This window comes from Theropithecus gelada, chromosome 5, assembly GCF_003255815.1.
Source record: "Theropithecus gelada isolate Dixy chromosome 5, Tgel_1.0, whole genome shotgun sequence".
NCBI lineage: Eukaryota > Metazoa > Chordata > Mammalia > Primates > Cercopithecidae > Theropithecus > Theropithecus gelada.
In genome coordinates, this window is record NC_037672.1 from 142,685,966 (window position 1) to 142,742,548 (window position 56,583).

The 56,583-nt window shown below is 40.7% G+C and overlaps 1 protein-coding gene across 1 annotated transcript; it reads left to right on the top strand.

The window, feature by feature from the left end:
• The first annotated feature begins 317 nt into the window (after nucleotides 1–317).
• C5H4orf51 (chromosome 5 C4orf51 homolog) lies at nucleotides 318–41,676 on the top strand. Its single transcript, XM_025386473.1, has 6 exons — nucleotides 318–550; nucleotides 10,845–10,918; nucleotides 36,546–36,604; nucleotides 38,695–38,755; nucleotides 39,107–39,180; nucleotides 41,344–41,676. The coding sequence occupies exons 1-6, from the start codon at nucleotides 318–320 to the stop codon at nucleotides 41,449–41,451; spliced, it is 609 nt and encodes a 202-aa protein (XP_025242258.1). The 3' UTR covers nucleotides 41,452–41,676.
• The last annotated feature ends 14,907 nt before the right edge of the window (nucleotides 41,677–56,583 follow it).

Genomic DNA, 56,583 nt, shown 5'->3' on the forward strand with positions numbered 1-56,583 from the left:
TAATTTTGCCACCTGCTTTCTTGCCAGAATTATGAAGCAGCATATTTCTTAGAGCAAAATCCAGAAAGTTATATAACTTACAAATTTATTAGTTAAAATTTGCCTCCCTCGGGAGGCAAGGGGGTAGCATTTGTGGAATTTTGTGATCTGTTGCTTGGCAACTATATCTAAGACAGTTAAGCTTCTGCACTCTGTGAACTGTTGAGTCACAAAGTTTGGTGAGCCCAGTCAATTGCTTCCTGCTACTAGAAGGAAATTAATTCTTCATTATGCAGAGGACTTGACAAGTTTTCATCCAGAGCAGGCCATTCGTAGTTATGTCACACTTCTTCTACTTGACTCCACAAATTCTTCTGCCCTTTAGCCCTCTTACTTCTCAAGAGTTTGATCTGATCAGACGCAAGGCTGGAGCATCTTGGCAGGATGAAACACGATGGTCAGATTCTTCCATGACAACATACATAGGCAGTTACCGGAAAAAACAACTGGACAAGTCCACATGCAGCCAATTTTCTTTTAGAGCAGGACAGCATCAGCCTGAGTGTAAACAGTAAGATTTCTTTGTAATTTGCACCTGGATATATCACTATAAATAGACAAGAGTGCCCTTAGAAGAAAGATGTATTATAGACCCTGAAAGACTTCATAGACTTTAACCCTCTGTATTTTCTTTTGTAAATGTCAGCAGGAAGAAGAGCTAAATGTCAGTGACCAGCTGAAATTATGATCCTATTCTCTATTTAGTATCCCTAAAATTATATATAACTGCCTACTCCTGAAAGGATATGGATATGAATATTTGACTAAATTTTGGGTATTTGGAGTTATCTTTTCAGCAAAAAGGTGCTCCTGAGAATTTCGCTTTGTTTCTTGTTTGGTTTCTGGCTTTCAGGGGCTTAGAAGTTCCTTCAGAGCAGGAAGAAATTGACGAAATCCTTCCCTATTCCCTACCTGTGGTTATTGCATTTTCTGAGTGTTTACTGTAAGCCAGGCCCTATGATAAGCCCAAAATCAAAAAAATTAATTTCAGCTTATAAAGTGACTATAGAAATAACTAATCAGCACAAAGAAAGGAGATTTTTTGGGTGTCTGGTGAGGGAGGGAGTGTTGTATGTCTGAAGAGAGCTCAGTAAAACAAGTTTCCTCCAAGCTGGTTTGACAGGCAGGTGAGGTGGGGAATGGAAAAGCACAGTGCATGGAGAAAGAACCATTTAGCCCCAAACACCACTAAGGAGCTGCCAGGAGCTAAGTACATTTGAGAAAGTATAAGTGGGGATGTGGAAAAATATCAGGACTTGTTATTAAATCTATCCCTCTGTATATATTAATTGGTAAGTATTTTATCCAAATTCTTGGAATCTATTTGATAATCAGTTGAATTATTAACCTCAACTTCAGATGTCAGCAATAACCCACATAATACCCTGATAAATATTAGTTATATTTCCATCCAGGCTTTTCCAAATCATCAAAACAAGTGCTTAAAGTTAAAATGTCTCAGAAAGACTTCCCAATTGGGTGCCTTGCCTGGTTTAGTCCAACAAACTATAATTTCTGCATTTTAAAAATATCTCTCAAGTATATTGGCACTTAATTAGCTTTGGACATCCCTTTGCTAATTCTGTGATACTTGAGGTTCCTCTTGGCCAGGTAGTGGAGTTGTCTTAGTCATTTTCTGCTTCTACAACACAATACCACAGACTGGGTAAATTATAAATAATAGAAGTTTATTTGGCTCATGGTTATTGGAGAACGAGAAGTCCAAGAACACGGTACCAGCATCTGGTGAGGATGCAATAAGATGATCATCTTATCGCAGAGGGTGAAAGGTGGAAGAGAGCACTTGCAACAGAGAGAGATACCGAAACTGAACTTGCTTTGTAACAGCCTCCTCTTGAGATAACTAACCTGCTTATATTATTAATCTATTTGTGAAGGTTCCACACTTATGACCCAATCACCTCTTATTAGGCCCTACCTCCCAAAGCTATTGCATTGGGGATTAAATTTCTAACACATGAACTTTTGAGTGACACACTCAAACCATAACAGGAGTCTTTAAGCACTGCTGAGGTCCTTTTTGAAAATAGTGTTTGAAAGAAAGGTGGTATCCAAACAGATCCATTTACCAGAGTAGGAAAAAAGGTACTATACTTAATAACTGAAAAAAATGCAGGAATAGGACATCTGTTGAAAATGTATAGAACATCTGTTGAAAATGTATAGAACTTTGAATTTTTTCCTATTCAGAGAGTGATCATTATGTGAATCATTCCAACCAAGGCGGCCTGTGACATTGCAAAACACAAAAGGGCATGGGCTTGTGAGGTTCACTGTTTTTGGAACCTCAGAAATGTAAATACATTCTTTGCACAACTATTGCTTATTCTATTAGACGCTAAGAAGCAGCAAGTGTTATAAATGAAGATGAAGTACAGATTGAGCTCATTTTGAAAGTACTGATTATATTCTAAATTTGCTTTGTTTTTAATCTTTTTCATGGCTAATTTTAGTCCCAAGGACAAATGTCTTTTTAAGTTCTGAGCAAAAGCTATTTGATTAAAATTCCATAAGGCTATAGAGGGACATTCTACATCACTGTAAAATCAGAATGGTCCAAGGAGAATTATTGGGACAAAACATAAAATGACTGATCATATAAAGTGGGTTAAGTCAAGAAAGTATTAAAATACACAAAACATTATACATTATACTTTCTACTCATCATATTTATTTACCACATACATTGAATATTCATATTGTATGAGATAGAAAAAACTTGGTAAAAGTCTTGATCATTTGGTTCTGAACCAGTTTTAACTGCAGATATGTAAATTTATAAATATAATCAAAAGGATTCTGAATTTGGAGAATGGAGATTAGTGTGATACAGACCTTAAGCTATTATGAAATATTGTCATCAATCCCAGTTGTCTGCCAAGGTTAAAATAAGGGAAGGGTCACATTTTGGAATTCCTAAGACAGGAATGTGGCTCAAGTATAAAATATTAAGTCTTGATTCTTTCTGTATTCAAGACAAGGAATGAAATGGCATATAAATTGGGAAGTAAGAACTAAAACTGTCTTTGTTTGCAGATGACACTATCATCTACATAGAAAATCTGAAAGAATCAGAAAAAAAAAAAAAAAAAATCCCAGAACTAATAAGCTATTACAGCAAGATTGCAGAATACAATGTTAATATATAAAAAATCAATTATTTTCCTATATATGAGCAATAAACAAGTGGAATTTCAAATAAAAAACATGATACCATATATATTAACATCTCCCAAAGTTAAACACTTAGATATAAATCTAACAGAATATGTACAAGATCTATATAAGGAAAACTAAAAAATTCCAATGAAAGAAATCTAAAAAGAACTAAATAAATGTAGAGATTTTTCCATGTCCATGGATAGGAAGACTCAGTATTATCAAGATGTCACCTCTTCCCAAATTGGTCTATAAATTAAATGCAATTCCAATAAAAATCCTAGCCGGTTAGTTTCTGAATATCAACAAACTAATTCTAAAGTTTATATGGACAGGCAAAAGACCAAGAATAACCAACACGATATTGAAGAAGAACATAGAGTTGGAGGACTGACACTACCTAACTTTAATGCTCACTATAAAGCCAAAGTAATCAAGATAGTGTAGTATCGGTGAGAGAATAGATCAATGAAGCAGAATAAAGGGCCTAGAAATAGGCCCACATAAATATGGTCAACTGGTCTTTGACAAAGAAGCAAAGGCAATACAATGGAGCAAATATTGTTCTTTTCAACAAATGGTGTTGGAACAACTAGGCGTCCACATGCCGGAAAATTAACTGAGACACAGACCTTATACCATTCACAAAAATTAACTCAAAATGGATCATAAACCTAAATGTAAAATGCAAAACTGTAAAACTCCTAGAAGATGACAGGAGAAACCTTAAATAACTTTGGGTATGGCAATGGCAATGATATTTTAGATACAACACCAAAGGTATGATCCATCAGAGAAATAATTGATAAGCTGAATTTCATTAAAATTAAAAATATCTGTTCTGAGTAAGACAATGTCAAGAGAATGAGAAGACAAACCACAGACTGGAAGGAAATATTTGCAAAAGACACGTTTGAAATTTTTGTATTTTTAGTAGAGACAGGGTTTCACTATGTTGTCCAGGCTGGTCTTGAACTCCCAACCTCAGGTGATCCATCTGCCTCGACCTCTCGAAGTGCTGGGATTACAGGCATGAGCCACCGCGCCTGGCCATGCATGATACAAACTTTTAATATTTAAATTAAAAGAGGAAATTAAAAAGTTAGTGCTTACCAGTAACAGTTAAAAATGATGTAAAAAATGCCACATATCAGCCCGGGCAACATAGTGAGACCTCATCTCTACAAAAATAAAAAAAATAGCCAGGTGGTGGTGACACATGCCTGTGGTTCCAGCTACTCGAGAGGCTGAGGTGGGAAGATTACTTAAGCCTGGGAGGTGGAGGCTGAAGTAAGTCATGATTGTGCCACTGCACTCCAGCCTGGGTGACAGAGTTAGACCCTGCCTCAAAAAAAAAAAAAAAAAAATGGCACCTGCAACATGGCTAAAATAGGTCACGTCTCTAGGAAGAAATGTAATCAAAGATGTGCAAGATCTCCACTCAGAAAACTAGAAGACATTCGAGAAAATAGAGGCAATCTAATAGGAGATACAAACCATGTTCATTAATTGAAAGATGATTGAAGTGGTTTGGCTCTGTGTCCCACCCAAATCTCATATCCAGTTGTAATTCCCACTGTCGAGGGAAGGTCTTGGTGGGAGGTAATTGGATCATGGGAACAGTTTCCCCCATGCTGCTTTTGTGATAGTGAAAGACTTCTCATGATATCTGATAGTTTAAAAGTGGCAGTTTCCCCTGCATGCTCTCTCTCTCCTGCCACCATGTAAGATGTGCCTTGCTTCCCCTTCGTCTTCTGCCATGATTGTACGTTTCCTGAGGAGTCTCCAGCCATGTGGAACTGTGAGTCAATTAAACCTCTTTTGTTCATAAATTACCCAGTCTCAGGTAGTATCTTTATAGCAGTGTGAAAATGGACTAATACAAGGATATTGTAAAAATGTCAGTTCTTTCCAAATTGATTTATAGATTTTATACAGTTCCAATAGGTGTTTTTGTAGAACTTGACACAATGATTCTAAAATTCATGTGGAACTACAAAGAGCCAGGAAATAGCTGAGATACTCTCAAAACAAACAAACAAAACAAACAACAACAACAACAAAAAGGTGAGGGTCTTGTTCTATCAACAACAAACTTACTATAAAGCTTTAGTAGTTGAGGCAGGGTGCTTTCATGAAACAAGAATAAACGAAGACCAGTGGAGCAGAATAAAGAGCCAGAAACAGACCCATGCATATACAAATACTTGATTCATAAAAAAACAAAAAACAAACAAACAAAAAAACCCAGCAGAGCAGCAGAGAAAGGCAATGTTTTCAATTCCAAATAAATTAATTCAGATGAATTAAATATCAAAGTGTAAAAGGCAAATCAATGAAACCATTAGATGACAATATGGAGAATATCTTGACTATTTCAAGGTTGGCAAATATTTCTTAAACAAAACACAAAAAGCACTAACCATAAGGAAAAAGTTAGATAAATTTTGAATTACCTTAAAATTAAGTGGTTCTATTCAACAAAATACAATATTAAGGGTGTATAAAAAGGCAAGCCACAGAGAAGAATATATTTTCAACTTAGTGACTGACAAAAGGCATCTATGAGAGATATATGTACTTATATACGTATATGTGTATATATATGAATTTGTAAGAACTCTTACAAATTACTACCAAAAAAACACAACCCATTAGAAAAATAGGAAAGAGACTTCAAAATTAAATCAATAAACCAAGATATCCAAATAACCAATAAACATACCAAAGGTGCTCAACTGCGTTAGCAATCATAAAACGCAAATTAAAACTACAAAGAGTTTATGCTAAACACCTTCCAGAAAAGTTAAAATTTAAAAGACCATTAATATTAAGTGTCAATATAGACCAATGGCACAGAATAAAGAACCCAGAAATTAAGCCACACACCTACAGTCAACTGATCTTTGAAAAAGTCAACAAAAAGAAAAAAGGGGAAAGGACACACTATTCTATAAGTGGTGCTGGGAAAACTGGCTAACCATATGCAGAAGAAAACTGGACCCCTAGCTTTCACTATATAAAAAAATTAACTCAAGATGGATCAAAGACTTAAATATAAGACTTCAAACTATAAAATCCTAGAAGAGGCTGGGCAAGGTGGCTCACGCCTGTAATCCCAACACTTTGGGAGGCCTAGGCAGGCGGATCACCTGAGGTCAGGAGTTCAAGACCAGCCTAGCTAACATGGTGAAACCCCATTTCTACTAAAAATACAAAAAAATTAGCTGGACATGGTGGCAGGCGCCTGTAATCCCAGCTACTCGGGAGGCTGAGGCAGGAGAATCACTTGAATCTGGGAGGCGGAGTTTGCAGAGAGCCAAGATCGAGCCACTGCACTCCAAGCTAGGCGACAGAGCTCCGTCTCAAAAAACAACAACAACAACAACAACAACAAAAACAAATAATAATAATCCTAGAAGAAAACACCTAGGTAACACTCTTCTGGACATTGCCATAGGCAAAGAATTCATGACTAAGTCCTCAAAAGCAAACACAACAAAAACAAAAACTGACAATTGGGACCTAATTAAACCACAGAGCTTCTGCATAGCAAAAGAAACTATCAATTGAGTAAAGAGACAACCCACAGAATGAGAGAAAATATTTTTAATCTATGCATCCAACAAAGGACTACTATCCAGAATCCATAAAGAACTTAAATCAACAAGTAAAAACCAACAAACCCATCAAAAAGTACGCAAAGGGCCAGGTGGGTAGCTAACGCCTGTAATCCCAGCACTTTGAAAGGCTGAGGCAGGAAGAGGATTGCTTGTCCCAGGAATCTGAGACCAGCCTGGGAACATAGGGAGACCTCATCACCCCCCAACCCCCCCAAAAAAAGAATTAGCCAGGTGTGGTGGCATGTGCCTATGGTCTCAGCTATTCAAGAGGCTGAGGTGGGAGTATTGGTTGAGCCTGGTAGTTCGAGGCTGCAGTGAGCTATGATCATGCCGCTGCATACCGGCCTGGGTGACAGAGTGAGACCTTGTCTCAAAAAAAAATTGCACAAAGGATATGAATAGACACTTCTCAAGGGAAGACACAACAAGTGGCCAACAAACCTGAAAAAATGCTCAGCATCACTAATCATCAGAGAAATACAAACCAAAACCACAATGAGATACCATCTCACACCAAGCAGAATGGCTGTTAATAAAAAGTCAAAAAATAACAGATGTTGATGAGGTTGGAGAGAAAAGAGAACATTTAAACACTGTTAGTGGAAATGCAAATTAGTTCAGCTCCTGTGGAAAGTAGTTTGGAGATTTCTCAAAGAACTGAATATAGAACTACCATTGACCCAGCAATCCCATTACTGGGTATGTATCCCAAGGAAAGTAAATCATTTCAGCAAAAAGACACATGTGCTCGTATGTTCATTGCAGCACTATTCACCATAGCAATGACTTGGAATCAACTTAGGTGCTCATCCATGGTGGATTGGATAAAGAAAATGTGGTATGTATACACTATGGAATACTACACAGCCATGAAAAAGAATGAAATAATGCCTTTTGCAGCAACATGGATGCAGCTGGCAAGTGAATTAATGCAGAAACAGAAAATCAAACACAGCATGTTCTCACTTATAAGTGGGAGCTAAACAGTGGATACACATGGTCATAAAAATGAAACAGTAGACACTGAGGGCAGAGAGGGAAAGGAGCAAGGGTTGAAAAACTACCTATTGGGTACTAAGTTCACTATTTGGGTGACAGGTTCAATATAAGCCTAAATTTCAGCATCACACAATATATTCATGTAACATACCTGCACATATACCCCTTGAGTCTTAAAAAAAAAAGCCTACTAATTGTTGATAAGGATGCCTAACAATAAGGTCTCTCATATACAGCTAATGGGAATGTATGTTGATGCCGTGCTTTAGAAAAAGTTTAGTTTTACCTTCTACAGTTGATTCTATGGATATTGTAGACGTAGCAATTCTACTCCAACTGAAATGTGCTTTCACATGTACGTTGAGAGACATGTACAATAATGTTCTTAGCAGTACTTTTCATAATAGCCAAAAAAACTAAAAAAAGCAAAGTGTAGAATAAGTACTATTCATTGACAGAAGCGTCAGCTGTGGTGTGGTCATACAACGGAATACTGTATAGTAATGAATAAGAAAAACTATGGTTCCACTCAATAATCTCACGAACATAATGTTGGGCATTTTGAACCAGGTGACATGCTGTATAATTCTGCTTATATAAAATTAAAAAAAAAAAACAACAAAAAACCCAGCCCAAACCAAACTATAGTTTTTAGCGATAAAATATATTAAGAGAAGCAATGAAGTGGTTCCTGTAGAAGTCAGGAAATTGGCCCAATGACCACCTGTATCAGACCATCTGCCTCAAATCTACTGAACAATAATTACTGGGGATTTAGCTTAAAAATCTGCACTTTTAAATTCATACCCCCAGGTGATTCAACTGCTGCTGTTGGTTAGAAGAAGAAAGATGCAGAGTAGGCGGCCAGCCCCTGTCTCAGGAATGATTAGGGCTGGTTTGTGTGCTGAATACATGTATAGGAATATTTTAGGGCTCGTTAGGCTGATATCAATTCCACTCTACCCCTGCGTCACAGAGTTACAGGTTCCTGAAGCATGAGGACCCTCCTCCCTCAATCAGAGACCCCAAAATAATTACTACCATGTGTTGAATTCTGGAAATTGATGACTTTGTTCATTCCATACAAAATAACCTGCGCTTCCCAACCAGTCCCTGCTTGCTTAGAGTGTCATATTTGGATTCAAGGAAACTGGGATACAGATGTGTTTCAAAGGATACACACTGCATCTGTGAGTCCCCAAGTTACTCCGCTGATACTAAGTTTTTGGTTTTTTCAGAAACCAACATAATTACTGTAATCTTTCTTATCCCATTCATAGCACTTATCTTATTTCGAAAACAGCTCCCTAGAGAAACACTCATAAATCCCTTTGAAATAATTATGAACTTAATGTTTGAGCTTTTCATGCACAGAAGTTGAAAATGTTACCCTTTTATGACAAATTAGAGAACAAACAAATCACTAAAGACGATAAGAAAGTCCAACTGTAGTTTATTTAATGGGATTGTGGGATTACAGTTGGGAGCATGGAAAGAGTGGAAGAGAACAAACAAATGTTTAAAAACCAAATAAAAAGATGAATGATTTATATTCCTCTGGGTAAATACCCAGTAATGGGATCACTGGGTAGAATGGTAGTTCTGTTTTTAGCTTTTTGAGGAAATGTCATACTGTTTTCCACAATGGTTGAACTAATTTACCCTCCTACTAACAGTGTACAAGTGTTCTCTTTTCTCTGCAACCTTGCCAGCATCTGTTATTTTTAACTTTTTAGTAATAGTCATTCTGATTGGTATAAGATGGTATCTCATTGTGGTTTTTATTTGCATTTCTCTAATGATCAGTGATAATGAGGTTTTTTTCATATGCTTTTTGGCCACATGTCTTCTTTTCAAAAGTGTCTGTTTATGTTCCTTGCCCACTTTTTAATGAGATCATTTGTTTTTTTCTTGCAAATTTGTTTAAGTCCCTTTAGATGCCGGATATTAGACCTTTGTCAGATGCATAGTCTGCAAATATTTTGTCCTCTTCTGTAGGCTGTTTACTCCGTTGATAGTTTCCTTTGCTGTGCAGAAGCTCTTAAGTTTAACCAGATCCCCTTTGTCAACTTTGGCTTTTGTTGTGATTGCTTTTGGTGTCTGCGTCATGAAATCTTTCTAGAACATAACAACACATGCATGCGAATGTTCACTGCAGCATTATTCACAATAGAAAAGACATAGAATCAACCTAAATGCCCATCAATGACAGGTTGTAAAAAGAAAATGGGGTACATATACATCATGAAATACTATGCAGTCACAATAAAGAACAAGATCATGTCTTTTGCAGAAACATGGATGGAGCTGGTGGCCATTATCCTTAGCAAACTAATGCAGGAACAGAAAACTAAATACGGCATGTTCTCATTTATAAGTGAGAGTTTAATAATGAGAACACATGGACACAAAGAAGGGAACAACGTGGCCAGGCACAGTGGCTCACACCTGTAATCCCAGCACTTTGGGAGATCGAGGTGGGCAAATCACAAGGTGAAGAGATCGGGATCATCCTGGCCAACATGGTGAAACCCTGTCTCTACTAAAAATACAAAAATTAGCTGGGCTTGGTGGTGCGCGCCTGTAGTCCTAGCTACTCAGGAGGCTGAGGCAGGAGAATCACTTGAACCTGGGAGATGGAGGTTGCAGTGAACCAAGATCACACCACTGCACTCCAGCGTGGTGACAGAGTGAGACTCCATCTAAAAAAAAGAATGAAACTGTAGACACTGGGGTCTACCGGATGGTGGAGCATGGGAGGAGGGAGAGGAGCAGAAAAAAATTGCTATGGGGTATTAGACCTAATACCTGGGTGATGAAGTAATCTGTACAACAAACCCCCATTACACGAGTTTATCTAAATAACAAACCTTCACATGTACCTCCAAACCTAAAATGAAAGTTTTGAAAAAAGATAAATGGAAATTCCTGTAAGCCCATAGGCTTCATGTGATTTATAAATCCATAAATTTGTAACTTGTTTCTTCTACTTGCTTTTCTTAGGATGTCATTGCCAAACAGTTCTGCCTGTCGTCTTCTCTGCTGGGCTGGTACCCAAGAGACTACAGATGTCAAAGGTAAGTGCAACATGAGAAGTTTCTGGGCCCAGCCCTTTTGCCAGGGTTGCTGTGTTTCTTTCAGGTTCTTTTTTTTCTCTGACTTCACTGACATATGATTGACAAATAAATATTGTAAAGAAAATGTGGTATGTATACACCATGGAATACTACACAGCCATGAAAAAGAATGAAGCTGTGAGCTATGGCTCACACCTGTAATCCCAGTATTTTGGGAGGCCGAGGTGGGTGGATCACTTGAGGTCACGAGTTCGAGACCAGCCTGGCCAACATGGTGAAACCCGTGTCTACTAAAAACAGAAAAACAATATTAGCTGCATGTGGTGGCGCATGCCTGTAATCCCAGCTACTCAGGAGGCTGAGGCAGGAGAATCGCTTGAACCCAGAGCTTGCAGTGAGCTGAGATGGTGCCATTGCACTCCAGCCTGGGTGACAGAGCAAGACTATGTCTTAAAAAACAAAACAAAACCAACCGACCAACCAAACAAACAAAAACAGACCTACTCTCTTAGCAATTTTTTTTTTTTTTTTGAGACAGGGTCTCACTCTCTTACCCAGGCTGGAGTGCAGTGGTGCGATCTCGGTTCACTGCAACGTTTGCCTCCCAGGTTCAAGTGATTCTCATGCCTCAGTCTCCCAAGTAGCTGGGATTACAGAAGCCTGCCCCTATGCCTGACTAATTTTTGTATTTTTAGTAGAGATGGGATTTCACCATGTTGGCTATGCTGGTCTCAAATTCCTGACCTCGTGATCTGCCCAACTCAGCCTCCCAGAGTGCTGGGATTACAAGCATAAACCACCATGCCCGGCTCTCTTAGGAAATTTTAAGTATACATTGTAACTAACCATAGTCACCATAGTGTACATAAGGTCTCCATAATTATTCATCTTATAACTGAAAGTTTGCACACTTTGACCAAAAATTCCCCATTTATCTTACCTTACACCTCCTGGTAACCACTGTTCTACTATGCTTCTATAACTTTGACTTTTTAGATTACATATATGAGTAAAATTATGCAGTTTTTGTCTTTCTGTGGCTGAGTAATTTCACTTGGCATAATGTCCTCCAGGTACATCCATGTTGTCATATAGACCGAGATGTCCTTCTCTTTAAGGCTGAATAATTTTCCATTGTATGTATATACCACATTTTCTTTATCCATTCATTATCGACAGACACATAAGTTGTTTCTAGATCTTGACTCTTGTGAATAATGCTGTAATGAACACGGGAGTGCAGATAGCTCTTCAAGGTCATGATTTTATTTCCTTTGGATATGTATCAGTAGGATTGTTGGATCATACAGTAATTCTATTTTTAATTTTTTTTGAGAACCTCCCAATTAACATTTCCATCAACAGTGGATAAGGGTTTCCTTTACACACATCTCTGACAACACTTATGTTTTAACTTTTTGATAATAGCCTTTCTAACAGGTAGAAGTGATAGCTAGCTGTGGTTTTGATTTGCATTTCCCTGAATTTAGTGAGGTTGAGAACATTGTTATATACTTTTTGGCCATTTGTATGTGCTATTTGGAAAAATGTCTCTTCAAGTCATTTTCCCATTTTTAAATCAGTTTTTTTTCCTGCTATTTAGTTGTATGAGTTTGTATACCAAAAGTATCTGAGACAGGTCTCAATCAACTTAGAAAGTCTATTTTGCCAAGGTTAAGGATACATCTGTGAACAGCCTCTGGATGTCCTGACAACATATGCCCAAGGTTAGGGTACAGCTTGCTTTTATACATGTTAGGGAGACACGAGACATCGGTCAATGCATATAAGATGTACGTTGGTTCAATCCAGAAAGGCAGGACCACTCAAAGCAGGGCCTACCAGGTCAGAGGCAGATTTAAAGATTTTCTGATTAGCAATTGGTTGAAAGAGATTTTATGTAAAGACCTGGAATAGATTAGAAAGGAATGTCTGGGTTTTGATAAAGGGATCTGGAGACCAAGGTTTTATCATGCAAATGAAGCCTACAGGTAGATTTCAGAGAGAATAGACTGTGTTTCTTATCAGATTTAAAGAATCTGTTCTATGAGTCTTAAACTCTCTCTGTTGATGTTTGTGAGGCATGTCTGACCCCCAGTTTCCATCAGACCCTGAACTAGTTTTTCAGGATAATATGAAATGCCCTTGGCTGAGGGGAGGGTCCACCAGTCAGTTGGGGGCGCTTAGAATTTTCTTTTTGGTTTACAAGTTCATTATGTACTTTGGATATTAACTCCTTATCTGAGAGATGGTTTGCAAATATTTCCCCTTATTCTGTCAGTTTTCATCTCGTTGATAGTTTCCTTCCCTGTGCAGAAAGTTTTTGTTTAATATAGTTCCATTTGTTTATTTTTGCTTTAGTAGACTTTGCTATTGATGTTATATCCAAAATTCACTACTAAGACCAATGTCAGAAAGCTTTCTCCCTGTGTTGTCTAGGAGTTTCTTGTTTTCGGGTCTTATATTTAACTCTTTAACCTATTTGAGTTGATTTTTGTGTGTAGTGTAAGATAAGAGTACAATTTCTTTCTTTTATATGTCGATATCCGGTTTTCTCAGCCCAATTATTGATGAGACTACTGTGGGAGCCATAGGCTCTTGGCTCCCTAAAGCTTTGGTAAAAATCACTGACATGAGGCAGATTGATTAGTAGGAGAAAAGGCATAAACATTTATTTAACATACATCCATGGGAGCCTTCAGAATAAAAACCCAACTTCCCAATGAGTTACAGAAACGTGTATTTTATCCTGAGGCCACAGTAAAGAATGCAGACTCAGAGAATGTCCAGAAACAGGTAAATCAGGCTTAATGGCAAGGCAGGTTTAGAGAGAGAAATGAGGAGGCTTGACTGGCAAAGGTGGCTTTTTTATGTAGAGAAGCCTCCCTCAGAGAGAATAGACGGTAAATGTTTCTTTTCAGATTTTTAAAGGTGTCAGTTCATCTGCCAGAGTTGGAGGAAAAAGTTTTAAATAAATAAATAATAAAGGTGTCAAACTCTCAACCTCTCCTGGATCTGGGGGAAGGCATAGAAAGGGGAGGGGGCATGACTTCATTAATGGAGATTCTCTACAGATGCAAATTTCCCCCACTTAGAATAGCTTCACAAGGCCACTTCTGTCTGCTGGCCAAGTAGCAGCCATTTAAAAATATGTCAAAGAAATATATTTTTGGATAAAGTATTTTAATTTCTTTCACTATTCTTTCCCTATTGTGTATTCTTGGTGCTTTTGCTGAAGATTAGCTAACTATATGCATGGGTTTATTTCTGGGTTCTCTATTCTTTTTCATTGGTCTATGTGTCTGTTTTTATGCCAGCACCATGCTCTTTTGATTGCTACAGTTTTCTAATATATTTTGAAATTAGGACAAATGTTTTTTCTTGCTGCTTTCAAAATTCTCTTTGTCTTTGATTTTTGAAAGTTTTGTTACTGATGGCAAATCCATACAGGTCTGCAGCAATCTCAATTCTTGCCTCCTTAGAAGAAAGAATTTGACTGAAGGGCATAAGCAGAAGGAGAGACCAAGGCAAGTTTCAGAGCAGGAGTAAAAGTTTATTTAAAAGCTTTAGAGCAGGAACGAGAGAAGGTAAAACACACTTGGGAGAGGGTGAAGCAGGTGACTTGAGAGATCACCTTGGAAGAGGCTAAAGCGGGCAACTTGAGAGATCAAGTGCGCAGTTTGACCTTTGGCTTGGGGTTTCATATGTTAGCATGCTTCCAAGGCCTTGCATCCCTTCTCCCCTGTTTCTTCCCTTGAGATGGGCTGTCTGCACGTGCAGTGGCCTGCTAACACTTGAGAGGAGAGCATGCAGTGTGTTTACTGGAGCTGTACACATGCTCATTTGAGGCATTCTTCCCTTACCAGACAAATGTCTTTAGAAGGCCATGTACTAGTTAACTCCACAATTTTGCCTCTTGATGTGTAAGCTTGAGCCCATTCACCAGACTCCTGAGATCTTATTGGGATGCTGCTGATCACCAGTTTCAGGAGTTTCTATGTATTGGGAGACTGCCTTTCCCTGGCATCTGCTATGACCAATTATTATTTTAGAGAGACAGTTAGCAATCACCTGACCATAGCTTGATGGTTGCCTGACATTCCTGTTGTGTGTGTGTGGCAAGGTTGGAGGCTAGGCCATCTCTTGCCCTGCTCATGCCTGACGAACTACCTCCTGTAACATTTCCCCCCTCAAGAGTCCGGTACCCCAATTCTTTGGGGAAAGTGGATGAAGGTCAGTCTTCTGTAACTGATTCCTGCTGACAGAGAGGAGTGGTAGTGATTGTTCTGCAGGTCTTGGCCTCTTGCTAGCTGTCAGGGCAGAGCTGGTTCCATGGGTTGGTGAAAGCAGTATCCAACCAGGTCCAAGAGACAGGGACAGGATTTTGCCTCTGTCATGTCCCACTAATGAGCAGTCTAGGGGTCCTCTGTAGAAGGCTGGCTCTTGAATATTGAGAGGACAGTATCCCTCACTGATGATCACATGGAGCTTGATGGCCTGAAGGTGAGAGGCGAGAAATAGGATTATTAGAATTAGAAGAATGCTAAGCCAAAATAAGGGGATGATGATAGCTCCAAAAAATTCTGAGACTGCCAATATGCTCAGGTAGCTGGTGGCTATAGTTATGCCTGCTAAGACTTGGGTGCATGGGGTTGCTAGCTGATTCCATTGGGTTCTCGGGGTTGCTAGCTGATTCCAATATGTGCCCAGAATTAGAATATTGATCCAGATTTTTACATTACCCATCCGTCTTGTTTCTTCTGACCTGCAGCCAGAGATCACTGGTTGGTTCACAGGAATAAGCAGGGTTAATCTAAATTGCAGACGAAAACTCAAAAACTGATGAGACTAGAATCTAATAATAGGTGTACCACAGTTTTTGAAACATAATTTTTTTCTCTCCGGTCCTCAGTTTTATTAAAGACAAATCATGATAGAACTGACTTGTTCACAAAATAAACTTTAGTCTTATTATACTTGGCATGGTTATTTGCATAAAGCACAGTGAGAATAATTATGTGCCATATAGAGTCCTTTTAAAATTGGCTTTAATGAAACTGTGTTCCATAAGGAATTTCAGATAAGACTTTTTTAAAGCCTTAGGTTGGCACCATCAAATACCTGTATGACTTGGGTAAAGTTCTCTCTTCTTACGGTCTCAAGATAACTTGGGGCTTCTAGGCCTGTTATAAAGTGACATTCTTTACTCACCACAAGCCAGGAACCCTTTACAGGGACTGTGCAGCCAAGGTATGAGGGCAGTTTTCCGAAGGAACTTTTATTGGCTTCATAATTCCATTTTGATTCCTTAAAGAAAAGCATGCCATTCCAGTCAAAGCCTTGGTAAAATAACCAGTTTCTCCAAGTGTGTCCTGTTATAAAAGAAAACAGATTCTTTTCTTCCTTTTTTCTTTTTTTTTTAGACGGAGTCTTGCTCTGTCGCCCAGGCTGGAGTGCAGTGGTGCAATCTCAGCTCACTGCAAGCTTCACCTCCCGGGTTCATGCCATCCTCCTGCCTCAGCCTCCTGAGTAGCTGGGACCACAAGGCACCTGCCACCATGCCCAGCTAACTTTCTGTATTTTTTAGTAGGGATGGGATTTCACTGTGTTAGCCAAGATGGTCTCGATCTCCTGACCTCGTGATCCACCTGCCTCGGCCTCCCAAAGTGCTGGCATTACAGGCATTGAGTCACCACTCCCGGCCCATACAAGATACTTTTTTATATAAAAGATGCTTTTTTATATAAAATCTCTTCTTTATAACCTTCCGTGCCTTTAGAACCTTTGAATTCAACAAAAATCATTCTCCTTTCATTAGAAAGTAAAGATTTGTACTGCATATGGCTTTGCAAGTTCTGTAAAGGGGGAACAAATGAGGAGATTATTTACATACTGCACTGGAGAAGTTATCCCACCTCAAGAGATTGCTCAGTTAGATTTTCGCTAGTGCTTGTCTGAATAAGTGTGGGCTATTTCTATACCACTGGGTAGGACTGTCCAGGATGAAGTTATTGGTTAAAGATTTAGGTAGCTTTCTTAGGAGAAATAGATCTATTAGGAAGATGAATTCAGGCCCGGAGTGGTGGCTCATGCCTGTAATCCCAGCACTTTGGGAGGCTGAAGCAGGCGGATCACCTGAGGTCGGGAGTTCGAGATCAGCCTGACCAACATGGAGAAACCCCATCTCTATTAAAAATACAAAATTAGCTGAGCATGGTGGCACATGCCTGTAATCCCAGCTACTAGGGAGGCTGAGGCAGGAGAATCACTTGAACCTGGGAGGTGGAGATTGCGATGAGCTGAGATTGTACCATTGAACTCCAGCCTGGGCAACAAGAGTGAAACTCCATCTCAAAAAATTTTAAAAATAAAAGAAAGATGAATTCAGAAGTCAGGTAAATATTAAGCAAGCACCCATCTTGGAAAAAAAAAAAAATTTTTGCCCTAAAGAGGAGTTGGGTATTTAGACATCACCAGGGACTGGTCCCTTAAGTAACATAAAAGGATGTGAATTTTTTCTTTTGGAGGGAGGGGGTGGCATTTCCCCCATTACCTGACAGGATTTGGAGGAAAGTTGCTCAGAGAAGGAGATTAGCACAGAGTAAGCAGCTCTTGAAGCCAAAAGGGAAATTTATAATTTTACTTGCCACCTCCAAAGTTGCCCTCAACTTTGTCCTGTTGATGACAGTGTCTGATTTGGAAGCCAGTCAGAGCAGACAGCCCCTTCAGCTCAAGGCCATCAGGAGTTGGGATTCTGTCCCATGGGTGGTTTGGCCCTCAGAGTAGTCTCATTTCCAGTGGCTGATCTTCTGGCAAAAGGGGCAAGCCATGCACATAGCTTTTATCCCACTGGGGCAGTGCCTTCCAGTGCCCTGGCTTCCTGCACCAACGGTAGTTACCTGGAGAAGTGTCCTTAGGGCAACCTGGAGGGGGCTAGTGGGCTTGCAGAGTAGCCAATACCTCCTTTCCCTTTGTTTCTCCTTTTTCTTGGCCCTGTCCTCCTTAATCTGCTCTCAGTTATGAAAGACTGAAGAGGCTAATCTGAGGACCTCCTTCACAGGGGCACTAGGTTCCAAGGCTGACTTTTGTTATTTCCTCCCCTTTCATTTTTAAGCCAAATAGTATTACAAAGGAAAACTAGTTTCTTGTTTTAAGGTTTGGGGGAATTTTTCCGTTTTGGGAGATACATCCAAGGGGCAGTTCCTGTGGTATCAAGACAAGATTACCTGTCTGTGAAGAGAGAACAGAGGAGAAAAAAGTAAAAACAAGGTGTCCCATCTTACTTTCCTGTTATCCTGTATGGGGCATCCCCCATTCGTCCTTAGGGTTCCAGAATGAACCAGTCTTACCATGTACCCTTTGCCTTGTTCCCATCTCATCACAAGTGTGCACTTGAGAACAGAGGAGATACTGAAGTGAACAGTGGTCTCCTTGTTTATCCTTGGGGTTCCAGAATGAACCAGTCTTACCATGTACCCCTAACCTTCCCTTCGTCTCTGTTCTAATGGTAATCTGTTAGTCTGGGACCAAGCTTTATCTCTGTCCTATGGGTCTCTTGTGCCTACGGTCTTGGGCTGGCCTATATCCTTGTCTCCACGACCTCATAGTGACTCTCACTCGGAGCATTTTAGCAACAAAATCATTATCTTTTCTCAGATTCCCATTTTACATGTTTTTTAAGTAGAAAAGAGGCCTGCTTTTCAGCTAACTGCCTCAAGGGGGCTGGACTTCCCTTCCTTTGAATATGACATTGAAGGTCTTGATGCATGTTGAGAAGAGCATGGAAGTGATTAGAGAAATGGAGGCTACAGGAAGAAGTGGGAGGATGTGAGAGGAATACTCATGGGAAGCCTTCATATGCTCACAAAAACAGCAACCCTTGGATTCTAGAGGGAAACGTTTATTTGCCCTCTTGACATAAAGTAGTAACCTCCAGAGAACTTGGGGCTTGGGGCTTGGAGTAAGACCTCACAAATGGCAAAGGAAGAACTTTGCCTCCTTCCCGAGGGATTCTAACTCAAAAAAAGCAAGTATGTGGGACTTTTAAAGGGCCACAGAGTGAGGCCCTATGCAGGTAGACAAACTGCTTCAAAAGCCACTGAAAAACTTGCCCCTAGAGTGTAACAGGAACATAAAGCATATGGCAAGTCATAAGTTGCTGGCAGAGCCAGGGTTCCAATTAGTTTGTCTGTCCCCACAATGTGCCAAAAGACAGGGGAAGGGTTGGAAGTCATCCAAGTTGGTAGGGTAAAAACAAGTATAAATTGAGGGGATACCTGCAAGGAAGCCCAAGTCTTTGTTGCCATGCAAATGCAGCTTGCAAGAACATTAATTACAGGGAGTATGTGTTTAAGAAGTCACGTGGCATGCAAAAGTGAAAACAAAGAGGCGGACTTGCCCCCGAGGCAGACAGTCTGGCAGGTGTGCAAGGCCATTTCAGAAAACACACAGAGAAAACAGAAGAATAGGCAGCATAGGTATTTTTGGGAAAGAGGTAATTTTAGTTGGAAAAGCAGAAGAAACCCCAAGCATTGCATGGGTTTAGGCTTTAGTCCTACCATTCTCATGAGCTCCCTGTTTACGAGGGCCATTAGTGCCTCAGTTCTACTTGATGTGGGCTTCAAGGTCTTTCCCCCCACCACAAGCTACCTGCCAGGGTGAGCTGAGAGATCAGCCAGGAGGAGCACAGCCACTTGTGGCTGAGAGGAATCATTCTGGGGGTTGGTTTGTAAGCAGGAGAGTAAAAGGGGAGAAGAAAACCATGTACAGAGGTTGAATGCCTTCAGCTGAAGAAGGCAAGGTGTAGAAGTCTCTTACGACTAGGGAACATATCTGAATCATGCAGCACCAAAGTTTGTTAGCAGTGGAACGTAGTGGAAAGTATGTTAACAGCATAATGTATTTGAGTCATGGCACCAAGGTATGTTACCAACAGCGAATCCATACAGATCTGCAGCAGTCTCAATTCTTGCCTTCTCAAAAGAAAGAATTCAACTCAGGGGTATAAGGCAGAAGGAGAAACAGAGGCAAGTTTTAGAGCAGTAGTGAAAATTTGTTAAAAGGCCTTAGAGCAGGAATGAAAAGAGGTAAAGTACACTTAGAAGAGGGCCAAGCAGGTGACTTGACAGATCAGATGTGCAGCTTGACATTTTGACTTGGGGTTTTTATATGTTGGTATGCTTCTGGGGTATTGTGTTCCTTCTCTCCTGATCCTTCCCTTGGGGTGGGCTGTCTGCATGTGCAGTGGCCTGCTGATGCTTGGGAGGGGAGCATGCACAGTGTGTGTACTGGATTGTACACATGCTCACTTGAGGCATCCTTCCCTTACCAGTCAAATGTCCCTAGAAGGTCGTATACCAGTTAAACTCTGCCATTTAGACTCTTAATGTGCACTCTTGAGCCCACTCACCCATCTCCTGAAATCTTATCAGGAAGCTGCTGATTACCAGTTTCAGGAGTTTTGGTTTTTTGAGAGACTGTCTTTCCCTGGCATTGGTTGTGGCCAATTATTATTTTAGAGAGACAGTTAAGCCCGTCTCTCTGATAGTTGCCTGACATTCCTGCTGTGTATGTGTGGTCGGGGGTGTGGGGTGGGGTGGGGAGCCCTCTCCTGTTCTGCTCATGTCTAACTAGCTACCTACTGTGACAATTTGATTTAATGTGTCATGGTTGAAGAAAGTAAAGATCACTTGGTGACCATTCAGAGGCAAAACTTATCTGAGGAATTTAGAAGTAATTAGATTTTCCTATTATCTAAAGCTGGCATCTGGTACCAGTCTTCTTTCCCCCAAATTCATAAGTAACTAGAATTTTTATACATCTCCAGAATGCATGCATGTCAAAACTCATTGTGCAACCCTTGTCGACATCAAGGCACCAAAATGTCTACTAATGTAATCATTTATCATAACCTACATGGCTAATATGGTCCAAATGACCCTTAAAGCTTCTGCTTTAAGGTCCATAAATACCCCTAAGGAAAAATCCACCACAATGCACTCAGTCTTCTCTTGTTGAGGTGCCCCACTGCACTCTCCTCCAGTGTTCTATCTAATAAAACTACTTTTCAAATCTATACTGTTGTTGGTAAATTATTCTTACTACCCTGCTGACCACTTTCCATTGCTGGAGCTCTAACACTTCGCCCAACAATGGAAAAGTCACCTTTGGGTTGAATCTGTTTGGGAATTTTTGATCTTCATGCACTTGGCTGTCCATATCTCTCTCCAGGTTTGGGGTGTTTTCGTTCTTTAAATAAGTTTTCCACTTATTTCTCTCTTCTGGTACTTTCTTTCTCTTTTCCTTCTGGTAGTACCATAGTCTGTATATGTATATTAGTTCTCTTGATAGTGTTCCACAAATCCCATGGCCTTTCCGCATTTTTTTTCATTCATTTTTTTCTTCTTTCTCCTCTGACCGGATAGTTTCAAATGATCTGCTTTGAGTTCATAGATTCTTTCTTTTGCTTGATCAAGTTAGCTGTTAATGCTCTCCATTGCATTTTTTATTTCATTTATTACATTCTTCAGCTCCAGAATTTTTAAAATAAATTTTATTTTGCTTGCTTAAGGTACAGGAACACCTTGCTTTATTGCATTTTGCTCTATTGTGCTTCACAGATAATTGCCTTTTTCTCACAAATTGAAAGTTTGTGGCAACCTTGCATCAAGCAAATCTATTGCTGCCATTTTTCCAACAGCGTGTATTCACTTCTTGTCTCTGTGTCACATTTGGATAATTCTCACAATATTTTAAGTTTACATTATTATTGTGTCTGTTATGGTAATCTGCAATTAGTGATGTTTGATGTTATTATTGTAATTGTTTTGAGACACCACAAACCACACTCATATAAGACAGCAAACTTAATTAATAAAATTTGACTCCTTTGCCAACCAGCCATTTCCCCATTTCTCTCCTCTCCTTGGGCCTCCCACTTCCCTAAGACACAACAATATTGAAATCAGGCCAATTAATAACCCTACAATGGCCTCTAATTGTTTGAGTGAAATGAAGAATCACATATTTCTCACTTTAAATTAAAAGCTTAGTAAGGAGGGCATATTGAAAGCCAAGATAGATCAAAAGCTTGGCCTCTTGCACCAAACATTTAGCAAAATTGTGAATACAAAGAAAAAGTTCTTGAAGGAATTAACGGTGCTATTCCAGTGAACGCATAAGTGATAAGAAAGAAAAACAGCCTTATTGCTAATATGGAGAAAGTTTTCGTTGTCTGAATAAAAGATCAAAGCAGCCACAACATTTTCTTAAGTCAAAGCCTAATCCAGAGAAAGGCCCTAACTCTCCTCAATTCTAGGAAGAATGAGGGAGGCAAAGAAGGTGCAGAAGAAAAATTTTAAGCTAGCAGTTGTTGGTTCATGAGGTTTAAAGAAAGAAGCAATCTCCATTACATAAAAGTGCAAGGTGAAGTAGCAAGTGCTGATGTAGAAGCTGCAACAAGTTATCCAGAAGACATAGCTAAGGTGATTAATGAAGGTGGCTGTACCAAACAATATATTTTCCACAGAGACAAAACAGTCTTCTGTTGGAAAAAGATGCCATCTAGAACTTTCATAGCTAGAGAGAAAAAATCAAAGCCTGGCTTCAGAACTTCAAAGTACAGGCTGACTCTCTTGTTAGGGGCTAATGCAGCCGATGACTTTAAGATGAAGCCAAAACTATTTACTATTTTGAAAGTCCTAGGGCCCATAAGAATTATGCTAAATCCAGTCTACCTGTGCTCTGTCAATGGGACAACAAAGCCTGAATGACAGCACATCTATTTACGGCATGATTTCCTGAATATTTAAGCCCACTATTGAGACTTACCACTTGGAAAAAAAGATTCCTTTCAAAATATTACTGCCCACTGACAATGCACCCGGTCACTCAAGAGCTCTGATGGAGATGTACAAGGAGTTTAATGTTGGTTCCATGCCTGCTAACACAACATCCATTCTGTAGCCTATGGATAAGGGAGTAATTTCGACTTTCAAGTTCTATTATTTAAGAAATATGTTTCAAAGGCTATGGCCACCATAGATAATAATTCCTTTAATGAATCTGAGCAAAGTAAGTTGAAAATCTTCTGGAAAGGATTCACCAATCTAGATGCCATTAAGAATATTTGTCCTTAATAGAAGGAGGTCAAAATATGAAAATTAACGGGAGTTTGGAAGAAGTTGATTCCATCCCCTGTGCATGACTCTAAGGGGTTTAAGACTTCAGTGGAGTTAAGTATGTGTAAGATGGGATAGAAGTAGCAAGAGAACTAGAAGTAGAGGTGGAGCCTAAGGATGTAACTGAATTGCTGCAATCTCATAATACAATTTTAATAGATGAGGTCTTACGGAGGATCAAAGAAACTGATTTCTTGAAATGGAATCTACTCCTGGTGAAGATGCCATGAACATTGTTTTAATGACAACAAAGAATTTACAATATTGCATAAGCTGAATTGATAAAACAGCAACAGGGTTTGAGATGATTGATTCCAACTTTGAAAGTATTTTTAAATTAAGGTATGTCCACTTTATTTTAATTTTTTTATTTTTATTTTTGAGATGGAGTCTCACTCTGTTGCCCAGGCTGGAGTTCAGTGGCGCAATCTCGGCTCACTGCAACCTCCGCCTCCTAGATTCAAGTGATTCTCCTGGCTCAGCCTTCTGAGTAGCTGGGATTACAGGCACCTGCCACCACGCCTGGCAAATTTTTGTATTTTTATTAGAGATGGGGTTTCTCTATGTTGGCTAGGCTGGTCTCGAACCCCTGACCTCACGTAATCTGCCCACCTTGGCCTCCCAAAGTGCTGGGATTACGGGCGTGAGCTACCGCACCTGGCTTATTTTATTTTTAGACACAATGCTATTGCACACCTAATAGACTACAGCAGAGGGTAAACATAACTTCTATATGCACTGGGAAACAAAAAGTTCATATGACCCACTTTATTGTGATGTTTTCTTTATTGAAACGAACTGGAACTGAACCCACCCTATCTCTAAAGTGTGCCTGTATACAATATGATGCTATAGAGTACATATATAGTAAACAGGTTACCATAATGAAGCAACTTAAATATCCATCATCTCACATAATTACCCTTTTTTATGGCAAGAGCAGCTAAAATCTATTCATTGATTAATAGCATGAATCCAGGATCTGGTACAGTTTTATGACCTACAATCCTCACGTGTTCATTAGATCTCTAGACTCATTCTTTCTACATATCTGCCACTTTGTATCTTCTGACCTACATTCTGTTTGTTTTTTATTTCTGTTTGTTGAACTTCTCATTTGGTTCCTGTGCTGTTTTCCTGATTTGATTAAGTTGTCTGTGTTTTCTTTGTGACTCACTGTGCTTTTTCATAACAATTATTTTAAATTTTCAGAAAATTTGTAGAGCTCCATTTTGGGGGGGTTGGTTACTGGAAAAATACAGTGTTTCTTGGGTGGTGACATGTTTCCTTGACTTTTCATATTCTTCAAAGTCTTGAGTTACTGTCTTTGCATTTGGAGATATAGTCACCTCCTCCAGTCTTCACTGACTGGCTTCAGGGGAGAAACACCATCACAGTCATCTCAGATGGATATTTGATGGCTCTCTCAGGCCTTTTCTATGGATGTGCCCATTCCACCCCTCTTGCTCCCTCTTTGGAGGGAATTCTTAAGATTGTATGGCTTCTGTCAATCCTGCAGAGCCAGACCAGACCAGACGCTGAGAAGCTCTTGTTTGTCTTCCCTAGAGCAGTGCCCTAAAACGCTCACGTTTGTGTGTTTTCTCCCAGTCTCATGGAGTTGGGTGGGCTGTCTGCACGTGCCATCTGCAGAGGCTTGCACTTGCTGCCTCCAGGAACACACATGGAGAACAGGCTTCAGGGGAGGGGCTAGTGACGCATGTGGGGCATTGGGGGTACCCATGGGCCAGTTGGGGTGGACTGCAGGTGAGGCATCCCAAGCAGCTCATGGGTGGGTTTCTGATGGACTCCCTGAAGCAGTAAGTGGGATCCATGGCCCTTTGTTGAGTTCCGAGTCCTGCTGACTGTGAGTCTTTGCCTCTCTTCCCTGTTTGCAGCCTCCCACACCACTCAGCTGTGATAATTACCTCAGTATTTTCTGTGGGGTGAGAAAGAGGTGGGCCCCTTGGGCAGCGTCTCACACAGCTGGAGGAGCCAGGCACTCACTCACTATTCTCTCACTTCTTCCCATGGGAGGAATCATGGGCTGAGGAGCTCTCTCTTGGCACTGAGTTGTGCTACCTTGCAGAAGAGGTGTCACAGGTAAAGGGAAACTGCTCTTACCCTCTTCAATGCATCTATTCTTGGAGTTTTTACTCTACTAATGTACTGGAATTTATCCACTGGTCACCCAGGCTCCCACTATAGTACTGTCTTCCATGGGTGGTTGTCAGAATCAATCCGTCCATGGGGAAATGATGGTAGAAAACTCCTATTTTGCCATTTTACTGACATCACTCTCCTCTACTTTTAGATTCTTGATGGTAGTCCCAATGGCTTCCATTTACCTACTAAAGGGATGGTGGTCTTTAGCAGGAAAATGACCATGTTCCACGCTGGAATGGTTGCTCTTAAAAATGACAGTTCTTCCAAAGCAGACATTTTTCTCTTTCACAGTAGTCCCAGTATGTAACTTCCCAGAATGTAACTTCCACCAGAGCTTGGAGCTCTAGGTGATATAATCTGAGCTTTACTGAGTACACCAAGGAACTAAGAAGAGAAACCGAAACTATCCACTAGTAAACTATATTTACTCATCTATAGCCACCTCCACCCTGTTTCAGTTAAATTAGGTTAACACTAGTTGCTATAGATAGCCCCCCCCAATTTATCTATTGTCAAAATTATCTATTAATTAGGGAGTTGATAGATAAACTTCCAAATTCCAGTTGCTTAACACAATAAAATATTTTTTTTCTTTATCCAAATGCAAAGTTGGCTGTTCTGCAGGTAAACCTTTCTCATGGTTACTTGGGACACAGACTTCTTTCCTCTTGGGCTTCCACCAATCCCCAAAGCCCTAGAGCCCTTTGTCTCCATCTGGCAGGTGGGGGTGAAGGGGAGGGGAGACACATGTGCTCTTTCTCCACTTCAGCCTGGAAGTGACTTGCATCACTTACGCTCACATTCCAGTGTGATGCCAGAGAGCTCAGAAATGGATTCCTTGGCTGGGCAGCCACTTCCTAGCAACAACTGCTCACTATGGAAGGGAACAGCTGGCCACTCTGCCACACACTGATTTTGAGAAAAGAACACAATAGATTATTTTCCATATAATTTCCGTCTCTCAGGGTTGAATCTTTGAAGGTTTAACAAGACTAATGATTGTAATATCAAATTAGGATTTGTAGCAATTTATAAAATATTCAGGTAATACCCATTTGTGGTGGAATGTGTCTATGTGTGTGGCGGGGGCTGCGCATGGTGGAAAAAATTGTCCTGCAGCCTTATTGGGTTTTCCTAAATAATGGAGATAAAGGTTTTTGATGGTTGCCTTGGAAGATCACTATTCTGTTAGCTTTCCTAGTAAAATTTGACTTTATCAGCATAGTACATCTGAGGAGGGATTTATGTGTTCCTTTGTGGTTTGTTGAGGCAAGAGGAGAGGGCAGCTGACCATGTTTGCTATTGTTAAAATCAGGAGACTTTCTCTCCTCCCTTTGCAGTAAAGAACATAAAATTGAAACACACTATGCAGCTTGAAGACAAGTCTGAGCCTGTGTTTGGGAAATTAAACAGCCTGAACACGTCATTCATAGTAAGTTAAGATGACAGCACATCTGATCTGAGTAGCACAAAGTACAATTCTATTACATTCATATTGGTTTTTGTGCCCTTCAGAATTTGCTAATCACCTGTGGCCTGCTAGACCTGCTGAGCAGTCCTGCAGTTGAGTGGGTGGGGGTATTTGAGGGGTAGTAACATGAGTAGCAAAAGCAGTAATCTACTACTCTACAGCAAGTATTACTTTGCATTCCTATCTGCTCTCCAGTTATTATAGTAAAGCATTGGTAGGACGAAAGGTAGAAATGACATCGGTGAATATACTCATAATGACTGCTTATCAATTTACCCCTGTTGCCTTTTTCATTCTTTGCAAGTGGTCATTTTCATTTAACTGATGCTGCCTCTCTTCATTAAGAGGTAACAGTACATCAAGGCAGAACTATTTAATTTACCCAAATGATAATATCTCCTTGTGCTTCTTTTCCATTTCCATGTCAAATTTTTGATTATCAACATTAATTTTGCTTGAAGTCAAGGATCAAATTGTCAATGCAAGCCAATTATATAAATTTGCTTGTCACTAGTGGACTTTGGTCTGCTGATTGTTCCTTTGTAACATCCATTCATAAATAGAAAAATTGCATGGGCTGTTCTTAAGTGTGATTCATGGTCATCATAGGAGAAAAGTTCTCAAATTCTTTTTCACATCTGCCTTTCAAAGAGTTCAGTTTATTTCTGCCTACATTAAGTGCTTTTCCTTTTGCATGAATATTAATTTTCTTTCCAAGGGTTTGATTTGGCTGTGGCTTTTCTGACCTGATTCCCTTCTATATCATATGCTCAGGTCTTATATTCAAAGTAGAACAAAGCAATAGCTAATAAAAATCCAGTATTATAAAGCTGCAATACAAAAAAATTTTAATTCAACTTTCTCTCCATTGTACTATGCTAATACAGATTCTAACATGTTTTTATTAAACTTCTGTCCAGCAGAAGCAACTTTATAAAGAGCACGTAGAATGCAAACCGTGATACAGCTGGGCCAACACTCACTGGCTTTCCCTTTCCTTTCACTGTCCTACACCTGTACTGCTCTAGGGAGAGCCCAGCTGAACCTTGCAAAAGAGCGCACTGGTCTCTTTTATTCTTGCTGTTCCAGAAGATGTAACATGCACTAGGAGGAGGTGTTACATGGTATGACCACAGTCAAGTCCAGATATGAAAACGTGTACGATATCCCTGGGATATTTCCTAAACACAGCAAACTTCAAGTCTCTGAATCAGCTACCTGGAAATGCTTTTATGGGATATGACATTTAACAAGGATGGCCGTGCTAGGAGAATATTGACAAGAACCAAATAATATTCTAAGAGGGCAAAATGTGTATGAGTTGTAATGTAATTTCAAGAGTATTTGTGTCCATTTTTAACATCCTTTCTCACCTACTCTTTCAATCCCACTTTTATTCTTCTGTAAAGCCTTCCCAAGCCTTTAAAGATATCAAAAAGCAGTAAGAACTCACTGGACTACCCCATAAGTCATGTCTTGCCAACCCAATCTATTCTCCACGGAGGGACATCTTAATGCATAAACAAAATAATCTCACTTCTGTTTCCTGTTGCACTTAAAACAAAATCCTAATTTTTTGCCATGGCCTGGAAGGTCTTGCACGAATGTGACCCTGCCTATCTTTCCAGTCTATTTCACACCTTCTCCCACCTTTGCTCATTCTGTTCCAGTTACATTGTATTTGTTCAGCAACTTGAAACTGCTAAGCTATTTCCCACCTCAGGACCTTTACACATGCTGTAGTCTTTGCTGGAACACAATTATCCCAGTTCTGCTGAGCTGTATCCTTCAGGTCCTTCAATTCTGAACTTAAATGTCACCTCTTCAGAGAGGCCTTTCCTGGCTACCGTGTTTAAAATAAGTTTTTCACATTCTCACCCTCTTCATCTCTATCTTGATGCCTGCTTTGCTTTTTATGTATTATGGTATTTGTTTACTTGCTTATTATCTCTTTCTCCTACTAGAACATAAGCTTTACAAGGGCAGGAACTTGTCTGTCTTGTCTTTGTATCCCCAGCACCTGGCACAGGGCATCACACAAAGCAGGTTGTTTGTCAGTGTTTGTTGAACGATGGTTTTTATGGTCCTTCCATGGTTGGCTTTTTCCTTCCCACAGCGTACTTCTTTATAGGGGCAGTTCTTTGTTTATAATTTGTCTTCCAAAAAAAAACTTATAAATGACTTTTAAAAAATTAAAATGTAGTATATAGAAGCAACCTTTGAAAAACTGTGTTTCCAATGACAGCCTTTAGAATCCTATGTAGGAGCCCCTAGAATTGCAATACTTTAAAAATGATGTGAATAACTAGCGCATGGCACTGTTCCACACAAACATGATTTTAGTTATATTCACTTCTCCACCCCTACCCAGGTTCCGTGACGCGTTACAGGAGATACAGCCAAGCAAACCCCAAATCTGAAACTTATGAATGAGGAATGTAAATAAGGGATGGCAAATGTGATTTGGGGGGAGAGGAAAAGAGGAGAGAGGGCAGATGACTGGCTGGTGGCTGTGGGAGGAGTTGGGGCCTGAGGCTGGGGAAGGACCTTTCATTTCTCAGCAGTGTGAGGGTCTTGTGGCTTCCCAGCTTGGTTGGTTTTGTTTTGATCATGCCTCGGAGGTGTGCCCCCTTGTTCTGTGGTTGGATCATTTCCAAAGCTTATTGATCCGGGAGGTTGGGGCCCCAGAATGAAGGTGGAAGCAGGTGGGTTACGGCATGCCTGGATAGAGGGAGGCTTTTTCCATGGGTCTTCTGGTCTGTCTAAGAAAGGGACTCTACGCTGGCCCTGGGATGCGAACATAAAGGAGCAATGGGCACCTCCCCCAGCTTTCCCCGGAAAGACTCACAGCTCCCCAGCCAAGGCTTCCTCACACCCAGGCCAGCTTTTCCCAGCAGAGGAAACTTCCCTCTCCAAGGCCTCCTCTGTTCTGAAGCCCAGCAATGGGGTCAACAGGAAGACTCTCACTTCTGACTTCTCCTCAGCTATACACCGAGATACCTAGGAGTGAAACCCACCCAGCTACACTCCCCCAAAGGAGCCCTAGGTCTAACTGTGAGGAAGACTCTCTTTCTGTGAGTGACTCCACACAACACTCCACCTGCCGGCTGAGCTGTTGCTAGCTGAGGTGCTGCACTTTTTACCCCACCACCTATTCCCGGGGAGTGTCCTTGTTGCTCTTCCTCCAGCCATCTCCCCACATGGATTGCCTAGCAGAGACTGATTTTAGCACTGCCTTCCTGGTATAAGGCCTTACAGGTCATTCTGCTGAGTGGAGAAAAAGGCTCGAAGGGCTTTAGTGTGATTGTCTTCATTGTTTTCCCCTAGGGTCGCCCTTATTTGCCTTCCATTTTCAACAAAGGAAAGATGCTCCAGTGGGACAATGGAGGGATCAGGGGTCAGACAGGCAGGCTGCTCCCTCACCTAATCACTGCCCTCACCATCCTTCCCCATTTCCCTGTGGACCTCCATAGCCACCTCTGCGCAAGGTTTGCAACCAAGGGAACTAGATGACCGAAAACAAGCCTCACTCACCACAGTGTGAGCTGTCATGGCAGAGGGAACTTTTAACTTCATGACTTAGATAGTTTTTTGGCTAATTTGTATGCCTTGCTGTGAGAAGTGAATGTATTTCTTTTAAACTACAGGAAGAAAAAAAGATGGCCAGGTGCGGTGGCTCACGCCTGTAATCCTAGCACTTTGGGAGGCCGAGGTGGGCAGATCACAAGGTCAGGAGTTCGAGACCAGCCTGGCCAATATGGTGAAACCCCGTCTCCACTAAAAATACAAAAATGAGCCTGGTGTGGTGGCGGGCGCCTGTAGTTCCAGGTACTCAGAAGGCTGAGGCCGGAGAATCGCTTGAACCTGGGAGGTGGAGGTTGCAGTGAGCTGAGATCTCACCACTGCATTCCAGCCTGGGTGACAGAGTGAAACCCTGTCAAAAAACCAAAAAAACAAAAACAAAAACAAAACACACTGGCCACCAATATGTCTAGGTAGAATGATAAACACTCTGCCTGTAATTGAGGGCCTCATCACACTAAACATGACAGCTACGCCGTGTGACTGCCAGCACACCCCAGAGAATCCCCGGATGGGCCTCTGGACTCAGAAAATATCAATGTCCCTTCCAGGTGGTGGGAATTTTGTTTTGTCTTGCTCTCTCTATTTTAAATTAGAAAACAGACTAAGAAATGGTTAAATGTGTTTGCCAGAAAATATTCAAGTGTAAGGCAACAGTTTCCAAATTCCCTGCAGAGACTGGGCACAAGGGAACATTGGCAGCCAAGCCTGTTATTAAGAAGGTCACAAGATGCCATCTGTTACTGCGTGCACTTTACTGTTCAAGCATAACATCAACTAGGAGGTGGCTGCAATTGATTTTGCCTGTGAACTTAAAAGATAGAGCTATGGTGGACACCATAGTGATTTTTGTAGGCTTATATGAACAAACCATGTGTCTGCCTATGAGACGGGCGGGAGTTACATGGGGAGAAAATAGGGAAAAGGTGAAGCATTATTTTTAGTTCTGTCCTTGGTTACAGCTCAAATGTAATTTGGGATGCTCCTCGGTGATTTTCCTTTTTTTTTTTTCTTGTGCCTGGTTTTAGCCGTTTACTAAATATGATAGAACTGCCTTCTTTATAATGACCAAGTTAAGGCAGATAAAAGGGGGAGGGCATGAATAAAAAGACAGATAAATGAACTGCCTTATTCTTTTGCTCCCAAAGAATAAAGGAATGAAAAATCGTTTTAAAGAATTTATAAAATTCACAAGAAAACTAAAATGGCACAATCAATACCCACCTGCCCTCTCCTAGATTCATCAATTGTTAATATTTTGCCACATTTCCTAACATTTGCTTTATCTAAATCTCTCTGTACTGATACCTATATATACTTATTTGCTGGAATGTTGAGAGTAAAATTAAAATATCATAACAGTATATCCTAAATACTTCTTCATGAGTCTCCTATGGATAAGAATGTTCTCTTACATAACCACAATATTATTATCACACTCAAAAAAAGTTTGACTTTGTCTTAAAGTCAGCTGATTAGAAAAAAAGAAATTTAACGTTGCTAGAATGATTTTTATCTAATATATAGAACATTGAATGACTTACTCTTAAAAATCTGTCAGGAAAGAGATTTGCTCTCTAATCTATCCCAATGGTTAACACATCTCTCTTTAAGATAATGATACCTTATATTTTTGAGACATTTTGAAAATTCTGATGAAAGCTCTGGGACCTATCTTCAGAAAAATATTCGTAAAGACTGTACCAGTTTGAGACATGTTAGGAACTGGGCCGCACAGCAGGAGGTGTACAGTGGGGAGCAAGCAAAGCTTCATCTGCATTTCCGGCCACTCCCCATGGTTGGCATTACTGCCTGAGCTCTGCCTCCCGTCAGATCAGCATGAGATTCTCATACGAGCACAAACCCTATTGCGAACTGAGCATGCAAAGGATCTGGGCTACATGCTCCATATGAGAATCTAATGCCTGATGATCTGTCACTGTCTCCCATCACCCCCAGATGAGACCATCTAATTGCCGGAGAACAAGCTAGGGCCCCCACTGATTCTACATTATGGTGAGTTGTATAATTATTTTATTATCTATTTCAGTGTAAGAATAATAGAAATAAAGCGATGTAAGAATAAAGAATAAATATAATGTGCTTGAATCATTCTGAAACCGTCAACCCTGCACCTGCTCACCCACCTTCCATGTTTCCATTGTCTTCCCTGAAACTGGTTGCTGGTGCCAAAAAGATCGGGGACTGCCGTATAAAGACACTTACACTGGCCAAGAATACACACATCTTGGCTGCTTCTAGGTTGTATTGTTCACATTTAATCTAAATTCTCCTCCTTTGTGTACATACAATTTAAGGCCACAGTACTCGAAAAGGATGGAGAATGGTTTGTCTTCACTTTCCAACATTATGTTTTGTGTTCATGAACCTTCATTTCAAATGACAGGCAGGTGGGAGATCAAAGTATCCCCAACATATTAAAGGAAAGCAGAATCACAGATAAGGCTGGCAGTTGCACTATGACAGACACCCAGTAGGTGGACTAAATGACTAGAAGACCTGCAGGTATACTTCCACACTTGAGCTTCTCTGATTCTGCAAGCCTATACTTGCTTTCTTGATAATTTGCTTTTAAAAACTAAATACCTGTAACCAGGAATTACAGGAAATACAGGTATTTCCATCAGGGTTGGTACAACATTTAAGGACCTTATACCTAAAGATAGAATTTGTTGGTAATTACGAAGATATTTAGTTTTATCAACAACAAATTGCCCAATTCAGTTACAGTTCTAAGACTGGGAAGTGGGAGCAGGAAGGTACATACATACTAGCAAATTAGGGTAACATTAAATGTCCTTAATTAAAAGGCCAACTGAAGCTGCCAAGGTCAAGCCGTACCTTGGGCTCTATTTTGTGAACTGTGACCTCGCAAAGAGAAGTCATTAGCTAACCGTACTCCAACATATGTGAGCTTAACACTGGTGAAGAGGAACACTGGTTCCTCTCCATATACTGACTAAAGAAAATGAGAGACATTTCTAGTTCAGTGAGAAAAATGACCAAGTTGGCCGAAATATAAGCACAAATGTATAAATACCTAATGCTATGATCTAGCACAAATTCTAATGTCTGTTTTTTTCCCCATAATGCACCAAATGCCCTCAAAATTACTTTCTATAAAACTTTAATATTATAGAATCATATCACTTACTAATTAATGATTAGTATAATTCTTGAAAGGAAGGGTAACAAAAAGCTAGTTAAGCCTCGGGAGGCCTGTGGGATTTATAAAAGTCTTACAGAGCTTTGAAAGGCTAAGAATTCACAGAGCATGGAACAATCAGCACTAATTGTGAAGGATAAACTTCTTATCCGTCTGCTTTTACTGTGGCTATGAAAAAGTGGGTTTTTCTTGAATTTAGCTAAGTAATTGTTAAGCTCTTTGACTCTGGCTTAAGATACCTTGTTTTTAAAAAAAAGTTTATCAGCATAAAATAGCACACAAAACAATGAACATTTGCCACAGGCTAGTTCACTCTCTCGACTTATTTCTAATGCCAGATCCCATCATATTACATCAAGCAAGACACCCTTTCAGCATTTTCCCCTGATTTTTAATAAAATCACACAAGGTAACTCAGTATAATTCGTCATTAAAAAATCAGTCTGGGCACCATGGCTCATACCAGTAATCCCAGCATTTTGGGAGGCTGAGATAGGAGGATTCTTTGAGCTCGGGTGTTCGAGACCAGCCTGGGCAATAGAGTGAGAACTCATCTCTATGAAAAATGTTGAAAACTTAACTGAGTGTGGTGGCATGTTCCTGTGGTCCCAGCTTCTTGGGAGGCTGAGGCAGGAGGATCACTTGAGCCTGGAAGTTGAAGGTTGCAGCGAGCCATGATCATGCACTGCACTCCAACCTGGGTGGCAGAGCAAGACTGTCTAAAAAAAAAAATAAAGAAAAAGAAAGAAAAGAAGAAAAGTGCAAGTGAAAAAGCACAATGACATCGCATGTTCTCACTTGTAAGTGGGAGCTAAGCTATGAGGATTGCAAAGGTATAAGAATAATGCAATTGACTTTGTGGACTCAGGGGAAAGGGTGGGAGGTGGGTGAGGGATAAAAGACTACACTTGAGTATAGTGTACACTGCTTGAGTGATGGGTGCACCCAAATCTCAGAAATCACCACTGAAGAACTTATTCATGTAACCAAACACCACCTGTTCCCAAAAAACCTATTGAAATAAAAATAATTAGAAAATTTTAAAGAAAGAAATAAAAAGAAAAAGAACCATAATGAGCTACTCCTTCACATCCATTAGAATGGCTATAAGTGCAAAGACAATAACAAATGTTGGGGAAGATGTGGAGAAACAGGAATCTTCATTCATTGCTGGTGGGAATATTAAAATACAGCCACTTTGGAAAACACCTTGGCAGTTTCTTTAAAAGTTAAACAGAAATTAAAAGCAGAATCCAGCGATGCTACATATAGGTTTTTACCCACTAGAAATGAAAACACATGTCTACACAGACTTGCATGTGAATGCTCATGGCAGCATTATCCATAGCAGCCAAAATTGGAAACAGCCGTAATGTCTGTTACCTGGTGAATGAGTAACAAAGTCTAGTATATTCATACAATGGAATACTATTCAGCAATTAAAAAAAAGAACAAAATACTAAAACAGCTGTAACATGGATGAACCTCAAAACACTGTATTAAATTAAAGAAGTCAGGCCGGGCGCGGTGGCTCAAGCCTGTAATCCCAGCACTTTGGGAGGCCGAGATGGGCGGATCACAAGGTCAGGAGATCGAGACTATCCTGGCTAACACGGCGAAACCCCGTCTCTACTAAAAACACACACAAAAAAATTAGCCGGGCGAGGTGGCGGCGCCTGTGGTCCCAGCTACTCGGGAGGCTGAGGCAGGAGAATGGCGGGAACCCGGGAGGCGGAGCTTGCAGTGAGCTGAGATCTGGCCACTGCACTCCAGCCTGGGCGACAGAGCGAGACTCCGTCTCAAAAAAAAAAAAAAGTCAGACATAAATGATCACAGAGTGTATGATTCCATTTATATGAAATGTCCGGTAAAGGCAAATCTATAGAGAAAGTAGATGAGTGGTTTTCTGGTGCTGGTGTTAAGAAAGGGGATTAACTATAAAAGAGCAAAAGGAATCTTATTGGGGTGATGAAAATACTCTAAAACCAGATTATGGTGATGATTGCATAACCTGGTAAGTTTACTTAATTCATTGAACTGTGTACTTAAATTTTAAGTTTTTAAGTGATATATCAATAAAATTGTTTAAAAAATACACCTGAGCTTCTCAAGACCTTAAAAAAAATTTACAGCCTCAGAATTTCAGCAGTCTTGCTTCTCTCCAATTCTAAGAGTGTAAGTTGTGTATCATAGGAGAACATTTCAGACACAAAAATGTTTATCTCTCCCAAAAGCTCCAGAAGAATTACTATGAATTTAACTTGTACGGTTTTGTCTTACCTGTTTGATGCTTACTTTTAAAAAGATATTATTCTTAATTGACACATAATAATTGTATATATTTCTGGAGAACAGTGTGGTATTTTAACACATGTATACAATGTGTAATGAGTGAGTCAGGGCAACTGGCATATTCATCACCTCAAACATTTATGATTTATTTGTGTTGGGAACATTCAAAATCCTTTCTTGTAGCTGTTTGAAAATATGCAATTTTCCAGAGATATTTCAAATAAAAAAAGAAAATACACAATAAATTATTGGGTTTTTTTTTTGAGACAGAGTCTTGCTCTGTTGCCCAGGCTAGAGTGCAGTGTGCAGTCATGGCTCACTGCATCCTCCATTTCCCAGGCTCAGGCAATCCTCCTGCCTTAGCCTCCCTAGTAGCTGGAACCCCAGGTGCCACCATCACACCCAGCTAATTTTTAAAAATTATTATTTGTAGAGACGGGGGTCTCCCTATGTTGCCTACGCTGGTCTCAAACTCCTGGCCTCAAGTGATTCTCCTGTCTTGGCCTGCCAAAGTGCTGGGATTACAGCCATGAGCCACGGTGTCTGGCCATAAATTACTGTTAACTGTATTCCCTCTACAATGTTATAGAACACTAAAATTTATTCCTCTTATCTAGCTATAATTTTTCATCAGATGCTAAAGGGAAACAGATGATGTGTGTACAATTTGTGGTAGTAGCCTAATTGGAAGTGTAAGAAATTTTATTTTAACACTGCTTTTAATCCTGATTTTCCCTCTTCATGTTCATGCAGGACTATTCCCTGAAATAACCAGGCCCTTTAAAAAGTCATTTGATGTCAAGCATGGAGTGGTAAGTCCAACGTTTCTCAGTGATCACTTACCTGTAGAGAGCTTAAATTATTGTATACTGCATATTATTCGTTAAAAAAACAGAAGGGGTTAAAATTTTAAAAAACAATATTCACCAAACATTTATTCCTGAGTGCTTATTTTGTGTGTAGCTTTCTATTAGGTTATAGGAACACAACAATAACCAAGGTTACAAATTGTGAACAACTGATGATACTGTGCTTTTATCATAATCACCAACTTTTCCTCTTTCCCATGCAGACGAAAAATTATTATATACTGGCAGTTAAAAATAACTGTCCTCTGATTGTAAACATTCAAATAATACAGAGTAACACAGTAAAGATTATCTGAAATTCTTTCCCTTCCCCCAGGGACAATCACTATTTTCATTTCAGTGAACATCCTCATAAATGTCTCTCTATACTTATGTATACATAAGGATACATGCATATACACAGTCTATTGATGAGATCATACTGGACACTGTCCTTTGTAAACTGCTTTTATCCCTTAATATTTTCATGGGCATCTTTCAGTGTTTATCAACATAATTATTTGTTATCATTTTTAATGGATACATAATATTTTATTAACTGACTCCATTACAATTTAAAAATACGCCATAGGCCGGGCACGGTGGCTCAGGCCTGTAATCCCAGCACTTTGGGAGGCCAAGGCAGGTGGATCACCTGAGGTCAGGAGTTTGAGACCAGCCTGACCAACATAGTGAAACCCCATCTCTACTAAAAAAAAAAATACAAAATTAGCTGTGCGTGATGGTACGTGCCTGTAATCCCAGATACTTGGGAGGCTGAAGCAGGAGAGTTGCTTGAACCCGGGAGGTGGATGTTGTAGTGAACTGAGATCATGCCACTGCACTGCAGCCTGGGCAACGAGAGTGAAACTCTATCTCAAAAAAAAAAAAAAAAAAATATATATATATATATATATATATATATATATGTATATACACATATGCCATATAAGGAGGCATTTAAGGTTTTCTAACTTATAACTACTGTAACCCATGCTGTGATCAACAAAATTTGAATATACGTTTTTGCAGCTGTAAAATCATCTCTTCAGGGTACGTTCGCATAAGAGGAATTCTTGGGTCAAAAGTATACTTATTTTACAAATGGCCAAACTGCCTTCCCGAAAATTGGCTTCGTGCCCCAGTAGTGCGTGAGAGTGCCTGTTTTCCTATATCCTCTCTAACACTAGCTTTAAAATATAATCTTGATGTTTTCCAACTTGATAGATGAAGATAGCTCAATTTTCTTTTAATTTTATTTATTAGCGAAGTCAAGCATCTCCTCCTATGTTTATTCATCATTCACAGTTCTTTCATGAATTGTAATTGATTCTCACTATTTGTGGTTATATTTTGTAAAATCACCATGAATACTGAATTAAGGAATACTGAACCATTGTTCCTAAAGGAAATATAAGGTTAGATTCCCGGGAGCCTCCAGTCACTGCATCTTTGCCGACTGATCAATATATAATTTTGTTTTTACGTATGTTTCTGTTTAAAGACACTTAATATATGTTGTTAATTTATTAACATTGAACTCATGGCTAACACACTATAACTAACGCCAGAATGGAGCTTAATTAATTTACAAATACATTTTAGCAAGTAGGTGAATTTGCAAATACAAATTCGTGAATAATTATATTTGAATGATAAGATAGTATATTTCCTTTGTCCATTTTCCTACTAGGGTGTTTAGCTTTTTAAAATTGATTTGCATATGGTATTTTCATATTAGAATTGTACTCTTTTGTCTATATTTTACTGTTATTGTTTGTTATTACAGTGGTGGCTTTTTTTTTTTTTTTTTTGAGACAGGGTCTTGCTGTGTTGCCCAGGCTGGCCTTGAACTCCTGGGCTTAAACAATCTTCTGCCTCGGCCTCCCGAGTGGCTGAAACTACACTGCACTCACAGTGGTGGCTTTTGACAGCAGTATCAGTGCTTTCTGAAGGCAGGGGTGGGGAGGAGCAATGTTGGGAAAATGAATTTTATTAGATTTCTATTATTATGAAAGTGGTTGGTATTTATTTCTATCTCTTTTTTTTTATAGGCACATCAAATTTGGGATTTTGGTGATTGTTTTCCAACACCTCCAAATTATGGAAAATACTGTAAGTCCCATCCTAAACTACTACTTTATATCCATTTTCTGGCCTTTATTTTAATGGTGGTCTTCATGTGATATTTCCACACCTTTTGCGTTTCTGCTTCCTTCCTCCTGGCACCCACATTGTTACATCATTTTATCTCTCCTAACAATACAAAAGGTAGGATGCAGAAATAACAGGAGGGAGAAATGCAAGAGGCATTTGCCACTCATACTGGTGGCAGAGGCAGGGGCTGCATATGTAAAGATTTGGATCTATTGATTTAAAACAATGTTTGGGAATGTCAGGAAATTTCACTTATGGTAGACTCTGTTTATCACAAACACTCATATATTGGCTATCTCTTCACCCTAGGTGTAAGACCTAAAAAGCTAGCACAGGAGGCCCTGATAAACTACAGTCGACGAGGGAAAGGTGTCCTAAAGCATGTAAGCATCTTTCTACTTGCCCTACAACAGTGGATCTCTGGGGGAGAGTCAGGAAGTGGGGTTCTGAGTGTCTCTACATGGCAGCAGGGGTGGTGGCCTGTGAATGTTTAGAGTTGGTATAAAAGTATTCCCTAAGTTACAATCAGGCAAAAAGCGGAGCTGTTCTGATAAGATAAAGTCTTTCTTAAAGCATCATGAATAGTTTCTTGGGTGGATCTCTCCACAGCTGTTTTGGAAACAAGCCCTTAAGAGGCTTACAGCAGTTGGAATTTCTATTGTACTGTCCGAATTTTCTTCGGTGAGTTGCTGGGTTCTGCCTGTTGTGAAAAAGGGAGTTCTCCGATAGTCCTGCCCTGCCGCGTATCCACCCTCGGTGCCCAGTGGCCGGAGTTTCCCTCCCCATGTGCCCGTCCTGCCACCCATCATCTACCGTCCCTGCTTCCCCGAAATGACCCTCCAGACCAGGGATTCTCTCCTTCCTGATAAGACTTTCTCAAAACCCAGGGCTTTTAAACAGATTGTTAAAATGGGATTCTTTTTATGTCTTAAATTTCTAGCAGAGACTCTTAGAGAGTAAGTTGAAAGAAAGAATAAAAACTGGTTTCTGCATAGAAGTTACAACTATTTTTGCTATTCTATTACTTTATTAAGATTTCTGTTTAACTTTAAAAAAACTCAGACTCATCCAAAGTAATTATGTTCATTATACTATGGGTTTGATATTCTCGTTATGTGTGTTAGGGGAAAAAAAAAAAACTCTGACCATTAAACTAAAAAATGTTATGCAAGTACTACCTAACAGTATCACAAGAACCACCAGTTATACATACATTTCACTTTGGAAATGCTGGTCTTTGGGCATTAACTAGCAAATCTGATACATTTCGCTAATGGGAGAGGGTTGAATGACCCGCGCTGGTTCCCAGGCGACTTGTCTATTTTAATGATGGTCTTCCAGAAATGGTGCAGTTTTTCTCGACTTTTCTGCTTAGGACCTGATAATGTTCCCAGGGAGCATTTCAAACATGGAAAGCCAGTGCGGTGGCAGACTGTGGAGGGAGTTGTTTGGGGGCGTTTGTAGCTGTGTGGTCCCCTGAAAGTTATATTGTGTGGTCAACCAGGGACATCCCTTCACTGTAGGGTTGATGCCTGCTTCTAGGAAGGGTAGATGATTTCCTGAAAGTACATTTACTGAAAGCTGGCCTCTTGGGAGTTGCTTGGGAGAATCATTAACTATTGTTAAATAAATAAATCCCTCTTGCCTACATGGAATTGTACTGGTGCCAAGCAATTCCATTGCCAATCAGTGTCTGCAGCTGTTCTGGGGGAACAGTTGCTTCTCTCTGTAAGGTTCTTCCCCAACCCCTCCCAGAAAGGGAATTCTCTATGCTCAAAGTAGCCGCTTTTAAGTCAACCATTCCCAACAAATAAATGACATTACATCCTGCTCTTGTTTTTGTGGTGCAATAACAGACTAAAAGTACATGCATGTGCACACACACACCCCCCACAATTAATATGCGGCGCATATTTGGAAAACCTTGGACCTAGAGTCCTGACAAAAAAAAAAAAAAATCATGACTTTTTATTTATGAGACAAGGCAAATCTTAATATTTTTAAATTTTATACTTTGAAGGAGAACAAGCACTGAGATATATAAATGCCCGATTTCCTGCATCAAAGCAATAAGTAGAGATTGAATGAAATTTTCAACGATCATTAACACTATTCTTAATTTTGAAAGTACTTGCTTGCTGGGTAGTGCCTTTGGTAACCATTCTCTAAGTATTTATATTCCTGTGTCCTATCTTGAAGAAGTTCCTGATGGAAACTGGAAAGCAGAGCATTCACATCCAGGAATGTGGGGACTACAGGAATTAGGGAAACCTGGAAAGAATCTTACCAGAGAAGCAGTGGGGGCTGGTTAGGGATTGCAAGAGTTCCTGCCCTTTTTCTCTCCCGCTTTATTAATCTGGCCTTCCTGACAGAGATACAATATATTAAACAGGAGGGTTAAGAGAGATGGAAGAAAATGCAGGATCAATCCCATCTCCTGCTCATGAATGATATCTGGTTTGGAAGAGACCATTTAATTCCCAATTCTGTGGAAAAGTGACCTTTGCAGATGAGCGAGTGTTGACAACCAGCCCATTTTTCTCCAGCTTCATGGACGGTGCGATTCTGAAAGCAAGGTTGGCTCATCTGAGGATTCAGAAGCTGATCGATACTCTGATTGTGGCTGGGGAGGACCCTCATCGCCATTTAACTGAGTTGGAAAACGAAGCCACAGTGCTGGAGGCGTGGAGTTTGCTTAATAAACAACTTTGAGGTATGGGCCCCCCCCAACACCCCCCTGCCCAGGAACATCTGGACCCTGGCAGGCTGGCTTTCTGGGACAATTCCATGGGCTTCATTTCTCAATTTGTTCCCTTTTTAATTGGTGGTGAGAGACAAAACTTGTTATAATCTTTATTAAACTTTCCTTTTTAAATAAATACTTGGGACCACATTTATCCACAGGAACCACAGAAATGGTGCTGCGGCCCCGACCGTCGTGGGCTCCGGCGTCACAGAGCCTGTCCCTTGTATCTGGGAGCCCCGGGGAAGGGCGCAGGGGCGTGAGAAAGGTTCTTTGTATTCAGAGCGGTCACCCAGCAGAGCCGGAGCCTTCCACCGCCAGGTTTTCCTCCGCGCAAGGCGCCGCCGGGAAGCGAATTGGCTTCGACCGTCGGGGCGGGGTCGCGGCCCTCCCGCCCTGGCTGTCTCGGTAGGCTGCCCGCGCCCCCGGAGCCGCGCCCACGGCCCGCCCACCCGCCGCCTGCCCCTCCCCTCCCCCGTCCGCCTCTTCCCGCTCCTCCCGGCCCGCCGGAGCGGCCACCTCCTCCTTCCTGCACGGCCCACCTCCTCTCTCCGCGATCCTCTGGCTCTCTCCACGATCCTCCTCCCCTAGCGTCCACGGGCCGCCTCCACCGCCTACGACCCTCCTCCTCTCTTCGCGACCCTCCTCCTGCTGATTCTCCCCGCTACCGCCCGCCTCGTCGTCCCCGCGGAACGCGCGGGAGGAGGGACCGGGAGGGGCAGGGGCTGCGCGGTGACCCGGGGCGCGGGAAGGAGCCCGCTGCCGTCAGGCCCGCAAAGGGCCCCGGCAGCCGCCGACTTCCGAGGAAAGGCAGAACGGTGTTTGGTTTACTGAAGTAGCCACCTCCTACCCCCTCTTCCTCCCCAGTCCCCGCTTTCTGCCCCCCACACCCCCTTCCATTTACTCCCAGTTACCAAGACCGTCCTTCTCTTAGGATTTTTGTTGAATAGAAAATACAATTAAAAGTCGCAGCACCACCCCTGCCTCCCGTCCCCCAAACTCCTAGTGATTATTTTTGTCTCTTAGCCCTAGGTTGGGTTAAATACATTCCCCGGGAGCCATCTGGTCTGATTCCCGGCAACCTTCGTATGGTTTCCATTAGGCTCTCCAAAAGCATGCGTTGAAAAGGCAGCCCTGCAGCCACTCAGGAACCTCCGGAGTTTTGCCCTGGCCAGCCCCTGTAGACATCTCAGGCAGTAGGAGAGAAAGGCCTTTGTTGAGGTTCCGAGTCTAGTACCTCATGATCCAGGTTTTAATCTCTTAACTTTCTGGCTTTTCCTGGTCCAGTAAAATACAGTTCTCTAAGGTAATGGTTATCATTAATTCATCATTTGTTTTTTACTATATGCAAGGGATAGCTGATTAGAATTCTGTTTTAATTCTAAAAATGAAGTCTTAACAGCTTTACAGATGAGTTGCAACAGTAACCTGGCCGCAGAAGTTCAATTTGACCAGCAGCATTGGTGTGGTGGGGTCTACACCTTCTTGCTTGTCTATCCCCCATTCCTTAATCCCCAAAAGGCAAAGAGCAAATGTTTGCTTGTGGAAACATATTCCCTCACACGTGGGTTAGGGCTTGTATCCAAGAAAAAGGGAACCGGCAGGTTCATAGACTCAGAGTGTTGTAACTAGAATGTTCCTTAGGATTCATCCGAGATGTATGTCCATTGATTGAGGACACTCAGAAAGTGGAGGGGCTTCGGGAAGGTCACATGACTGATGAGTACTGTACTGCGGCCTAATTTGGGGATGGGAGGGTGGGGAAGAGACCTGGGCATCAAATGCTTTATCATATACAGCAAGGAAGATTGTGATCAAATCAATTCATTAGTGGCACATCCTAGCTCTCCCCAGCCCCTCAGCTGCAGTCCCGTCTCTGTCCTGCTCTGTGCCTCCCTGTTTGGGGAGTTAGAGCCCTTTGCTTTTCTTCCTATTTCCCCACTCCCGCCCTGCCCGTGTGATTTTTATTTGGGTTTTTAAAACGAAACCAGGTGCTGCATAAAACAAAAGCAAAGTAATAACAAGGAAAGACTATCCAACCCTTGAGGAATGTGCTGAGTTTTATGACTCAAGCTGTCCTGGCAAAGGGCTTGGGCTGACAGCGAGAGGTGGGTGGCACGGAGCACAGACCATACATGGCAGCCCTGGCCTCCCCAGATAGGCATGGCCAAGGCAGCCTGTGACTCATTTCACAAAACCAGAGACTCTTGTTCTTTGTGGAGCAAGACTTCCCAGAGGCTAAAGCAAGATGATCATCAACTTTTCTCCTAGAGCTCCAGAGCCAGTTCAGTCTGATAAAGCAGGGGCCACCCCGGAGTTTGGAGGGGAAGAGAGCCCAGGCACAAGGCCATCCCTGGGAAAGAAACAGGCTTGATGGACTTGGGCAAGGGCTTTGGTGCAGTCAGCAGATGAGTAACATGGAAGTTGCAACGTGACATGAAAATTAGCATGTATTGTAGTGGAGACAATGGCTTGAGAGTTCCAGGTCGCTGGACTGCCACGGTGCCTTGGAGAAGGGGACTGTTGGAGTGCTCCTAAGCCCAGAGGAGGTGTTTGCTCCTCCTGAGTGCATGGAGCACAGGAAAAGCTTGTCAGATGCCAGTAAGGTTTCCGAGGTGCCATTCCTCATGCAATCAGGAAGAGTAACTATGGGCAAAAGTAGTAGACTTTGCATAAACACCCAGAGAGCCACCCAGACACACATCCTCACATTCTGAGAATTCTTTTCAAATGAGCATAGTAATGGGGTGAGGTGTACATTTTTTCTGTTACTAAGAGACAGACTGGGAGAGTGAGAATGCAAAGGAGAATGTCCCTCCTAGCAGAGGTGGTGGGAGGGGTTGGAATTTGGGTGACAGGAATCTGTTTGCGCCCCCTTCATTACACAGGCCTGGGTGAAACGGGACTGATAGGGCTTCTTCTGGTTTCTGCTTCTGGTTTCTTCTTCCCAGAGAAGGCTGTCACTTTTTGAATGAGAATGAACTTTGACTGGCATAAATGAGATCTCTGTGCAGAAGCCCCATGGAACAGGCTCTTGTGTTTCCTTATCTTCTTTCTCTTTTTCTTTTCCTTTCCATGGACTACCCATTGAAAAGCTATGGTGACTATTCCATAATTGCAGGCAAAGCTCTGCTTAACTTTTTCCTTAAAGTCTACTTACCTGGAAAAATAAAGTCTTTTAAGGACGATGACTTCATAAATATTTATAGTGGGAACAGGCGTCACTCTGGTTCTGCGAGAGAATGGGCTCATTCAATTTTATTTATGATGTGACACTTGGGTGAGTGACATCCGTCATCTGGGTCGGCCCTACACTCTGTTCCACTGAAGCATGTTTATGGAGTGATTATGCCTGCAAATATTTGCTATATTTAGGCCCTCTCCTCCCCTAACCCCCTCTTAGCCTTCTTAAGTCCCCAAACCAGCAAAAAGCCAAGCTGTGGTCTGGAAGGTTTGAACCCTAATGACAAGGCACAGGGGCTTGAACACGTGCTGTAGAAGGATTTGATGAATTGGGAGGCAATTAGAGTGGGAAGGCTGTTACTATAGCATTCCTATATTCAGGAGGTTTTGCTGTCCTGTATCTAGCAGGTGAGGGCTCTCAGCTGGGCATGAGGGGTTTTGACAGGTGACGAGCACAGCCCTGAGTGACGAATGTAGAGGGATGCTTTTGGAACTCTTCCCTTCCCAGGGAGCTTTCTCCGGACAGGATCTCACAGGCCCTCAGATCTGTCACCATGCACTCCAGGGCTCTAGGGGCGGGACCTGATAGGGACTCTGTGACCTCAGCTGGGTCAAGGTCTGGGTGTAACCTGAGGCCTCCACTCAGCCACACCTGGTCCATGGCTGGGTGCAACAGCTGCCCTCCATCAGCTGCGGAGGAGGGAGGGCCTTCTCTGGCTTCCTGGCTTTCGAGTGCACATGTCCTGACCTAGGCATTTCAGGCTGGACTTAGACATACTTCAGGACTCAGTATTTGCTCTCCGATCGGCTTGGCGATCTATTGTTTATCCTGGGAAGGTCCAGGTCTTGGCACAGGGGCCTGAAGCGTTGCCAGTGTTTTATTTTTAGAGACAGGAAAATGTCTGCTTTTTGGCAGCTGCTCTTTTTCTGGCACACATCAGGGATGGTGTAAAAAAGTTCAAGTGAGAGATTCCAAGCCCTAAATTCATGGCCTATGACATAGGCAATAGCACCATGAGCCTCTCAACAGGCGCCTTTGGGGAACCTAGGATCTGTCATTAGAAGGCCTCCTGGGCAGAATAGTGGCCTCCCTGACACACCCTGGTGGCGAGAGTCCTGTCTAGTTCATAAACCTCAGAGCCTGAACATCTCGTGAGTTCCTTTTGAACGCATCAGCCCATCTGAACTATTATAGTTCTTCCCTCCATTCATCTCCTTCTCTACCAGTCCATAATCTAGTTCAACGTGGTAGCAGAGTTAAAAGAAAAAAAGAAGTCTGCTAAATTTCATGTTCATCAATCCTTCTTAAACCCAGTGATGTTGTCATCATAATGATTGTAGAAGCCAGCCAGTGTCCATGGCAAGAAATATCTTACTAGACTCAGAGATCATATTTCCAAGTTTTATTGGAATTAATATTTGTCCTAACATAGCCCTCTTAAAACATTTTTGTAGGTCCTGTGATTCTGGCTACTGGAAATTTATGGGAAAGCACTTTGTAAACTATAGTGACATATTATGCAAAGGTAAAATGGAATAGAAATAAACATAAATAATTATCAGTATCTTTTCTCCCCAACCTTTGGAAAAAGATTACTTTCTAATTACAAAAATAAAACATGAATGCATTCTCCTTTACTGCTTATAGCCCATGATTACCTTTTGGATTCATTTTTCTTCCTGCTGGAGCACATCTTTGGTGGATTTTCTTTTGCTTTTCCTCCCTTCTCCATCAGAGTGGGTAATACATTTTTCTAAGGGCTGGTGTGTCTGAGAAGGTATTTTGCTCTCTCTCTCTCTCTCTCTCTCTGAATGTTAGCTTGGCTTGTTATAGAACTCTAAGTTCAAATAGATTTTTCCTGAACATTTCTAAGCTATTCCATTATTTTCTTGAGACTGCTTTGGTTGATGAGCAGTACCCTTTTGATCTGACTCTCGCTCCTTCGTAGGTAATCCTCTGTATCCTCTTGTACCTTTTACGATTGTGTTTTTCACCTCGATGCTCTGGAGTTTCGTTTTGATATCGCTATGTATGAATTTATTTTTAAAATTTATCCTGCTTGGTAATGATAGGCTCTTTCAATCTGAGTGTTGAGGTTCTAAGATATGGGGCAGAAACCAGAAAGGGTAAATTCATCTATATAGTAAAGTGCTGAGGAAGAGAGGAAAGAAACTGTGCGGCCTGAGTGTTGGGAGGAATTTTAAGGGATTAATAGAGACAGCAAGAGAATATGACTTGGAGAGATTCATTGTTAGTTGGTTCCTGCTGCAGCACATCCTTGTAGAGAAAAATGTGTAAAGAAGATTTTAAATATACTCCCAGCAGGACTCAGTGGCTTACGCCTATAATCCCAGCACTTTGGGAGGCCTAGGCAGGTGGATCACCTGAGGTCAGGAGTTCGAGACTAGCCTGACCAATATGGTGAAACCCCGTCTCTATTAAAAATACAAAAATTACTCAGGCATGGTGGCGGGCGCCTGTAATCCCAGCTATTCAGGAGGCTGAGGCAGGAGGATTGCTTGAACCTGGGAGGTGGAGGTTGCAGTAAGCTGAGATTGCACCACTACACTTCAGCCTGGGCAACAGAGCGAGACTCTATCTAGAAAAAAAAAATATATATATATACACACACACACACACACACACAAACACGTGTATATATATATATATACACACGCACTCCCCTCTGGTGTTTTATGAAGAAACTAAGACTCAAATTGGTGTTAATTATATTTTTTTTGTGGGACTGTTGGATCTGTGATTTGATACTAAACCAGAAGACTGAACCATAAGACTACTTTGAATTAATATGAATTACATAATCAATTATTATTTTGAGATAGGGTCTTGCTCTGTCACTCCGGCTGGAGTGCAGTGGTATGATCTCAGCTCACTGCCACCTTTGTCTCCTGGGCTTAAGTGATCCTCCCATCTCAGCCTCCCGAGTAGCTGGAACCACAGGTACGCACCACAACACCCAACTAATTTTTTGTATTTTTGGGAGAGATGGGGTTTCACCATGTTGCCCAGAATGGTCTCAAACTTTTGGGCTCAAGCAATGTGTCCGCCTTGGCCTCCCAGAGTCCTGGGATTACTGGTGTGAGCCACTGCACCTGGCCAGCAATTAGTTTTTTTTAATGATTAGGCAAATATCCTTTTTTCATTCTGTCCTTGTCCCTTCCCTTCCCTCACGCTGTCCAGGCTACAGTTTCTTTTCACATAATGAAAGATTCTTTTACAAAATGAAATGGGGTTAGATGCTCTAAAGTCTTGCTGTTTCTCTATAACTCTTTTTCTCTTACTCATTTGTCATCTACCTACCTAACCACTTTCTTTTATGGCTAATAGATCATAAGAAGCATACACAAATACTTTGTCCACTCGTTTAGTAATCTAATTTCTCACCAGATGACTTGTCATGTATAGATTGTAGATTTGGTCAGAAAAGACTGTACAGTGACCAAAGTTATAGCAGGTTAGGACTCTTAGCTTAAGATCCAGAATGCGAAGCTCTGCTTACCTCCCCAGAAGTTGACTACTCCTGACTGAGGAATTCATCCCATAGATTGTCTTGGTCCACCCATAGGAGTTAATATGTGGCAGAGGGGCAAGATTTGGGAAGGGCTCAAACACAAATTGATATTCAACTAACAATAGCATCTCTGAGCAAATGAAGGCAGGAGATACAAACAAAATCATATTATGACTTTTCACTCTCGAAACATAATCATTGAATTGCCTTTTATTTTATCGTGTGCATGTATTACCTTTTAGAAAGCACTAAAAACAGTTGTTAAACTTTTAAAAGTGTAAGGACAATAGAATAATTATTGAGAGTCCAAATTCTCCCAGGAGATTTGAATTACTTGAGAGCTTTTCCCTCTACTTCTAATATCCACACTAAAGTGTTTGATATAACGAGACAGTAAACATATGCAGCGTGTATAATCTGAATTACTCTCCTGACTAAAAGGTAGAGATTGAGTTGCTGCAGCCCAACACCCCTGACAACTACTGAGCTCCTAGTTGTTAGATGCTGCTACTCTTACTAAATTTTGAGATATGCATAGACTTTGCCTGAGTAAGCGGGGTTGCAGTGTGACCTAGAGGAGAGAGATCTGGGAAAGGCTCAACGTGGAACTGATATTCAACCAGCAATAGCAGCTCTGAGCAAATGAAGGCAGAAGATGCAAACAAACATAAGTTCAAAGTCTGCTGACATTGGAAGCCAGCCAGGTGAAAACCATTCACGTGGATCTTCAAGGGAGTCAGGCGTTTCTTCGAGTTGCCATCAGCATTTCTTCTTTTCTGGAATATAAAGTTTCCTTCACTTTGTATGTAACTAGGGCTCTATCTGTATCCAGAGAGGGTGAAATGCTTTCCAAATTATAGCTCTCTCTCCCTTTCAGAAAAAAAAAAAAAAGTGACAACGTGAGGTTTTCAAAACTGCATTTTACAAAAAAAGAACTATGCATTTACTTTGTAATTTCAAATGACATATTTTCCATTTTTGGTGAATCTGTAATTAATTGTGGCTCCTAAATCATCAGGTTTCCTACAGTCCCCTTCATCTTTTCTCCAACCTTTATGTTAAACAGTTAATGCTCTATACATTATATAAATACCCTTCTGAAATTCAGTGCCCAAGGAAAAATCCATTTTTAAAGAGAGGGATTCTGAATAATAACCACCCCTTGTTTTGAAAATATAGGTTTTCATAAAACAGCATTTGTAAAAGCAGATCCACCCCTAGAGAACATGTGACAAATATCTAGCAGATGTCATTACGGCAAAGTACTCCCCTCAAAACCCTTAAATTTTCACTTCTTCTGGATTTCCCGCTTTAATGGAAGAGCCCACCATGGCGACACATGCTCTGCCTCTCAAAGTGTGGTCTGCAAGGCTTTGCCAGATGGTCTCCTTCAGAGTAAATGCTTTCAATATGATAATGTTTATATTTGTGATTCTGGCATGAACTAATAATTTTCTCGTGATAGTTAATAAAAAACAGATTATTTCATTTCTATCTCATAAAACCCGGTACCTTTCCTCCTATTCTATCTGATGAGGGTGATTTTTTTTCCCGTTGGTGAGGTCGCAGTGAGCGTGGGGAGGATTATGGAGCTGCAGCCGTCTCCACGGCTAATGTGGTGTCCAGCCTAGAATTTGAGATCCCCTCCTCCTCACAAAAGTCAGGCTTGCAATGCATCAGAAAAGGATAGTTTGTCAGGGTAACAGAGACCAGGGCTCCAACATAAACAATCTCTTTGAAGCTTCAAGGTTTACCTTTTAGCTGTAATATTCTGGAATTTGGTGGCTGAGTCTGGGGTTCTCTGGCCATATCCATCATGTTTTCTTAGAGGCTGATCACATTCCCTTCTAATCCTTCATTTTTCCAGACTAGAATACTTATTTTATAACCCTTGCCACAGCAGAGGGGTGAGGGGTAGGGCGACTTTTCATCCCTTGACCTTTTTGTATTTTAAAAGTTTTTTGGACTCTTTGCATTTCGGAGAAGAGGTACTAAATTGTATCTGTGTAGCCTTCTTTTCCTGTGGATATGTTTGGCTAGTAGAAACTGGTTCTGGTGGGCAGCAATAATAGGGATGGTATGAAGATGGATGGCCTACACTTCAAAGGATGACTTGATAAAAAAAAGATATGGAAAATTGGTTTGGAGTGTGGCTGGAGATTATAATGCCACTAGTTTACTTTTCTTCAAAGGAATGTGAAGTAGGGAGTGGGAAAAGGTTAGATTTCCCTGAGAGAGAAGGAAAGATTTGGGGTCTTTTGGTGAGAACTAGGATGCATTAACTTTCTTTTCTCTCTCTCTCTCTCTCTCTCTCTCTTTTTTTTTTTAAAAGACAGAGTCTCACTCTATCACCCAGGCTGGCATGCAGTGGCTCAATCTCAGCTCACTGCAACCTCCACCTCCCAGGTTTAAATGATTCTCCTGCCTAGTCTCCTGAGTAGCTGGGATTACAGGCACCTGCCACCATGCCTGGCTAATTTTTGTTGTTGTTGTTAGTAGAGACTGGGCTTCACCATGTTGGCTAGGGTGGTCTCAAACTCCTGACTTCAAGTGGTTCACCTGCCTCAGCCTCCCAAAGTGCTGAGATTACAGACATGAGCCACCATGCCTGGCTGCATTAACTTTATTTCTTTCAATACTAAACTCAATACAAGCGTAGACTTTTCTCTTTGTTGCCAGCATCTCACCATCTACTCATTCTTTAACCTACTGGAATTTAGCTTCCACTCCTAACCTGTCATTGAATCTGCATCCTTAAAGATCACCAATGGCCATCAAATTGATGAAGGCTATGAGATTCAGCCTGACTCTACTCATCCTTCTGTACGATTTCACATAAAAGTCTCTCTACCACTGGGTTCTCTAGCAATGTTGTGCTTGTCTCCGACTTCTCTGTTTCTTCTCATTCTCCTGTGTTGACATTAAAATCTCCCTATGAAAGCCATCTCCTAAGGTTCTGTCGTTGGTGCCTTTGTTGTTGCTATTGTTGCTGGTGCTGTTGCTTCCATGGTGTTACCACCCTCTCCACTGTCTTCAAATATCTTTGCTCCAACAAGTCTCATCATGAGATTTCTTCTGAGCTTCGGAATACGTTTTCAGTCTTCTACACAAGAGCATTTTTTTCTAGACAGAAAACTACTGTGGTCCACCTGGTGAGGATGCTAAGAACCAGCACAAGGATATTAAGAGTGGAAAAGACAGGAGAGAGTCAGAAAAATATTTGGCAGATAAACAGAGCTCTTTGATGGATTAACTATCCAAAGAGCAAGAGGAAGAAAAAGAAGTCAGAGAGCAAGAAGGGGACAAAGCTGACCCCAAGGTTTATAGCTTAGGTAAATTGGAGGATAGGTGTACCCTTATTGGAGTAAGAAATACATGGTAAGGGTCAGATTTGAGGGAGAAGATGATGACTTCAGTTTAGGACATTTGGAGCATACCTCATCTCTACCTTTTTTGCCTTTTGAGTCTTCCTTTCTGTCTTAGTCTGTTTTGTGTTGCTGTAACAAAATACCTGAGACTATATCATTTATAATAAACAGAAATTTATTTGGCTCATGGTTCTGAAGGCAGGAAAGTCTAAGATCAAGGGGCCAGCATCCTGTGAAGACCTTCTTGCTGCATCATCCCATGGCAGAAGGTGGGAGGGTAAGAGAATGCATGAGAGAGAGAAGGGGAAGTGGGCTCAACTCGTCTTTTTATGAAGATCCTGCTCCTGAGATAACAAAGCCACGCCTGTGATAATGGCATTAATCCATTTCTGAGGCCGAAGACCACATGAGCTAATCACCTCTTAAAGGTAAAAGGTACTGTCTCTCAACACAGCTGCATTAGGGAATAATTTTTTTTTTTTTTTTTTTTTTTTTTTGAGATGGAGTCTCGGTCTGTCGCCCAGGCTGGAGTGCAGTGGCATGATCTCGGCTCACTGCAAGCTCCACCTCCCAGGTTCACACCATTCTCTTGCCTCAACCTCCCGAGTAGCTGGGACTACAGGCGCCCACCACCATGCCTGGCTAACTTTTGGATTTTTTTTGTATTTTTGTTAGAGACAGGGTTTCACTGTGTTGGCCAGGATGGTCTCAATCTCCTGACCTCGTGATCCACCAGCCTCGGCCTCCCAAAGTGCTGGGATTACAGGCATGAGCCACTGTGCCTGGCCGGGATTAAGTTTTCAACACATGAGCTTTGGGAGATTCAAACCATAGAACTTTCTTAGTGCTGCTAGAATTATCTTCCTAAAATGCAGGTCTAATTCATGCCATTGGCCTCAAAATTTTTTGTTAGCTCTTACTAACTACGGAGTAGTTTAGGCTTTCAGTCTCCTTGACAGGGATTTGAAGCCCTACACAAGCTGTCTTTGTTTGGTTTCATTGTAATCTTCTAGCACAACAGAATCCACCAAGCAATTTCTCACCTTCTTGCCTTTGCTCAAGCTGTTCTCTCAATCTGGAATGCCCTCCCCAATTTTTCTGTCTATGGAAATCCCACTCATTCTTTAGATTGCAGCTTGCATGCTACATCCTCCATAAAGCCTCCTCCCACCACAGTTAGAATCTGTCATTCTTTATTCAATATTTTCACAGCAATTTATGTGTATTTTTCCTTGTATTATAATGCATATGTTCAGATGCTCATTTCTTCTATTGGTTGGTAAACTCCTTAAAGCTGGGAAATGTATCTTACTTATCTCCATTCTTTATCAGCTGCCAACACACGATTTTCCATATATTTGTTGCTCATTAAATAATAAATGAAAAGGAGAGAGAGACATTAATCATGGTTAGCGTGGAAGGGGAATCTTGTGGGGAGAAATGATTGGTAAGTTAGGCAGGGACTTGCTTTAGAATATGTTCAACTGGGATGGAAACTTTGGGTTGTGAAGAAAAGGGATAGGGAATAATGGTGAGGGTGGCAATGGATTATGGGTAATGTGAAGGGCTCATGTTTAAACACAGGATCCTGTGATACAAAATCATGCATGTGCACATTTAGCTTCTTATCCATAGGCAGATAAACCAAATTGTAAAGTCCTTCAGCAGGAAATTATTACTCTTCCCATTTAACTGTAACCACAACTCTTGAATATTTCACTATTTTTGCTACTATGTCTATTGTCTGATACCATAAAGAGATGGGACCTTAATTAATAGTATGGTGATGATCCATTGCTATGCCCATTTACTTAATTGTAGAAAAGGTGGGCAAGGAGATATTCATTCTGATTAATAACATTCTTTGACTCTTAATTTTTCTTTTCATTTTAATCAATCTGTTTTTATATTAAATACTACAAAGAAAAAATGAAAAATATTGTCTTTTAAAAAAGTATTTATTGTACTGGGTACATAGTAAGTATATATACTTATGGGGTACATGAGATAATTTGATGCAGCATGCAATGCATAACAATCACATCAGGGTAAATGGGGTATCCATCACCCAAGCATGTATCCTTTGTGTTACAAACAATCCAATTATTCTCTTTTAGTTATTATAAAATGTACAATTAGATTATCATTGACTATAAGACACACTGTTGTGCTATCAAATACTAGGTCTTATTTATTCATTCTTTTTTTTTTTTTTTGTACCCATTAGCCATTCTCACTTCCTCCTAACCCCCTACAACCCTTCCCAGACTCTGGTAATCATTCTTCTACTCTCCATCTCTATGAGTTCAGTTGTTTTAACTTTTAGATCCCACAAATATGTAACAATATGTCAGATTTGTCTTTCTGTGCCCAACTTATTTCACTTAACATAACAATCTTCAGTTCCTTCTATGCTATTGCAAATGATTGGATCTCATTCTTCTTTATAGCTGAATAGTACTCCATTGTGTATATTTACCGCTTTTTCTTTATCCTTTCATCTGTTGTTGGAGTCTTAGGTTGCTTCCAAATCTTGGCTATTGTGAACAGTGCTATGAGAAACATGGAAGTGCTGATACCTCTTCAATACATTGATTTCTTTTCCTTTGGGTATACACCTAGCAGTTAAATTGCTGGATCATATGGTAGCTCTATTTTTAGTTTTTTGAGGAACCTCCAAACTGTTCTCCATAGTGGTTGTACTAATTTACATTCCCACCAACAGTGTACTAGGGTTCCCTTTTCTCTACATCCTCACCAGCACTTGTTATTGCCTGTCTTTTGGATAAAAGCCATTTTAACTTGGGTGAGATGATATCTCAGTGTAGTTTCGGCTTGCGTTTCTCTGATGATCAGTGATCACCTTTTCATAAACCTGTTTGCCATTTGTATGTCTTCTTTTGAGAAATATGTATTCAAATCTTTTGCCCACTTCAGAATCAGATTATTAGAAATCTTTTTCTATAGAGTCGTTTGAACTCCTTATATATTCTGATTACTAATCCCTTGTGAGATGGGTAGTTTGCAAATATTTTCTCCCATTCTGTGGGTTATATCCTCACTTTGTTTGTTTCCTTTGGTGTGAAGAAGCTTTTAACTTGATGTGCTCCCATTTGCCCATATTTGCTTTAGTTGCCTGTGCTTGTGGGGTATAACTCAAGAAATCTTTGACCACTCCAGTGTCTGGGAGAGTTTTCCCAATGTTTTATTTTAGTTTCATATTTTAAGGTCTTAGATATTAGTCTTAAGATATTAGTCTTTACTCCATTTTTATTTGATTTTTGTATATAGTGAGAAATAAGGGTCTAGTTTTATTCTTCTGCATATGGATATCTAGTTTTCCCAGCACCATTTATTGAAAAGACTATCTTTCCCCCCAAGGTGTGTTCTTGGCACCTTTGTCAAAATGAGCTCACTGTAGATGCCTGGACTTGTTTCTGGGTTCTCTATTTTGTTCCATTGGTCTATAGGTCTGTTTTTATGCCAGTACCATACTGTTTGATTACTACAGGTCTGTAGTATAGTTTGAAGTCACATAGTGTAATTCCTCTAGTTTTGTTCTTTTTGTTCAGGATAGCTTTCACTATTCTGGGTCTTTTGTGGTTCTATATAAATTTTAGGATTCTTTTTTCTATTTCTTTGAAGAATGTTGTTGGTATTTTGATAAGGATTGCATTGAATCTGTACATTGCTCTGGGTAGTATGGACATTTTAACAATATTGATTCTTGCAATCCACAAACATGGAATATTTTTCTTTTTTGTGTCCTCTTCAATTTCTTGCATCAATGTTTTATAATTTTCATTGTAGAGATCTTTCACTTCTTTGATTAATTTCTAGGTATCTTATTTTATTTGCAGCTATTGTAAATGGGATTCCTTTTTAAATTTCTTTTTCAGACTGTTTGCTGTTGGCATATAGAAATGCTACGGAGTTTTGTACGTTGATTTTGTATCCTGCAGCTTTACTGAATTTATCAGTTCTAATAGTTTTTTGGTGGAGTCTTTAGGTTTTTTAAAATATAAGGTCCCCAGCACTTTGGGAGGCCGAGACGGGTGGATCACAAGGTCAGGAGATCGAGACCACGGTGAAATCCTGTCTCTACTAAAAATACAAAAAATTAGCTGGGCGCTGTGGTGGGCACCTGTAGTCCCAGCTACTCAGGATGCTGAGGCAGGAGAATGGCGTGAACCCGGGAGGTGGAGCTTGCAGTGAGCCGAGATTGCGCCACTGCACTCCAGCCTGGGGGATAGAGCGAGACTCCATCTCAAAATATATATATATATATGTGTGTGTGTGTGTGTGTGTGTGTGTATATGATCATATCATCTGCAAACAAAGATAATTTAACTTCTTTCTTTCCAATTTGGATGTCCTTTCTTTCTCTTGTCTGATTGCTCTAGCTATGGCTTCCAGTACTATGTTGAGTACTGAAAATGTGAAAGTAGGCATCTTTATTGTGTTTCATATCTTAGAGGAAAAGCTTTCAGTTTTTCCCCATTCAATATGATAGTAGCTGTGGATCTGTCGTATATGGCTCTAATTATGTTGAGGTATATTCCATCTGTGCCCAGTTTTTTGAGAGTTTTTTTTTATGATGAAGTGATGTTGAATTTTAACAATGCTTTTTCAGCATTAATCAAAATGATCATATGGTTTTTGTCTTCCATTCTATTGATATGATATATTATGTTGATTGATTTGCATGTGTTGAACCATGTGTACATTCCTGGGATAAATCCCACTTGGTAATGATGAATAATCCTTTTAATGTGTCATTAAATTCAGTTTGCTAGTATTTTGTTGAAGATTTTTTCATCAATATCAGCGACATTGATCTTTAGTCTCCCTCCCTCCCCTCCCTCCCTCCCTCCCTCCCTCCCTCCCTTCCTTCCTTCCTTCCTTCCTTCCTTCCTTCCTTCCTTCCTTCCTTCCTTCCTTCCTTCCTTCCTTCCTTCC

Excerpts from the sequence above, each read along its gene's own strand:
- C5H4orf51 (XM_025386473.1), top strand. The coding sequence starts at position 318 with ATGTCACACTTCTTCTACTTGACTCCACAAATTCTTCTGCCCTTTAGC. Across the intron at positions 38,756-39,106 it reads TCCAAATTATGGAAAATACT|GTGTAAGACCTAAAAAGCTA; the intron begins GTAAGTCCCATC and ends TCTTCACCCTAG. Across the intron at positions 39,181-41,343 it reads GGAAAGGTGTCCTAAAGCAT|CTTCATGGACGGTGCGATTC; the intron begins GTAAGCATCTTT and ends ATTTTTCTCCAG.